Genomic DNA, 72,089 nt, shown 5'->3' with positions numbered 1-72,089 from the left:
ACTTTTTTTTTTCCGAAATAAACTTACTTTTTTATAACAACCTATTTTCCTCATCCCACCCAATTAGTTATTGTTAATTTGGTCGGTTCTTGGATACGAAATAAACGCTTGAAGTGTGCTTGTAAACACGAGTGCCAAAAACGGAAGTAGTAGTAACCACGTTTATAATTACCAAATGCAGTAGTATTACGTCTTACTATCAATCACGAATAATCCACGCCCATTCCCCTTCTAAACCTCTTCTATTGGATAATATACATTCAGATGGAAGTTTCGATTCATTGCTTATTACAATGAAGTTGTAGAATAACTAGTTTGCTCATATCAACAATTGCGTAACTGAGAGTAGGAATTCTACGCACCATTAAATCTGTGGACAGAGTAATATTCGATGATTCAGTATTGTATTCATAATCACAAAATTCAGGCATTTTTCTACTCGTCTATATTTCTTCATTTATATCAAATATAGAAAACTCTTGATTATAAGTGGTGATTAGTCTTAGAATGTTATTTATACAAAAAACATCAAAAATAAAAGAAGTGTTTAACACGGAAAAAACTCACAAAAAGATTGGTTTATTTATATTGATTAAAAAAAACTTGGGAGATAGAAAATCAGGAGGGGTCAAAACAAAACCCCTATTTGGTTACTATATATCTATAGTTATCAAATAGAAAAAAAAACAGTGTTACGATTTATGTAATCAAAGATCCATTCTTCTCTTCCACCGCCTCTGTAACTGCAACTGGGCAATCGATGGTTACCGTCAAATATTTACTACAGTAAAGTTGTACAATAACTAATTTTTTGAATATCAATAGTTCCGAAAATGCGGCTGCAAGACAAATATTCGAAATTGTATTACCACATTATAGATTTTTCTAACTTTCGTAAAGCTGAAAAATATGTCATAGAGTTTTAGGCATTATCGACTAAACATACGAAAAGTCGCCAAATTTCAACTGAGCAATACAATTTAATTACCACATTTGGCAAGTTATTGCTTTAAAAATTCCTGTTTGGCTTTTGTATCGTACTCTTTAATCGGGCCTCACTATTATTGACAAATTGAATAATCAATGATCTAGTTCCGAAATTATAGTCACAAATTAATACTTTCTTTTGTTCGACTTCATCTTATTTATTCATTTAAATACAGTAAACTATAATCCGCAATTATATTTACCAAATCTTTAAAATCTCCTAATGTAAAAGAAGAACCGTTCAAAGGCATTTTTATGCTGACGTGATTTGTTCGATCATTTTATTGATTTTCTACGGCAGCATCTAATAATTTGATTAAATAAGTTTTCAACCTACGTACACAACAGAGAAGCATTATGGTCAGTAAAGGAGCCTCTTGCTATTACAAAAAAGCTTGTATATGGAATGGAATTCCATGGCAATTTTCGAAAGTCAGTAAAATTGGCTAATGCCTACTATAATTCAATTCTTCATTACGTTAATTGTCTCAAACTTATTGATAGCCATTTAAATTAAAAGAATCAATTTATGACCACATATTGTATCACAAAATACAGTATTAATCCATATCAAAAAGGATTTTCAGGAATTAACTGGTCTACTTGATTTTTTATTTAATTAATTATTACAGAAATAATACACATGAACAATTAATAAATAATATATGAAATTTGCCACACCAAGAGTGTTGCTAAGATATGGTTTTAAACGGGATTAAATTTGCTATTACATTTATGTATTATAAATTACGATTTCGTTAGTTGGCAGTAGTTTGTAAAACTAATAGAACATTAAATAAAACAAAACGTAAGCCGATTTACAATACATCTTATTTACAATGATACATCGATTTACAATGATCTAACCATTTAGATTATAATCATAAATACATCGGGTAGACATCTTCACTCAAAAATGGATCGTGATTATATTTTGATAAATAAATTTCATTAGATATCTTAAAAATAATATAATTGAAAAATGTATATTAAGCAGTGAATTTTATGATTAAAAAAGATAATTCAGAATGCTCTTACTTGATACAAGAATATCGAAGTATTTTCGTCACAATCTGGATACTATCAAATGTTCAAACATCAACGAATCGTCCATGGTTGCTATGGCTAGCCGGATCAACGTGCGAATGTGTACAATCTGAGAAGGCAGGGCAATTTTGCGTCGCCCTTCGCGGAGCGAGATGAAATTCCATTGGATTCCGAAGCACAGAATCCTTAACATAAACTCAGCCTTAGCCAATCAGAAATGACCTCAAGGCTTTATGCTGAGTATTCACCCCAGGCGTTAGAGGAAAAAAAAAAAAAGTTTTGGTTTCTAAAACTCTACTATTTACCTATTTATTGATGGTTGATGGATTACAAAATTAGCGAACGAATAAAACATGGCTATACGTAAACATTGTGTGCAATTGTTACGCAATTTATAAGAAAAATGCCTACTTGAAAGTATTTTCTTGTTAATAAAATTGAAAAGATTATCGTATCATAACTTTAACGGTAGGAGAAAGCAAGAGAAAATTTGACGAATGAATTTCATCAAAACAATAAAGCATTGTATTAATTCACAAAAATTCTATTAAAATTAATTTAAAAAATTGAACAGAAGTAAAATGGATATTACGGATATGCTAATCATTTAAAGTGCTATCGAAATAGCGTTTGTACAAGTTATTTTAAAATTATTGAGAAAAAAAACATATAAATTTTTATATTTATAAAAAAATAATATTTTTATAAATTATTTATTATTTATAAAAAAATCTAATTAAAGTTTGAAAATCCTTTTCTCAACAAACATCTGCTACCCAGAAAATGACCTGCCTACGTGCCACCTTTGGTAGTTCTAAGACTTCTGGTCTGTCCTATAGAATGTTACATGTGTGATCTCTTTTATGTTTTTATTTATATATTAAGACTCTTTCATTTTGTTAAGTACTTGAATTGTTATACCCAATGGCATAACTGATCTGAGGTTAGCAGGAAAGTGAAAGTAGGAATCAGTTGCTCATAGAAGAAATAAAGATTTCTTATAAACATTTATATCGCAGATTCATAAAAATTAACGTACTTCCGAACGCGAACAGATTATCTTTTTACTACTAGTAAACCAAATGAATTTTGGTTTTCCATAGCAAATACCATTATATTAAAAACTACGTTGAATTGAACAAAATCAAATTTATTAAAAGGAAAACTCGTTTTTCAAAGACTTCTCTCTCATTAGACAAGAGAAGAAAGGATATACATGACAATCCTTTTAGAAAAGGGCAGACAATACTTCGATTAACTTTAGAAGTTGCTTCAACTTTTTTTTAAATTACAGATGGTGACAAAATGCAACAATTTCCATATCCAACAAATCATACTGTTAGAATATCCGTTTTTTCTGAAGTTCTTTCAGAAATGTAACATTATTTTTATTGTGATGAGTGTATGCAGATCAATTTTTAAAAAAGCAGACGATGAAAATTTCTTGTCGCTAGGCAAAGAAAACTTAATTTAATGAATTACCCACTGACGGATTTCTGCCCAAGCATAAGGTCTCATGGATTTTGGGAAGGAGGGTGGGACACAAACAAATCTATTTAAAGGATTGTTATTAGCTTATTTCCCAATCAAATTTGAAAAAAAAAATACAAACTTATTAATTATAAAACTTATAAGGACAATACTAGTACTTTGTGAAATAGTTAAGTATAATTTGTCAGATTCATATTTATTTAAATACGGTTACTTAGTTATTTCAATACTTATAAACACCGAACAACTAGTTAAATAATATTGGTTATAAACGTGATTGTCTCACAGTCATGAATTATAATCAAAAAAATATATACACATTTTTACAAGGATGCTGAAACAAACAAACAAAAAAAATCTTAACTAAATGATAAGCATGTTGAATAAAAATGTGAAAAAGTGTGAAACTAAATTGACCCACAAAAGTAGCCTCATAATGTGCAGTGCCAAGGGCCCCAAAACTCCCAAATCCATCACTGCTTATGAAGAATTCTACTTTTTACTTGCCGTTTGGAGAATTGTGTTTTTGAATAATTTTTTATAAAGTTATATGGAAGTGCGATAAATTCTCTTCTTACAACCACATACTTCAGTCTAATGGTCTGGATGGGATTTGAGCTAACAAATTTCTGATTGGAGTCGTATCGAAAAGTTCATCCCATATTTTCAATGTGTTCCTAAATTTCAAAAAGCAGTGTAAAGAAAGAGGAGAAATAATTTTACTTGTTTTGTATCGTATTTTGGGCCATTTAGAGATAAAGCTGTTTTTCAAGAATTGTATTTTAACTGTATTATATATTGGGTTTTTTTTTTTTTTTTGCAACGTTGTTTGTTTTTGAATAGAGCAGTGTGAAATTTTCAACTAGGCAGAATACGTAACTTTTAAGGCATTAAGCAAACTAAACTAGAAGCAAATATATCGATTTAAAAAAAATTATTTTCTATTTACCGAATAAATAAATCTGCAAATTTAATTAATATCAAGAATTGATCAAGTATAATAGGTTAAGTTTCTATAAGTTTCAATACGTTCACTTAGTTATTAGAATATTTCTAAATCCGATTGTCTTCATCAATAATATTGTTATAAACCGGGATGTTGGGAAATCTGGAGATGGAGATTGTGGAAAAAACAAAACAAAAAGAAATTCATATTTCCAAAGTTAATAAAAGAAAATATTAATCTAAAGTAAATCATTAATTAATTCAAATTCTCATAGAAAAGTAACACGAAGGTATTTACGAGTTAACTTCGGGATTTCGATCTGTGTTCTTATAATAAGGGCAACATTGAAGGTGAAAGTCTACTTTCACAAATTCTGCTTTTCATCGGCGATCTATGATCAGATGGCAAGAAGACATGGTTTCCTAAGAGCTGAAATGTGAAACTGGTGCTATCTTTATGGGACCTTCTTATTAAAAGAAAGGCCTCATAATGACCACCGCCTAGGAATACAAAATGCCCTCATTATCCAATATAACTGAGAAGCTGCCACTGGAACAATATTTGATAAAAATAGATCGCCAAACCTCATTATTTAAAATGAGAGGGGTAAAAAAAAGTCTCAAACGTGACATCGAACTTGATATATCTCAAAAAGTTATATTTTTATTCATTGGAAACTCAATCAAATATCATTCTCTTATACAAGTAGTATTTTGGGAAATTGGGCGTTTAATATTATCAGTAAGTAAGCTGAATAAGAAGAGCAAGGAATAAATATCTTTTTCTAAAAAAACTATCATAGGAAGGAAGTACGTACGGCCAATGAAAATTGGGCTGTAACGTGACGGCTGTAATGGAAGACGATACGGATAAAATAATGAATAATTATTCCGATATTTTTTTATCGATTCTTGGGGTTGGAATCTAATTATTTCTTTGTAATAGAGTAATGGGGGGGGAAAGCTTGTTAGTTTATTCAGCTGCTTTTTATAAAAATATAAACACTGCGTTTGTATATGAATTCGTTTGGAACTGCTTCGTTTAAAAAGAATTTACTATCAACAAAAATAAACTTCATTTAATACTAGTTAACTTTGACTATTAGTTGATTCGACGGGGATGTAGGTTATATTTAATTACTGTTAAAACATTTGGATGCATTTTCATTACCGTGATCCCATCATTTGAGGATATTAAAGCCGTGTTATTTTAATTGTTTTATACCTGTTCCCTTCATTGTGTACATGAACCTTTCTCACGGAGATCAGCCCCGAGACATCAAAGCGCTATTGAAAACATGAAAGTGGGATTGGCCTTCTAAATTTGGTTGTATTGTAACCTCATAACTACAATGGAAGATAATGACGCTAATATTTGATGAAACAATTAAAAAGGTTTGAATTTCAAGACAGCAATGCAATCTACTGAAAATTGTTAGAAATTAACCAAAAAAATAATTTTTCTTTTAATTAAAAAAAATGCCCATGATTATTAAATTGGTAATATTAAAAAAAACCTTTGAATTCATTTTTATGCAATAATAGTTTTGGAAGTTATAGAGAAAAACAGCAAAGTTCAGATTAATTAATTAAAATTCTAATCAAAATTTCAAAAAAGTTTTTCTGAGGTGAGCATTTTATCCTCAGATAATCGTTAAGTTATATGAGGCAAATTTGGAAGCTGTAGGTTAAGCAGTCTGACCTGCAGTGGGGGGGGGGTCAATACACACCCATTCATCCTTATTATTAAAAGAGAGACAATTCAATTGTTGACTGAATTTAATTATAAGTAATTGCAACTGATAATATCGATGAATGTGTGTGAGTACGTTGTCGCTCTACAGGAAAGATAATTTGACCTAAAAATACCAAATTTGGCACATATATACCTAAGAAAAAGAAAATATGCACCTCGGAACGATTTTTTAAAATTTTAATTAATTAAAAAATTAACCTGTATTTGGTATTTTATCATTTTATTGTACAAAATGATTATTAAATCACTTCAAAATCTTTAAAAAATTTGTTTTTTTAATGACATTAATTCAATAGTTGTGATAATTTTTTTCCTGAATATTGGGAATTTTTAAAATATATAATTTTTAAATCTTTGCATAGATTTTGCAATTACTGAATTATTTTTAGAGATTTATTTTAATGAAATAAAAGGTATGTATTGAGTCTCAAAAAATATTTTCTTTAATAACGAAGAATTTCACTGTTTGTGAAAATTTTCTCAGATAATGTCTTTAAAACAGTTTTAAAGTTAAAAGAATTAAGAATCAATAAATATAAATCTTGTATTACCACTCTCTGATATTAATTTGATACAAAAATATTCTGTTTCGGTAGTTCTTTTTTTTTTTTCATTCTTCAATTTCATATAGCTCCATTTTTAAATTTAAAATTAAAGCGTAACCCTTTGTGTTTAGAGTCTCTTTAGATATCTTTTTATGTAAAATTTCTACATTTTTTTTTTTTTTTGCCTGCCTTTTAATTATAAGCATATTCCATTTTTATTTAAGAATTGTGTATAGAATGCTAATTTTTTGATACAGATGAATAAATTAGATGGCTTTTTTTTTTGTTATTATGAACTTTATTTAGCGTAAGGCAAGTATAATTGTAATCCACCCGTAGGCACGATTAGCTTAAATAATCGTAACTCTGCGACAGCATAGGAAAGGCCTATCGTTGAGTCTTAATTCTTATGACTGGCCACAGTACAACCCTTCACGAAGGAAGCGCATCCCGTCATCATCAGGAGGTGACTAGAACCTCCTCCCTTTCCATACTCACCAGGATGACGAAAACGAACCACCACATCGGATGCTTCTCATTTCCATTTTTGATGTCCCGCTGATGGGATTTTCAGAAAAAAAAAAAAAAAGATTCTGCAGAAAATAATTTGTTATGCAATGATATGCTATAGTTTGTTTAGATATTTAATTTTCAAAAAGTTAAGAAATATGTAATTATTATAATTTTAAAAAGATTCATGTCTGATCAAAATGATAACTAATTATTAATTTTAGTTACATTTCATTTTTATAAACAGTCATTGGGTTAATGATTCTTAATAATTAAATACATGGATCTAATTCATAAACTTCATTAGCAACAAAAATTCAGTGCTTTTTCTTTTTGTTTCTGAATCAAAATTTAACTCAAATAGTAAGATATCTTTTTATACGCTGCTTTTTTCCCCTTATTTTCTAATTTATTTCTTTGTTGCTTGTAACAATTAATTAAACATCCCCATAATTAGATAATTTCTGTTACTAAATTAAGATTAGTTGACACTATGATGTTAATATAATTAATTTTACCGGCGAGCCAGCCTTTCGACGAAAACAGCAAGATCAAATTAACCCAAAATGTTTTATAAATTATTATTTAGCTTTAGTTGCAATTTCAATCTTATTGCCTCCTAACAAAAAGTTTCAGAATGGATAAAGGAAATATGCAGATTGCAGTTTAAAACTAGTTTGGGTGGTCTCGACAGAACATTCTCACATATTTTCTAATAAAAACGAATTCGTGTTTTAGAAGTGTTTTGTCCCAACCGATTGAAACAAATTTGACACAGAAATACAACCGCAGTCATAAAATTACATACCAAATTTGATACATTTAAATCATTGCTTTTTTGATCTATCGCATGCTTCTGCAAATTCAAATTCTTCTTACATGCTTCTGCAAATACCGACCGTTGTTCACCGCCTTGTTGGATTTGGCTCAAAATTTGATACGTGTCTATACTACAGATGTTAAATCAGTGCACCGAATTTTATCCATCTAATTCTCTTCGTTTCGTAGCAATCGTGTTAATTTATACTCAAACAGCCGGGTATATAGACTCCCTTGCAGAGCGTCTTAAATTCTTAAAAACTAAAATAATACTCCAAACATTTTAGAATTCCATTGGCTTGTTTATTTTTTCAACTTAAAAGCATATATTACAAACATTGCCAGATTCCAAAAGGTTTACAATTGATCATCAGCTATTATACAAAAAATAAACGAAATAATATTAATAAAATATGTTTATCAAAGAAAAAATCGTTTGCTTTTACTTTTTAATAATATTTTAATTGAAATAAAAATAGTAGCAGTTATAAAATGTCTGAAAAGGAATCGTCTGCTAAATGCATATTAACAGATTTAGATTATGATATTTACCGAATACTCAGAATAGAAATCTGATAGAAATCTACATATTTAGGGCAAAGATTGTATGTCAAATTTCAGCCGTCAAACTTAAACTGTTTTTGAGTTATCTTTGTCACACACAGACAGTTTCCAAAAATGTTTAAATAAATAAAGTCTAAAATATGGAAATTCGTTTAATCTCTAGTTCTACTTCCTATACGGAGATGAAAATAAAGGAAGGATAATATTTGTCCTAGGAGACATTTTATGCTAGTATAACTCTGAATAAAAATTTCAAATTTGTTGAACTACCTTTGTTGCTAGAATTATAAATTCTGCTTAAATCACTGTTATGCATGGACAGCTGTGAGAAAAGAGCTCTGCCTGCCGATGAAATCTTACTTTTCATGTACATGAATTTTAACACTCAAGATTTGTTAGTTTTAAAATTTTGCGAATTTATAAGTAATGAAACTACTTATCTTCATTTAGTTAACTGTGATATCTTACATAGCAAACAAGCAGAACAATTCACTTTACTTTCATGTATCAAACTTTCAGCATTCTTGCTGATAATCCAAGTGTAGCATTGGCTTGCAAGTGTGTATTCAAATTATGAAGGTATTCGATTAGGCAGTTGCCTAGTATCACTTGGCTAAAAGGGTCACAGGTAGGTCGATTAAATGTTGTTACTAATTGCTAAACTAAAATATTTGCAAATAATATCCACGAATTATAGAATATTAGGAGTATAATATGTGTTTACGTTTAATTATTAAAATCGTTACTAAACAAACTGCAAAAAATTATTAAATATCTATAAAAAGAAAAGAAAAATTGTTCACTTATTTTTTAGCAATTTTATTTCATTTTATTCATTAAGTCCTGTGAAATAATGGTTTTCAGTGCTTTTCAGTTTGAAGTTCTTCACTTCTTTATCAGTTTAAATATTTCCATTAATAAGTAAGAAAATCATTAATTAATAATTATGACTAATTTGTTTACTTTTTATTATTTAAATGACTTTTCTATGATTTATATTTAAAAAATAAATGAATAAAAAATTACTTATTTTATGTTTGTTGAAAAGGGATATCTGTTGATGAATGAAATTAAATTGGTCAGTTATCAAAAGAGAGACCTCATAATGTACCGTACCTGAAACCATAAAATTTTTTAATAGGCTTCTGATATTCAGCAGAAATTTTTTTAGAAACCAGTGCATTTTAATAGACTTTTTGTTTGTAAATATAAAGTCTTAAAGATTTAATCCCCTTTATCAAATACTTCACTACAATTTGCTCTATATTACGAATATCATAAAATAACTTTGCAGTGTATTTTAATCTGCAAACTGTTTAACATTTTTAATTTCTTTAAATTCTAAAATACGAGCTAAAAAAAAGTGTTTTGATTAATAAACAGCTTATTAAAAGCTATATCCTACCCATAACAATGATGAGTCATCAAAAATGTGCAAGTACGAGAACCAGTTTTGTATGTCATATAAAGAATTCCCTTTTCTACTCCACGTAGTATGCATCTTTTTTTATTACTACGAATCCTAGGTTATTTTCACCAACAGTTTTTAGTTTTGCATCTTACAATTATAAATCACGGCATAAATTTGTTACTTTTATTGTAAAAAAAAATGTATCAGATTCAAGAAGAGTATGTGGTATGAAGAAATCTAAAAACAAAGCAATGGAATAAAAAAAAAATCAATTACTCATACTACATAACTGTGAAATGTTATGATTCTTTTTCCAAACATCTACATTGTGACCTTGACATGACTGCCAATTATTCCTCCCATAGTTTAAAAGGCCATATTGCCGAACACGTGCACGTATCTCTGAGTGCGAATGAATCATATTCGAATTGCTGTTTCCATGGCGTCTCAAGTAAAAAAAAAAAAAAAAAAAAAAAAATTGGAAACTTTTTAATATCCCTTAACTCATCATATAAATAACCCTCTTCATACTTCTCTTTCAAGTCTATTTATTGACCATACATCATTGCTAAGAGTTTATTCATTTGGTATATGAACGTGTAGATGTTGCCATTCGTATATATACAAATCTAGCTTATTTGATCCCAAAATTTATGCTTTATGAAACTGAAAAGTATTCTTCACATTTGTTTATTTTTCCTAGTGATGAAACAAAATAAATAATGCGAATTGCGTCCCTTATGAATGCAGGTATATACCATGTAAATCATATTGAAAATAATATTTTTCATGTTTATGATTATTTTGATGGGAATATATAATAGAAAATAAGTTACTTTGAATATATTTTCTCCGAGTTTTCTGAAAGAATGCGAGAGTGCATTTTTGTGTATTAATAGCTAAAGTTTTTAGTTTAAAGGGAATAATCTAATTTTATATTCTACTTTGGGAAGTCTGAAAGTTAGTTTGTGTACTACTTAGAATGAATAAATAAATTTTTACTGAAAACAGCAAAAAGCAAACGATTTCAATTTTTTTTAAAAAGTTTTTATCCTTTACAGGACAGTAATGATTCTATACATAGATATTTCATATTAAAGCTAAAAATTCATAATAAATTCTTCTGTGAAATCTTTGAATTGCGCAGTTTCTTTCATACATTATTTGCCAGAAAAACGGAACATAAAAAAATTATTTAGTTATTGAAATTTCTTGAATTCCTATATAGTACCCCCAGAAATCTGATAATTTCTCTTTTTTGCTCTTTAAAAATCCGTGCATAAATTCATGATCGGAAATATGAAATTTGGGCTTTATTGAAATTGAAGTGATTCATTAAATAATTTTCTTCGTTTTTTTGCTTCGTTTTTTTTCTTCGTTTGTCTTACATTGAGTTGTTACGAGCATGCAAAGAGACTGAAAATCTGTAAACTAAATACACATGTAAAGTTCTTTCCTGCTTTTCAGATATTAAAAACCTGAAAAGATAGAAGTTATCTTTTTCTTGTAGGATATAGTATCTACTAAATTATTTTGGAAGCACCTGCATTAGTTTGTTTCAAACACACTTCAGGATTTTAGTGTTTTCTTTTTGCATTTCAGCTTCTTATTTTTTTGAAGAAACCAACGGGATTTGGATTCCCCGAAATATATTCTCATATATTATCAAATAAATATACATACATACTTGTGTATTATTAACCGTAAGCATCTAACAAAGAATAATTACGAAATATCGATATTTGGCTTAAAACAGAAGTGCGTTCTTCTGACTTTATTCTTTACTTAATCAACTGGCATGCTGTTAATACACAAGCACATGAATATTAAATGTATATTTTGGATGCCTTTTTTTCCGACACATCGACTTTCAAATATTTAAGATATTGTGTTTTGGGGTTATCGCGTTTATAAAATTATGAAAGCCCAGACGGACAGACAGTCAATCTTTTGACGGATTTGGTTATAAATTTGATAAGTTAATACACTTTAAATGTCAGATCTGCGTATCCAGTTTTATCTATCTCGCTCTTTTTATTTATCTGTATGGTTTTAACTTATATTTGAACAAGAGAACAAATAGAATTCCTTTGAGAATATGTCGTACAAAATTAAATAGCAACCTAAAGTATAAATACCATATACCAAATTTCATTACCCTAGCTCAAAGAGTTTTTTCAATTATCAAGTTCACAGACAGAAAAACGTAATTCCAAAAAGGTATTTTATCTAACTCGGGAGGAAACGTGGAGATTCGTAAAAATCTCGCCGAATTTTCGATGATTATAATATATTTCTCTTTGTATATTTCAAACAAGAATATAATTTCATTCAAAAATATATTTTTAAGAATGTATTTTTCATTCCTATACAATAATGTAAAAAGAATACTATTTTAGATCATTAAAGAGTAAAAATAGAACATATTTATAAATAAGTAATCTATTTCGTTCATAAACGAATCTGAGAATTAAAAGTTTGAAAAAATTAAGTGGGCCAAATGTCTCAGATATACGGAGATAATCTCGCTTTTCTTGGCATGCAAAAATGGTTTGACTCTCATCTCAGTCTCTATCTCTCTCTCTCTCTCATTATTAGAATGTAATTCATACTTATATTCATATTATATTCAATTAGTTTAATTAGTTAATTTAAGAGAATTTTGTAAGATTATTTTTTCTACTTTTAACATGCACAGAATAGAATTATCCATTTTAGTGAAATATGGCTATTTAGTATCGTCACTTTTTAATGATATTAACTTTATTAAAATAAGCATCTTGATATGAGTGATAAAGAAAAAAAAACAAAACATTTGTTATTGACTAGGACGGTTAGAATAATCCTTGATTTTTGCTCATTGTTTGAGCTTGTCCAGGATTCTGAGCATGTTCCGGATATGCCTTAAATATCAAATAAATACCTCCAATTATTTTGTATTTTAGTAGTAAACAAGTAATTTATATTCAAAACTTCCTAAACGCCTTCGACGATATCAATATTTTGTTGAACTTAATCTTTTCATCCCAAATGAGAGATCTAATTTAAATTATATTTTCACAATGAAGATAGAATAAGTCAATTACTGGTTAGCTATGCACAGAAAATGCAGAAGTTAATTGGTGGAAGGGGTCCATTTGTTGAGGCTGGAGATTTTATTTTTCGATATCTTTCGAAATTAGAAGCTAGTGAGAGCAAGCAACCTTGATGGCATATTTAGAGTTCATAAACTTGAAATAAGAATTGACGAAAGCGAATCAGTGATTAGGGCTAGAAGATCGTTTTCACCTTATTATTGTAAGGATTTATAGATGTTCAGTATTAGCTTGGATTTAATTTTTAAAAAGATATTTCTGATACTGTCATCTGAAAAAAATTTTCTTCCTCTTTTATTACACGTTGAGTATTATTATCTTATTGTGATGGAAGAAATTATTAACATATTAGATAAAATGCAGAGCGGAGATAGAAGGAAATTAAGGAGATGAAAAATTACCATAAAACATAAGGTTAAAGTTAACGTTTTTCAGTGAAAATCGGAACGGAGTTTGCACCCTATATATATATATATATATGTATGTATGTATGTATGTATATATTCACTTTAAGTAAATCATTAATATGTCCAAAAATGTGCCTAAAAGTATAAATTGATTATTTTTTAATTGAAAGTGATGCTTCAAAATGCGCACTATCTAAGACCACATAATGTTTAAATCTACTTCTGAATTTCTCTGTGTATACAAAAAATTTTGTAATATATGTTGTCAACCATTGTTCTGAAATTATTATGTAAGTCTGCAATCGTTCGTCTGCTTTATTCCTCGAAACTTTCTTGATCTGCATACCGTCTTCATATCCATCTTCTTTCTCCTCAGCATTATCTTTCTTCTTTTCTCTAGCCCATAGGTTCCCAAAGTGGTCCAGGTGTCCATAGGAGACCACAGGGGTCCATAGGAGACCACACGGGGGTCCACGTAGACGTGAAAAGAAAACAGGGGTTCACAAGTTGTAAGTGGGGGTCCACGAAAAATTTTCTAGTTTTCATAATAAAGAACAAAAATTTTGTCTTGGATTTACCTATCAACGTAGGCAGGTAGCATCATTCACTAGGTAGGTACTCAAAAATATTCGAGACTCAGTTCATACACAGAATTGAATAGAACAATAGATAATAGTGCAAGTGTACACCACATGTCGAGACTTGCAAAGTGCCGCCCGTGCGCCCGCTCGTCCGGGATGCTTGTTGAGAGTCTTGTTTTTTGTCACTTGTTGATTGCTTGTAATAATAAATGTTTATAATTTTGTATAACCACAATTATATTTTAATAAATAGGACACAAGAAAATGTGCTACTTTTTTTTCTTCTTCTTCTTAACACCCCCAATTTAGGGTGATATTTTTTAGGAGTTTTGGGAATACAGTAGAAATGTAGCAGCAGGGGGTCTACCAAAAATAGTAAAACTTTGAAAGTGGTCCACGAGAAAAAAACGTTTGGGAACCTCTGCTCTAGCCCATTATGCAAGGCGTGTGCCGAAGGCACACATTTCAGTTTTTAATTTTTGCCTTTAAAAGTATCATTAATGTGAGACTGATGATTTGTTAGATTACGGTTCCGAGTGAAAATTCTCATTGAAAAATTTTTAACTTGATTTTTTTAAATATAATTTTCATATTTCAAAAATAAATAAATATTATAAAACCACAAAAAAATATTAGAAGGATTCTCATTTACTCATTTTTATTTCCTTGCAAAATAAATAAAATTATAAACCAATGAATAGTGAAAAGCAAATGGTACGTTCATGCAAGTGTGTAGAATTCAGCGCTTGCGAAAGGATGTTTTTCAGAATATAACAAGAAGGCCAGTATTTCATGGATATACATTTATAATCAATAATATTGTATGATATTTGAAACAAATTTAGTGCTAATCATAGAGTGATGACATGTTCTATAATTTTCTGTAACCCTGTTTATTCCGCCTTTTGTCATCTGTAATTTAGGAATTGTAGCGAAACCTTGAGTGAAACCGGCTTCCAGTGCAAAAACCCCTGGGAATTATCACTCATTCACAATTGCCTCCAATAAATCTGTTAGCAGAATCCTTTTAATTAAGTTCTTTGCTCTTTGCATGCAATATTCAGGGGAGATAAATATAAAAACACAGGTCATTTCATTTCAAATTCCATTTTCTCAGGGAAAAATTAAAATACACTTGGAAATAAGAAAAATATATCTTCCGTTATTCTCGGCTGGTGGTCTCTTCCCCCTCTGGTCGGCCCTAACTGCTGAATGTTTATTTTTTTCTTTTGGAAATCGCCACCCCAAATAAGATGTTTAACATTAGATGCAGAATGCTTTTTTCTTTCACACATCTCGAATTCCAATGAGAAACAGGTGGTCGAACATAAGCAGAAAAATTACAAATCCTTAAAGAGGGTGGCAAGGCATAGCAGGTCGGGCAAGTGTCCATCAGCACATCACAATATCATAAACTAGAAGGCCACTGACAGCCCTGAGGCTTGCGGCAGTCTTTGTTCCCTTCCCTCCTCCTTTGGCACTAGAACGGCTCTATGAATTGTGGGTAATCTAGTCAAGGGGGTGGTCCCAGGGTCCTCCCTTTCTTTCGTAGGTGTCATTGAGATCTCTTGAAATCAGTGGAATACTATGATGGTTCCCCCTACGAGGGTGTTGCCGCTTTGACCCTGGTCCAGGATGAAAACGGACACCAAAAGGGTGAGAGCTTGAAGTGGCCTAATAAGGGAGGCGACAACACCTGCAACTTCATAAATATACATAGTGCACACGTGGGGAACTTTGTAATTCTGATAGGAAGTTACCGAAAACTTCACCCATCCTATTTTGTTTTACTATTCCATGCAAAAAAGTCTAAAAGAATGCGTGATTCGCAAAAGAATGATTTGTTGATGCAAAAAATCCGTGTTTAATGTTATTTTTTTACTTTCTGGTATACGAAGTGTATAAAGAGAAAGTATTGTAAAAAAATTCAAACTTGAGCTTTAGACGAATCTTTACGTTTTAGAACTCCCGGAGTCAGAAAAACACATATTTGACGTTATATCTGTATGCCCATGAACATGTTAATCCAAAAGCTAGGAGGGATGAAATTCGGTATATAAATTTTAGACCAAATTTGTAATTCTTTTTGAATGAAATCCTTTAAGAGGAAGTTTGCCTGTAAGGCTCTTTTAGAAGAAGTGAAATCGAAAGCTACAAAACCTAAGGAGCTATACTGATAAAGTATGGTACACAGGTTAAATATTAACAATGTACTTAAATGCTAAAACTGTGACAAACCATTTACCAGAGATGTAGCACATTTGGATCTCCGCGTTTATATGCGTGCAAAAGTGCAGATAGACGGCCAACCTCTTGATGGGTTTTGTTCCAAACTTGACATAGATCTACACTTTAGATGATAAATTTGTGAGCCAAACTTTATCCAGCTATTTTTTAAAAAAAATCTTATTGTATTTATCATATTCAATTCACAGTCATCGTATTTTTTTCGTATTATTCGCTTGTTCACTTCACTACTATGACAGCCGGATAGACTTACTTTCAACAGACTTCGTTTAAAATTTGATAAAAATCTATACATTTGAAGGTAAGTCCAAAAGCCCAAATTATCAAACTTTATTGCTCTAGCGCAAAGCATTTTTGAGTTATTCTGTTCACAGGAAGACCAGTTTTTTTGGGTTCAGGGAGATCTAAAACGCGGAGATTCGGCAAAATCTCAAGTTGAAGTTATTTGATGAGTACAATACTATATATATACATTATATGTAAATGATTGCCTGAATGAAAACGGTGATATTGAAATTAAAGAACACTATTTTTGGATATGAAAGCAGAATTTTAATGACTTAAAAAAAAAGGAAAGGAAAGGGGCAAATTTTCCCTATTTCTCTCGAAAATAGAACGAAAGGGGAGGGGGAGAGGAGGAAGTGTTCTCTCTCTCTTTTTCTCAAAAAGTAATAATGTTTTTAAGTTGATATTCTTTCGGTAAATTGCAAGATGTAACAAGCTGGAGTGGTCTCTCCAAAGCTTTCTCGCATATTTTCTAGTAAAGGTGAGTTTATATTTTTGCCTAATTTTTTCCCAGCCTTTTGGAACAAAAAAAAAAAAAAAAAAAAAAAAAATCGCAAAGAACTAAGCTTGCAATCACAAAGCCATATACCAAATTTGATGTATTTAAGTCTTTGCATTTTTTAGTTATAGCATTCATATGCCGTAGGAAGTTGCAGACTGACAGACGCTCAATCCCTTGTTGTATTTGGCCTAAAATTTCATCGATTTGTGTTTACAATATAGATGTTAAATCCAAGTACCTAATTTTATCCATTTAGCTCTCTTCATTTTGTAGTTATCGAGTCATTTTAAGTTCAAAGCGTCTAGCTTTATATCCTCTGTCACAAAAAGGCAGACATAATGCCAAAAAATATGTCTTCCGAATTCAGGAAGATATAAAATATGAAGATTCTTCAAAATATCGCAAGATCGTATTTTTTTTTTTTTTTTTTTTTTGACGATTACAATGCTTTCCCTCTATTTCTTATACGAGAAAGTGAAAATTGTTATGCACATATTTAAGTGCTGGTGAAATCCAAGTCTAAATCTTTTTTTCTGTACATGACTATTCGTATTATATTTTCATATATATTTTTAAGCACTTCCATTTTCAATTATACTGCTATGGTATTTACTCAAATAAATGGCAATATTCGAATTTAAGAACCTTTGATTTCAAGAACTCCGTAAGCTCCCTCGCACATCGAAAATATTATTACAATCTGTTATACTACAATGTTTCGGGTCAAAAATTCGAAATTTAGAGGTGTTTTTTCCCTTGCATTTTACTCATTTATATCGTTATCAATGTCTTGTCAATATTTCCATCATCTGTTATTGTTTCATCTATTGCCAAACAAAATGAAATGCTAAGACTTCAAATAAAACCCAAAATATTCTTTAAAAAATTCCTGAATGGAAAAAACAAACAAACAAAAAAAAAAAAAAAACCCTGCAGTTTTTACAAGTTAGACGCTTTTTTTAAAAACAGATTATTAGTTCAAAATTCGATTTGAATTGCTCGATGTAGTTAGTACTTTATTCTAATTGCTCATGTAGAACTGTTTTTTTTTTTTTTTTTTTTTTTCCCTAAAAATGAGCTCTAAGTTACGATGTCAAGATATGCTATCGTGTTGATTTAGCATTTATATATCATGCTTCCATATCCAACTCGTCACAAGCTATTGAGTGTTACCACATCGGACAGCGTAGAAGTGTGCCATTTCCAAATTCCTCACGTTCATGGTAGACATTCTGGGTTGTAAGCACGTCGCTTCCCCTTCACACAATGAATTTATGGCCCACTTCAGAAGGAACCGAACCAGTACCAAGACGGTGTTTCTACCCTGGAGGAAAATGGATGGATAAACACTTCAGCAGGGGGATTTGACATTATGATGGCAGTGAAAAAAGATCTTCGCCAGAGTGTTTCGAAATGTGGATGAAGTTGTCTGCACCCTATGCTTTATAAATGTTTTCGTGAATATTATTCGACACTGCACATGCCGGCATCCTTCGAGTTATTGAAGCATTCTTTTTTTTCCCCTTCCATACGTTAACCTTTTCATTTTAACCTTGTCATCAGGATTAGCCACCTGTTTAAAGGCGTACAAAAAATTATTGAGGCTTTTAAAATATTTGCATAAAGGAGAAAATAAAAGTATTCAAAATAAGCATTAAAATATTTGTCGAATATTTCACGATGGACAATCAAAAGCATCAACGTTTTTTTAAAATTATTATTAATTATTTCTAAAGCTGTGGGTCATAATTAAAGTGAGCCTGCCTTCAAATATACTTCCTTTTTTTTTTTTTTTTCCTATTGTTCCACAGTACGGCACTTAAAAGTTTATGTTACACCCTCTAATGGAATACGAATTCTACATGGTCGCTTCCCAAATTGTGTGAAAAAAATATCAGAGAATATTGCCATTTATTTCTAAAAGGACGCACTAGAATCAGCAAGATTGACCATTTGTAACGATCGGCGATGGAACTTAAAGGAGGTGGCAAGGGCTCCTGGTGCCTTAAACCTCCCAGATATCTGATTTTATGTCTTTATCTCCTCCCCCTATCATTCATTTGTGCAAAGAAAGTTTTTATAAGGAATGAAAAGGCTTTAAGTTAGCTAGATTCAAACAATTCGATTTAATTTTATAGCATTTTCGATTACATATTTTATTTCATGCCACCGGGGGAGGAGGGCACCTCACAAATGAGTATGAGAAGCTTCCGGCATGGCGGTTGGTTTCCTCCACACTGGTGGGCACAGAAATGATAGGGGTCGACTACCTCCCATTGATGACTGAGTGTGATTCCTAAGGGAAGGGTTGTGCCTTGGTCGATGATAGGACTCAATCATAACTCCCGCCAGTGTTTCTGTTGCGGCGGTCCGGTCGATCAGATTTTTCTGCGTACCTTCGGGTGGGGCGGAGTAGCCAGTTAACCCCTGTTCCAACGACCCGTGATTCTTCAGATGAGGCACGCGTTCCCCCTTTAACCCTCTCTTGCGGTTTCCTGGGGTCGGTAAACTGGACAAGCATCAAAGCACCCCAGAAAACTGCAAGAGGGGGACGCGTGCCTCTTCTACAGGCGGATGGGTCGTGGAAACGTCGCTTTAAGGTTACATATTTTGCTTCATTTTTTTACTTTCTCCTACATAAAGCATTAAAAAAAGAAAGCATTTTAATCGTCGAATTAATTAAAAAATTCGAACGGTTGATTATAAAGAATCTTCTTTTTAAGATCTCCTTGTGTCTAAAAATACACCCTTGGAATTCTGTCTGTGAGGCATTCTGAACTAGACTATTGAAGTTTCATTTGATGTTTTTACATGTACTGATTTCTAACCAATTTTAAACCGCATCTACCAAAGGGTTGGCTTTCTATCTGTCTAAACATACATCGCTTACACGTAAAAACCGATTGCTAGAAGACGCATTGACTTGGGTGAATGAAAGTTTACTCATATTTGTAGCATTAAAATCATAGAATTTTATGAAATTTTAAACCAAATTCACAAAGGAATCGATCATCTATCATTCCGTACATTTTCATGCATCTAAATACGATTACTCAAACGCGCAGTAAGATAAAATGATATTTGATATCTGATCTCGTAACTAAAATCTGTAATTCAGCGTCGAATTTTTCGACTTAATCGGTCGAAAAAAAAGTATCTAAACGCTATACTCGGTTTTCTCTACAATACTACTCAAGCACAAAACGCTAATGCGTAGTAATAAAATTCTGAGCACTCGTGGTGTTTGCGGCTTTGTGAGAGTATCACAAATTTTTATGCAGGGATAGGGGAATAACATGTTATGCAAAATAAATAAATAATCGAGAAACTACTTTTGCTGATTCAAAATATTATTCGCTCAGTACCAAGACAAATGAAAATGTTATTGTAAGAATTTCGCATCAAATTATTATGAATGGTAAAATTTACTCATATTAATCAATTTTTCAAGTGAAAAAAATGTAAGTGATCTTCGAATTTGTTACAGAGAATTGACTTTTGCATAGTTAAAATGAAATGGTGACAAATATGATCCCCTTTCTTGATGCATCTACAAATAAATCAAGAAAGTTGTTTCCAAGCGCAAGCTCCTGAAAAATATTAACTATTTCTTTGCTTCATACGAATATTCATTCGGATTTGGAAAAGCCTTTCACTTTTTAGGCGAATTTGAGGAAACAAAAATTTTATTTTTTTCTATATCCAATCTCAAATTTTGTGTTTTCCGTATTTCATTCGCGTATTCCCCTTGATCTGCATGTTGTTACTTATAACGCTTTACAAGCCCACCGACAGATCTGTCAGCGATTTAAGCCGAGTGAGCGTCTCTTATATTTTCAGTAGCGCTTGTACTTGTAACCAGCTTGTAACCAGGGCCTAGAATACGACTTAGCTACTTCATGCGTCTCATTCTCTTGCACAACCCCTTTTTACAGGGGGGCATATTTACACACCTCACAGATAGAACACAGAAGAACAAACATGCCCGAACCGGGACTCGAACCCGGGACGCCCAAATTACAAGGAAGACAATTGATCTTCATGTTCCTGATAAACATATACCACAAACGGAACTTCTGGTTAAAGATTCGATATGACTGAACAGGATCTTGGTTTTCGAGGGATGGCCCGCATAGAAAAGGTATATTTTTAAATGAAAAAACAAACAAACATGGAGTGATTCCTCCAAAATACATATTCTCGCATACTCTGCAATACAGTTCTTATCTCCCACTTTCCCGGATAAAATTGTAGACCTTGGGTTAAGACCGCGAAACCTTGCATAACCCTGACAAATAGTAGTTACGAAATATCGATCTTTGGCGTCAATCCTAGATTAGATCCTAGCATTTTTATTGAGTTTATCGGGCGATGTATGTATTTTTATCTTTTTCTTGCCGATTGAAAACAAAATGTGATAGGAGCCTATAGTTGTAGTCATAAAATAATATAACGAATTTCATTGATTTAAGTTACTGAGTTATTGCGGCTATATACATGAGCATGTATAGACCAACAGTCATCTCCCCGTTGACAGATTTGGTTCAAAATTCATTCGAATTGTCATATTAGATACCAAAACTGTGAGACCAAATTTTATTTATTTAGTTCTTTGCAATTTATTGGTTTTTGTTCCTTTGCATTTGTCTTGCTACCTTGTAATAGAACAACCAGACAGACAGACTTCTGAATGGATTTCATTCCAGATTTGAATTCCATTCATTCCATTGATAGAAATCTAAAAATTTAGTATTAAGTGCACATACCAAATTTCATCCGTCTAGTTCACAACGCTTTTTTTTTTTTTTTTTTTTTTTACATTATCGTGTCCAGTAGAGACAAACATAATTTTAGAAATATGTTTTTTTGGACTCGGATATTTCAAAAGTTAAAATTCTGAGTTTTTGATAGTTTCTGAGTCTGAAATTTTTGATAGTTTCTGTATTTTTTCTTTTTATCCGAAGCATAAAAAGAAAATTATTAAATAAGTGAGAAGAAACTGATGAGTATATACCATCTTTTCAATAACTTTAAATATTACATAACTTTAGGCATTATTTATATTTATGTTAAATATTTTTTTCTTCTAAACAGGAATTTCTCTTTTTTTTTTCTTTCTCATTATAATCAGAAGAAATTTTATACGTGGGTTTTAAATTGACGTTGGAAAAAAAAAAATAATAAATTGTAGTATAAAGATACAAAGCTTTTATTCATTTATTTTGCTAAACAGATACTTTTAAATAGTGAATTAGTATGATCATCCATTGGAACATCCGGTGTTATTAACGATATCTTAGCTCACTATTTCTTGACCAAAGATTTCAGGCGCCATCTTTTCAATCAACACTTCTATTTGTGATTTATATTATTTATATTTGTGATTTATTTTATGTATGAATTCTTTTCTGAGTACAACCAATGGAATCTTCTAAATCCATATTTGAAAGAGGAAAATATAGAGAAAGAATCGTGGAAGGAAATAAAAATGAATTAAAAATGAGCAGGATATGCTTTTATTCAATCTAAATATTCTATCATGGGACATAAATTCAAAATTATAATGTTAACCACAAAGAATCAAAAATATAGAATTTAAAGAAAATCAACTAAAATTAAGATAACACTTTATAAGAATAAATTAAAGATATTTTTAATTGTATGATAGCTGACATTTTGAGTTATTTTCTGCCTAAAATGAGATACCGATGAAGAAAAAGCAGAGGAAAAAAAGTATTGTCTTGCAAGGTCATGTTAATAAATAATAGAATATCAGTTTTTAACGAGGTATTGATGTGTTAGCCACAAAAGATTAAAAACCATTTTGGCATTAATTAGATTAAACGATTGCCCTCATAATCTAATCCAAGGATACTCAAACTTTTAAATAATGTTACCCAATTTTTAAAAAACAAATTCATAGCGATCCACTTCAGAGTCAGCGCATTGAATTTTTCCTGGAAACGAATAGCATGTTTTCTCGGAGAAATATTTTACTGTCCGAAAATGAACTTTCGTGAAGAAAAAAAACATTTATTTTTTTTATAATTTTCCAAAAAATTCAATTTTTTTGCAAATTTTGGAAAGTTACTAAACAATCACAATCTTGTAATGATCCACTGAAAGTTGATTCGCTGCACTTTGACAGTTAGGGAAACACTAATCTAACCATTTTCAAAAATGGCGGTTTATCTCAAAAATATTCCTCGTTTTGCTTAAAAATAGGACCGGAGAAAACACATATATCAGTTTATCGTCAGCATATAATATATGTTGCACAATCTCGCACTGCTTTTGATTTTATTTTCACAAACATTCAAAAATGACATTTTATAAGAACCAGATTATATTAATTCATTTTTCTTTCAACTTGACCACTTATAGTTGCAGGCGGATGATATATCTGAGATTTCAGAATAATTGCTGTTTATTAATAGAAGTTTGTTATAATTTTGTTGCCGGAAGAAATTCTTGAGCAAAATAATAATAAATAAATGAAAATAAAAAAAGTCTTGTTCTGAATAAATATGCATTGATTGAATAATTCTAAAAATGCTGAGAAGAGATAAAATGTCGAGATAAAATTTTTCCAAGAGGAAAAGATTTGAGATAAATTGGATCATATATATATATATATATATATATATATATATATATATATATATAGGTGAAGATTTCTCATATATTTTCCCATTTTGGTAGGTTTAACTTAAGTAGTAATGGATTAAGTAGGTTTAACTAAGTAGCTAAGTCGCACTCTTGGCCCGGTTGGCGCTACTGAAAAAACAAGAGACGTTCACTCGACTTAATTCGCTGATAAATATGACAGCGGGCTTGTAAAGTGCCATATGCGAGTTCGTGTTCATTCAGTGAGTATGTGCTTGGGCCATGTATCATTTTTATCTTTTTCTCTTAAATGGATTTGATCGAAAATGTAACATCTAATTTACAATTTCAGCTTAAAGATTATACGCATACAGCATGTTATGTTTTTGAACTACTACTTTTGCAAATAAGAAAGCTCGAATAGATATACATATTACCACTCAAATATTTGATAGATTTGGTCAAAAACTTGAAAGATATCTATATCCTCTTCTAATGGCTAAACCAGATGCTAAATTTTATCAAACTCGCAGCGTTTTTTACCGGATTTTGTTCTGCATTCGATAAAAATCTACAATTTTGGTACGAAGGCCGCACAACAAATGTTATTTGACCAACACATTAGGTTGCGTTCACAAACAAGCATACATAATTCCAAAAATATGTTTTTTGCATTCAGGAAAGTAAGTACAAAATATGGAGATTAATTAAAGAACAAATACAATATTTTCTCGCCATATTCTTCGCATACACGCTGCAAAATTGCCTCAGGCATGAGAAACCCAGATCAGATAGACTGAGGTAAGAAAAGCAGATACTAGACACCCTTATCCTTAGGGTCATTGGCTAGATACATCCCTGTCGAGCAAACCGCAAACCAAAAACAAGCCGACAGTCCCTATCAGACGAATGATGCATCCCCCGTCAGCATGGAGGCTAACATCAGCACTCTTTACCTGACGTCAAGGTCTGTCAAGGTGTGAGAAATCACCTGAGAAACGTCCACGTCACCTGAGTGCGTCCACGTCATTAAATCATCAAGAAGGGTGATTAACACCCTGGGTGATTAATTATAGGGGAAACGAGACAGAAGAGATAACGCTTATATAACGGGACCGTTGGGTACTTTCGTCAATAATTGCGATTGTATAATTTACCTTCCATGAAGATGTTTCTTCTAGCAGTCTTAGGCATGCTTTTGTTGAGTAGGGGTGGTTTAAGCGATGATCTTTCGAACGATCTACTCTACAACTGGAGATTGGATCGGATTCTGAAGCTGGATTTGCCGAAGGAGTCATTCCATGAAAAATACTTTGACTCGCAAGTGAGAAACAATTATCTGTCAATCTTTTTTCAATTCTTGTTCATTATATACTATTTGATAGAAAAATATTTATTAAGTGGTATAATATTTCATATGTAATCGAATTTCCTGGAGATTCTGGCTGACTCGCTTTTTAAAATCTTAAGAATTCCACAAATTCTTGATACCGAATTTTGAAACTAGAAATTCATTTTTGCAATGGTTTCTTTTGCTTCCGAATCATGCTTTGAGCTAATACATTTATAAAAATTATAAAATATAAACTGCAAACTTTTGTAAGGAACGATTTTATCAAATTCTTGCTTTAGTCTGACATCATTTTACCTTTGATTGACTTTGCATGTATCGTTCGATTTAGTAAATATATGCTACATTATATGTACGTGCGACGATTTCATTTTAGGAAATTCATTATTTCCCTCTTTTTTTTTTCCATAAATATTCTTTGAGAGAAATATGGGAAATTTTAATGTAAAACTGGAAAAAATTCTGAAAATTTTAGGGAAAAATAGGGGAAATTTTAGATAAAAATAGAAATGCTGAGGAAAATGGGGAGAAATGTTCAGAAACATAGAGGAAATTTTATGTCATACCAATAGAGGAACATAGAGGAAAATTGTCATACCAATCTTGTCTTTATTTTTTAGTCTCAAAAACCGTTTTTTCATTTGGGATTAAGTTCTTTCAATAGCCACGTATAATATGCAAAGTGAATAATCGAGAATTTACTGAATTTCTAGAGAAATTCAACAGTTTAGTAACTAGGTGGAATTTTTTAAGCTCAACAAGCTATTACTGGAAACACAATGAAAGGTATGCTTAAAAAAACTGTCAAAAAGTTTCCATATAATTTAAATTTATTTTATAAACCCATGTCATAAAAAACGGTACATTATTTCAATTGATACGAAACCAAAATATTAAAAATTGCTGATAATTTGCTTTTGTGGATTTTTTAAAAACAAGTAAAGGTAAAGTACCAAGTGCACGACAGTAGATGAATTCGGGATTTTATACAATGCGATTAAGGTTTTATTAAAAAGAGGAGATTTTTAGATCCTGGATTAAAAACGCTTGAAACCGAGCGCTCAAGATCTCGGATGCATAATTCAAGACACGCGCTATTATTAAACGCAACAAAATTGAACAAAATTCGAAAAATATGTAAATCTCAACTAATAATAAAGATTGGCGTTTGGTTGGCGCTTTACTGCGCAGACGGCCTACAATTGATCATTTGACTTCAAGATTGGGAATTTTAATTCATTAAAAATTGAACTGAATTTTGGCATGTTACCTACATAACGTTCGGAAATATTTTTGCACAAAAATTCATTTTAGGGCGTTTCTAAAATTAAAACATATTTTTTTTTAATGATACCAATTTTATAGCCTTGCAAGTATTTTCTGAATTTTCGCAATTTTTTTTTAAAAAGATATTTTTTGTACAATTTCAACATTGCAGCATTGAAATTGAAACCATTTACATTATTTTAGCAAATATTTGATTTCGTGGTTTTTCTTCCATTGTTGAAAGCTAAAAAGGAAGGATTCTTTTAAAATCTGCGTTCTTTATAAGACGAATTAAAAATAAATAAATAAATAAAGCCTCAATATCGTGAAATTTAGAAGACGGTGAATCGCACATTTACATTTTTTATCACCGCCTTGATGTCATAAGATCGATCTCCATTATAAAGATTCACTTAAACTGTGAGCAAAATTTCTGTAAGGTAATTACAATAACATGATTTAACGTCTGAGAGTTTGGGTCTGAAGTTATATCTAAATGATTTAATTGAAATTTAACATAACTAATATTCCCGGTGTTAATTCTAACCAGCTTGTCACCAGAGGCGATTTGTAAAGTCAACGGGATAAATATTTCAGTCAAATGAAATAAATATTTATAATGTCAAATATGTCAGTCAGTCAAATGAAATAAATAGTTATATGCAATAAGATTAGGAAACCAGGAAAGGATAAGAGGGCATAAATAACATGCTTTGCTAATTCTGATGCTATTTTCCCTTCAGGCTGAATCATTTACATTGATCACATTGGACTGACCATATTCTGCATAGGTTAGACACATACTTCATGTGAAAGTTGGGAAAGAGAATGATTTCGAAGCTCACATGCTTAAAAATTACTTCTAATCGATCTTTTTTTAAAACAACTTTTTTATTTATCAACTAAATTCGGTAAAATCTAGAACATTTAATGAAAATGTAAGACAAACCAGGTCATATTTAACCTAAGATAAAGAGTTAAAAATCGGGATTGTTCAAGTTAATACGGAGTATCAATATTTCTTAGTTTTTACTCCTTCGCTTTTTAAAAGTATGTCACGATGTATAACAATAGCAGTGGCACTGTAAGGCGGAGAGGGAATAGGGATATAAACTATTCTAAGCCATCGACTGCGTTTAAAGAAGGTGGCGAGTCTACCTTATTGTGAAATTTAGTTTAATTTTAATATTAAATTAATTAGATAATTAGATTTTTTTGTCCAAAAATAAAAGTAATTTTAATTGCAACTTCTTAAATTAACAGTGGCCTAGATAGCCTGATTGATAAGGCGTTATATTCGTGTCTCTGGGTTGCGAGTTCGAACCTTGCCGGCCGAAGACTCTTCGTGTGTGTGTGTGTGTGTGGTGGCTGGCGCCCGTATAAATTTGTCGTGGTCACAAAGTTCTCCCTGTCGAGAGTAATGCCACTGGGGGTACTGGATCAGGGGTGATCGTTTTCTGATTCAGGTCCAAATTTTGATCTGTGAATGAATGAATGAAGTCCGTGCCGAAAAAAGGATTGTGGCCTGTATGTAGCTAAATCGTACTCTTGGTCCTAGATGGCTCTACTGAAAAAGAAGGGATGCATCCTTGGCTTAAAATCACTAACTTCTAAAGTCAGTGGGCTTGTCTATGACAATTGCCATTAGAAACAACAGTAACGTAAATTACCAATACTAATTTTATAACTTTATCTCTGCCAGCCGTAGTCCAATTATTACATTTAAAAAAATAATATTGATGTCTTCAATGAACTTGTATGAATCATTAAATCCGAAATATAAAAATTATGTAAAATATATGCAAAATAAAATAATTATAAAATAATAAAAAATATGTCGAAATCAGGAATATATATATATGAAAAATATTTTGTTTTAAATAACTGCCAACTTTTAATTCATTTCAGAACAAAGCGGATGGCGGTAGTTCTGACGTTGAGCACCAAGAGGAATTCGGTGAGTGTGTAAATGTTGTATTCATTTTTATTGATTATTAGATTTTTCTGAGCTTTTCATAAAAACATAATGCTTGACAATCATAACCCCTTTTAAACCTCATATGCTCCCAAAGAACTTGCATATCAGTAAGAAAATGTAAGTGAAAATTGCAAATCAAGAACGGGTACATAGCCTTTTATACTCTGCAGTAACTTACCAGCAATCTATATTTGCTCGTATACAAAATATACGAAAAAAAAGTAATCATTAAAAAATATGACCTCAAAAGTTTGACACTTTTCCACATTTTAGATCTCCCTTAGTCCAAAAAGCGCATTTTAGGTACTACGTCTGTCTATCCTAGAACTTGATAAAGATGCACTGAGGTAGACAGATGAAGTTAGGCATGCAGCTTTTACACCAAACTATGTGGAATTGCACCAAATTTTGAAAAAAAATCCACTCGCAAGAAACTTTTCTGTCTCTGTCTGATTGCAAGAGCACACGGTAGCTGTAAAATATAAGGAGCTACATAGATACCATTTGGTACACAGTTGTAGCATTTGAAATATAGATGTGTATCAAATTTTTCAAAATTGGGAAAGGGTAAATCATCTGGTCTGTATATTCGCATGCATTTAAGCGCGATAATTCAAATAAGCAACGACTTAGATAAACGAAATTCGGTCCGTGATCTTGTAATCAAAAATTGTAGTTATCTGTCCAATTCTAATTTTAATTAGTCGGAAAAAGGAAGTTCGAAGAAGTATATTTAGTTTTCCTTTTTATAATGAGAAGCACGAAACGCTCAAGTGCCACACTTATAAAATAAATAAATAAATGGCTGCTCGTAGTGTTGACGGTTTTGTTTTTGGCCAATTTCCACAATTTTTAAATGGGCAGCAAGAGGAGAATAACACATTTATTACAAAGTAGACGAGAAAGATTTGAGGTGACCTCTCACTCTGATTTAATTTGACTTCTTTCATCATCAGATAAATTGTTATAGAAAACCTCAGGAAAGAAATGATTTAATATCTGACTTCAACTGTCACTGTCTGTTTGCTAATGGAACTGCACTCTTTATTTTGTTTGTTGCCTATTTCTACTCTTCGTCTTCTTATAGATATTGTCAAGAAAGTCTATTGTAATACGAAACTATAAACGCTTGATTAAAGCGATATTTTCAAGTGTAAAGAAGTAAATACAGCATCTTTATGAACCAAGCTTTTCTGGCACAGAAGAGTCGCTAACAATTATTTAAAAGATTATTGGGAAGATATTGGTAAATGTTATGTATTCAAAGAAAATTTAATTAAATTCAAATGTTAACGTGGGCCGAATATGCTAGAGCTAAATTTATATGAGCAGAACGGGAAGAAGCATCTTTAATTTATGTAGAACAGATTTATTTCGTAAATACGATGCAACAAATAATGTAAAAAAAAATAAATTTTAAAATCAATTCCTTCTTTAGCAAGAATTGAACTCGCATTCTTCACCTTCACGTGAAAAATACTGAAATCCTTTCATTTTACCGCTTGAGCTACTGTCTGTTGATTTCAGTTTTCATTATAAACAGCTAAAACTCTATTTAAAGTATTAAAAATTAATTAAATTTAATAATTAATGGATTGATATTTGAAAAAAACTGTATTAACATGAAGTGTCATCCACTACAAGTTTTAAAAAATGTATTTGGATTTGAATGGATGAATAAAAAGTATTTTATTAACGATTGAAAATTGTAACAAGATATATAAATATATATAGGGAGTGTGTGAACTAATAGTAGGAATTGGAAAAAATAATGACAATAATAAATTCATTTTGGACACTCGCGTCTATAATCATTTTTCCTATTTCAAAGGATGACCTATCTACAGCAATTCATTTCAAATGTGGTCCAAAGAGAATGTTGGTAATATTGTATCTATTTATATTTCTTACATAAACGAAAATGATTGTTCCCACCGATAAGTGTTTTCGAAGATAGAAACAATTTTATGTTTTAATTTTCTGAGTGTTTTCAAACCTGACTAGCAAATATTTGCAATATTCAAGAATCACAAATTTGTGAATTTTACCTCAGTGTTTTCAATGAATCTTGGCATAGTATTTAAGGTAAACAAATATTTGCTCTCCAATTCACTTAAACCTCTGATTTGCGTGAAATGAAGACAAGAACTGCTGTTTAATTTACGGAATCTTTATCAAACATTTTGTCACATACTCTTACATCCTCTGGCCGTAAAGATGTCCATTTTGGGTCTCAACTTTGACAATCTTGTCTCAAAGAAACATTATAAATAATCATGTTTCTTATGTCTTCGTTAAAATAAATATAAAAAAGTCCCATAAAAAATTGCCTTTATTCTTTTTACTCTGTGTCTTGAATATTCATGATTTTCTGGAAAATCGTACGCCTGGTTTATAGCCAATCATTTTCAAATCATATTATGATTTCAAGTTTGAATATATGATTTGCACTCATAATTTACGTTTAATGGAAACAAATGTCAGAAAATGAATGTTCACAAGAATTTACAGATCAAAGTTATTCAAAGTTCAAACTCATCATAGGAGTTGTATTACAAAATTCTTTCTCATCTGGATTGTTAAACACTTGTATTTATTTAACTTGAGTTCTTTCATGTTTATAATGTTAGCATTTTGTAACTGATTATTTATTTACTTTTTGATATGCTAGTTGTCACATTTTGTACTCTTGTGTATTTTCGATGGCAATTAGGAATTTAACTATTTTCAGGAATAATTATCAATTACTGATTCAAATTTTACTTCATAAGAGTGGAACCAATTAAAAGCAAATTATTTTTTAAACATTAATTTGTTAATATATATATTAATAGATTATTAATTACAAAATGAGAAGGCAATTAAAAGAAAATAATTCTTCCTTTTAATGCGTTAATAAAACTGTGCTTTTAAAACTCTTTTAATTAAATTAATTTATTTTTGTCTCAAAGAATGTTTGACATTTTTTTCCTTTGACCTTTTGATATCTTTTTTTTTTATGGTAATTTTTCTGCATTTATTTCCAGGATTGCCCTTAACACCGGATGAATTCGAAGCTGCGCAAACTCTTCCAGGTAATTAAAAGGTTATATATATATATAAATCATGAAGTATAGATTACTTCGTATTTGAATTTCTGTACTATCTTTTAAGACAATCTTAATTATTTAGAAATTAAATTAGATAAATTTAGTTTTAAATCTCGTAACCTAGATATTTCACTTTTTATTAGGTATTTAAAACGATGACAAACTTAGATTTTCATTTATTTATTTTTAACACTAGTTTCTCATTTCCTATTTTCTTACGAACCCAGCCCAATATAGTGCAAGTGGCTTCTACAATCTCCACCCTCCGCTATTTCTATTATCGCTGTGACATTGGAACAGTCCTTAAATGCCTCCCATTTTTAAATATTCCCTCCTTAAATATTTCCCATTAGGTTCCGTTAAGAAAATTTCATATTGTACTTGTCGTCTTTGGTGACCAGCTTGTTTCCCGGATTATTGATTATACAGTACACTCCAGAGTACCCACTCTAATGTGGCAGAAGAGCAGATTGGATAAAAAAAAAAAAAAAAAAAAAAAAGAACGGATAGACCGGAGTTCTATGAATACCAAAACTCATTGTTATATTTTCTATCTTCTTATTGAGTACTAAGCTCTCCATTTATCTCAAGCCATGCAGAATGTGAACCCTACCGCGGCCCGGTGAATCATAGGCGAAAATGCCGGTAAAGTGTCGAGTTAAAATAGAAGATTCTATACTGGAAGTTTATACTATATGTTTATATACTGCACTGCACGTTCCAAGAATTTATTAGAGAAAAAATTATTTAAAGGATATTAACTGTTCACATTTTAACACAAATTCTGTAATCCCTAATTTAAATGCAGGAAACATAAACAAAACGATAAAGTAAGTCGTAGGCCTGATTAATAAGTAAATTAACTCAAACTGATTTTATTTTTTACTGATAAATGATTGCACATATATGAAAAGTTAACGCTAAGGTAAGAATCAAAACTTATTGTTTTTAATTTTAGAAAAAGCCACAATAGATAACTGCTTCTGCAACGCCTTGCCACCTTCATTTAATTACGATAAAAGAAAACTAGGCCGGATAGTCTGAACCCGGATATTTGGGAGTCTACTGTATTTCATTTCAATTAAATTGCTTGGACGCATCTCTTGGGAACACTGCAAAGACATATTAATAGGGTTTTAAATCAATTATGTGAAACAAATAAAATGCGTGGGACGAAAAAAAATATATATATTGTTTGAGGCATCATTTGCATTACAACTGTAGTATCTTTAATTTTAGTTTTTGGTATGTTTCCGTGATTCCTTGAAAATAGAAGTCAGGCCTCTAGCAAACGAAAAAATATTCATGTGGTCAGTGCTGCATCCCATTTTGTAAAATATCCTTATATCCCATTGACCTTGAACTATATTTATTACTTTTGAAGTGTCCGGTATCTTTCAGGGGCATCCGCTCTTTTATTGCCCAACACAATCTGAACATGGAGAGGGAGAGGAGAAATTTTCTGGGGAGAGAAGGGGATGTTTTCTGCTTCCCCTTTTGCCACCTCAAGACTGCTTGGGAAAAGGATTAAATTTATGATTTTCATCCCCCTCCCCCTAATGGCTTTATTGACGGACGTCCCCTTTCGCTAATAAAGTTGTCAGAGGGATTACGACTGTGGAAAATAAACGGACTTGGGGGTGGAAAAGAAAAAAAAAATGCTTGCTGTTTTTTTGTTTGTTTTGTTTTGTTTTAAACACGTGTTTTCAAGCTTTTAACAGATAGGACACCTGCTAGATTGGTTTCTTTTGCTGAATAATGAATAGATGCACTAAAAACTCAATAGTTAAAGAATTTCTTTAATTAGAAATAACTAAAAAAAAAAATTGTGTGTGCTTTGCTCTAACGATAGCAGCAGATGCAACCACAAGAAAATTCTTTTATTAAAATTATATGAAGTATCGAATATTTTTCAGTTGCATATGTGTATCTTTTCGTTAACATGATAATATTTATAGTCGAGAATATTATTTGTAAATTGCATCGTATAATATGAGCAATTAAAAATGGTGCAAAACTACTTAGAGTGTAGTACGTTGTACTTAAAGCTGGCTGACAAATTCATTGTTAATTACTTTTTAGATAATAGATCTGTTTAGAAAGGTCTTCCAAAATGTTCATTAGATTTTTGTAATTAAAAATTAGTTTATATTTTTGAAGATTTTTTCCAGAGTAATTTCAGAGTATATTATCGCATTAAGTAACTTGCTCTAAAATTCATCTGCTTAGCTTTTCAGTTATATCAGTTTTATTTCTGTGCCATTTTTCGTCTCTAATTTTAATAAATTTTTAAAAATACTATAAAGCATATTTTACAGTATCTTTTATGGTTTTAATTGCTGGGTTTATCCTCAAATGCGTTATATTGATAGTAAATATATCTTTTGTGCGTGGTACTTTTGTCATTATTTTAAAAACAATTAAAAAGGTAAATAAATCAATTATAAAATGATGTCATGTTGCGAGTTTTCGTATTCCTTTAATTCCAGCCTCTTTTAATTTTAACGTGATAGTTTTTATAGACTGTCATGTAATCTATAAAATCAACATGCATTATTAAAAGTCTTACAAAATACTCTACCGTGCAGATTATTGGAGCTAAAACTGTCGAATTTGATAAGTAATTACTTCTTGATAATGACGAGAATAATGATGATTTAAATGCATTTTTTTAATGCAAGTAACAAGTATGTAATCAAGGGCCATTATTAAAAATAAAATAAAGATAGAAGAATCAAGTTTAAAATAATATCATGGTACAGTGTTTCAGACCAAAGTTTTGAATCAATTTTAAGTTATTGGAAAAATTTTAAGAAACTCGTTTTAAATTAATGAACTTTCTTTAATTTTTAATCCGAACTAAAAGGAAGTTTTATACGAATTTGTTTGAGTAATTTAATTGATGTGATAAACAAGGATTATAAAAATAACTTCCACCTCGCATCAAATTATTAGTTCTCAAAAACCTTTACATAAAATCTGATTCTTCGGGAATTCAAAGAATCGATCAAATCAATCTATTTGAAATTAATATATGCTTTTTTTTTTACTGTCTTGTATATGAAATATACAAAAGAAAAATATTGTAATTGATAACTCAAAAACACTTTCGAAGGCAGACGAAAGGCAAGTATAAGTATCGCCAAATTTGCATATTTCCATCAAATTTTAAACGAAATCCATTTAGAGGAAGTTTATTCATCCTAGTTTCTGAACAAACAAAAAAAAAAAAGGTATCCAAAATAATATTACATTTTTTGGTAATTGCGTGTTAACTGTTTGTTAGTGATAAATCAACGCCCCCCCCCTTCCATAAAAAAAAAAAAGACAGAAGGGGGGGAGGGGAGAGCGAGAAAGAAAAAAAGTCGCCCAAATTCGCTCTCAAATAGTCTCTTTCATAAATATGGTCCCTCAATGGTATGCGATTAAAAATCTAAAAATGGAACAATAACATTTTGAATGTGGCCTTTGCACCATAACTATAAATCTATGCAAAATTATTAACAAATAGAAGATGGATTGTCCACTACATGTACATTTGAAAAAAATCATAACTCAGATTCGAATTTAAAAAAATGAGAAGGATGAACATTTGTTCTCCGGTTCGAATCCCTGTTCCTCTAAAGGATTCGAGATCCCTTTACTCTAGAACGTTCGAGAGCCATTTTCTTTAGTACGCTCGGCACTGAGTTCTAGACAGTTCGAAATCCAGTTCTAGAAATTTGCTACATATGTGAGGCTGGCTGTATGGCAATCCAACAAGTTTTGAGTGATTTTATTTTTCGAATTAACTATAAGCGAGATTTTACCAAAAACAGATTTTCGTAAGATGTCAGCTTCAGAGTCGAAGGGTTACAGGTATGAAACCCGATTCCACCAAAGGGCTTTTTGTGTTAAATTTGATTCTGGTGTACATTTATTCTGATATCGAGGGTCAAAGAGGAATGCGGAGAGGGGTGCCTACTTATGTGTCGTTCGATATTTGAGAACAACTCACTTTTACGAAGTCTGTCCTGAAATAGTCTTCGAATTGCTTCAAAATTGGACATATGTATAACAAAACCAAATTTTTCAGCTTCACAGCTTGTTCCAAAATTATTTGAAGTTTATTAATTCTTGATCACTTAAAAAAGTCAATTCATGCTATCGGGTGTTACATAATTAAATAATGCTATGCATAAACTTTGAAATTAATTTTGTTTTTGTGTGAGGGAATAACGTGGCATCAAGCATATGTTTGACAGATTTGACACTTGTGGTTACGTAACGTCACAAGAAAGTGGTTAATTTCATCACGTGATTGTGATGTCATGCCATTGGATTTCAGTTGTTAGGATGTCGGGGCACGAAGGCTTGATTCATTTTTGTACAAACATTTTTACGTAAATCAGTAAGAGTTTCTAAGGCACATAATGTGTTATTAAAAGTATATTTCTATGTATATCGTTTCGAAAAAAATCCCCTTTTCGATTTCATTCTCGAATACTTAGTTGAAGTCAACGGTTTTTGTGCTCTCAAAGTAAAAGGTATCTTACACAACAGGTGTGGAGAAAGATATTTCCAGCTCTATAACGGGAATTTTTCTCAATTCTTCTGAATCTTTCCAAAATTCAGGACAATTGTCCTTTTAAATTGATGTCGTAGATGCTCGTAATTCGATATAAAATAATCGGATTATTTATCCATTTGACTCAGCAACAGTTCTGTATAAATTAAAACTCATATACTGAAAAAGAATGTATTCTGCATTTCTCATTAATACCAATTAGATTTATTACATGGGTGTTTTTTTTTTTTTTTTTTTTTTTTTGCTACTTACTGTGTCTTGAAGATCAAAAGACTTATGACATCAAGGCTCTACGATTAGCAAGCGTTGCGGAAAACTCCAAACCTATTAGACAGCTGTCGTGGCAAATGCTATCAATTTATTCTTTGGGCATGTTTCTGTGCTTTGTTTAATCTTTCATTAATGTTTTTATACGATTCTAAATACCGTCATTTCGTTAACTTTCGTATTTGCTTCTAATGAATCAGTAAGTTTTATTAATCAATAAAAAAGAATAAAAATAGAATCAAAAGTAAAAAATAAAAAAGGAGTCTGGCCTGAAGACTTTCACAAGGGTCACCCTCAGGCAGAAATTCAAAAAAGGGATATTTTCTTTGAGGGATCTGACTTTTTGTCCAACAGTATTGACTCCTCGTTACCCGAAAATCCCCTGAAATTAAGGCCTAAGAGATACATAATTTTTTTACAGAAATAAAACAATCTTCTTAATATATATAAATTACGTGTCACGTTGTTTGTCCACGATGGACTCCTAAACTACTTAACCGATTTTAATCAAATTTGCACACCATGTGCAGTTTGATCTAACTTAAAAGATAGGATAGCCCTTTTTTTGAATTTTTAATTAGAATTTTAATTATTAATTAAAAACTAACTTTCCCGCCAAAAAAATCTTCAAATCGCCAAATGAGTACGGCTTCAATTTTTTTCCCCAACAGTCATTTGGTTAGGCTTAAGATTTTTCGGCTGATTATTTGAAACGATTCTATTTGTTTTCTTAATGTTTGATGCATTTAAAATTAAACATTGTTAATGAATCGATCTTTCAGATTCATTCTGAAGTACTTTTGAATTAAAATAAAACAAAATAAAGGAAATTAAAAATTTCTAATCTGCATAGCGTTACCCAAACTGGAGTAGAAAATTCGCGCATTTGCTTTAGCATAATTGGCGTTGAAAATTCACGCATGCGCATTGTTTTCTTATTGTTGACAAATATTTTCAACGGATGCGGATTTGGTTTTGATGGTTTAATATGTTTCCGACAGATTATTTCAAACGATTCTGTTTATTTTTTTAGTGTTTGATGCATTTGAAACTAAACATTGTTAATTAAACGATCTGTTTATGATGAATCTGAGAAAATTTTGTTGAAAACTTCTTGAGATATTATATAAATTAAGAAAAATATTCTTTAGTGGCCATAAGGTTTAAATACTCAGTGACTCTGTTTTCAGTACTCATATTTAAAAAAAAATGCTTTGTTTCAGTAAAAAAAAATATTATTATATTTATTGCAGTTTAATCATTTCCACTTTAATTTAAAGCATGAATTCTACGGGAGCTAACAGAAAATTAGAGAGATACATATTACGTTATGGCTGAAGGCCTTTATAATAATATGAGTGAATTATATGACTATTAAAATTTGAAGTTTTAAAATATTTTAATGAAGAAGCAATTAAAATGGGAGTTCCATAAAATATTTAATTATTAAAATTTTAACGTGCATTAATATTGGCGAACCAGCTGGTCGCCAAAGGCGGCTAGTACATTATATAAAATACAACCTTATGTAATTTATTGTTTTATTTCTGTAAAAAATGAACAAAAAGTCAGATCCCTCACAGAAAATATCCCTTTATTTGAATCTCTGCCTGAGAGTGACCCTTGAGAAAGTCTTCAGGTCGGATTCTTTTTTTTTATTTTTTATTTTTTACTTTTGATTCTATTTTTATTCCTTTTTATTAGTTATGTTCATGTGTGTTTTAGTAGTAGCAGCATTAGCGCTCTCTAAATAGAATTGTATCCTTTTTAGTTTGATTCAGAAATAATTTTAGTTTTTTTCTAGATTGCTTCAGAAATAGTTTTTAATTGGAATTTTAATAATGCTTATATTTTTGTTTATTTCTAAGTTTTGTTAATGCTATTCTATACTACTGTTTTATAATGTAGATTAAAATGAAAGGATTATGGAAGAATTTGAAGGTTAGATGAATGAGTTCAAAGACATGTGGTGGTAACATCATAAGCCAGATAACAACTTCCGGAGAAGAGAGTATTCTTTTGTCTAGTGGTTATATTACTCGGATATGAACTTCAACCTTCACATTGGTGACCCTGGTTCTGAATAACCGCATCCTTCATTCAGCTGTCGTGGCTCCATCTACCGGCAGCAACCACTCACACACGCTCGCCGTCGCCCACCATAACACTTGGCGCGATAACAACGTTCGTCGCTCGCCATAACGCCTGGCGCGATAATCACGTTCGTCGCTCTCCATAACTGGCGCGATAAACTCTACCGACTCACTGGTGGGGGACTATTGTGGTGGTAACATCATAAGCCAGATAACAACTTCCGGAGAAGAGAGTACTCTTTTGTCTAGTGGTTATGTTACTCGGCTATGAACTTCAACCTGCACAGACATTCAAAGGAATTAAAGGCCAACCTAAATCTAAACAACAAATCTCTCCCTAAACACCAAATTATTCACTTAGACGAATTGCTTTGAGATCCGTATTAAATTTAATACTATTTGTTCAAAGTTCTGATGGAACAAATTATTTTGGTAATTTATTAGACAATTCGTAATAAACTGGTATCCGTGATGCCACATACGTGATAAAAAAATCTTTCACAACTCTCCACAAAGTTGATTGCTGAATCTAGGACTTCTGAATTTAGCATGTAATTACTTCCTAATTTGTTGGTGCTCACTTGAAATGGTTCGTCACGAATTTAAAACAGATTTTTGATTAAACATTTATCGAAATTTTAACGATTTTTTTCTCCTTAAAGAAGTCATTTTTATATCTCTTAAAAAATAATAATTAATTTTTCACGGATACCAATCATCAATTTTCCTTTAATTTTAATAAATTTTACAAAATTAGTTATAAACATAATTTTGTAGCAACACTTATTCTTTATATAATCCTATACTTCGAAATAGCTAGACAATAATATGAATGTTTTAATAGATAAACAAAAATAGATATTACTCTTTCCAGTATAATGTTAATTGACACATTAACATATTTCAAAATGTAGATAATTTTTTAAACAAGATAATCTACTCAGGTTAACATTTTTCTTGTAAAGTTTGTGATGTAAAAAGCATAAGACATTGAGTGAAACGGCTGTTACAATCAAGTCAAGCGAAGTCTTGACAGACGAATAAAGCTGATGTTTCAGACTATAAGATCGAATTCTTTATATATTTTTCATATATAATTTTGCCGCTTAATATCAGTATTGTAGCTTATAAAATTTTTTTGCTGTTAGTGATCTAGGTATAAAAGCGAGCTAAAAGCCATTAGTGAATCCTAATTATTTTCAAGAGATGGCACCACTATCGTGAAATTTTGAAAAGGAATAGCTTAACTCGCTGTTATTTAATGACAGTGTGTGTTTGTGTTTGTTATTTTCATAAAAGAAGTTGGACATTCTATTTTTAAATCGCATATGTTTACTGTTTTTATTCTAGCGAAGTTAATTTTTTAAAAATTTCTCTAATCTCTAAGAAAATTTAAATATTTTTTTTTTTTTCAGAAAAATTCTTTGCTCCGGAGAAAGGAACTGATCCACTTCACAAGTCAGGGTACTTCGAGGGTGACATCAAAGATCCGAAATTGGTTCAAGTACTGTGATCAGTTTTGTTTCCTTTTTGCTTCATTCATTTCGAAACTGTCCAGTATCAAACAGCTTCAGCATCTTTTGCATAAAAAAATTGTCAATGAAAATAAAACAATGGGAAATAAAATATGTGCCTTAGTTAATTCCAATTCTTCCTTAGTTTTAACTGAGGAAATAAAAAAAGAAAGAAACAGTTCTCTGATGTTTTGAATATATTTATTTCTTTAGTAGTGGTAGTGGCAAGGCAAAAAATGAATGACTTGTGATTTCAGCATAAATAACTAGAAAATTATTTTTTAATATACAAAAAAAGTAACCAAATGAAAAACCTGTAATAAACAAGCTATGGAATTAAATTTTGCAACTATATGTGTAATTAATTGAAACTCCTTATCATTATGGTATTGCAAATGCGACAACCGTAGTTAAGCCGCAAAATGGCAAAAAAAAAAAAAAAAAAAAAAAAAAAAAGACCCAATCAACACAAAAATGCATAATTTTTAAAAAAATTTATAGCACATATACAATTTCGTCCTGATAAACAATAGATTTCTCTGCTTACAAGGTGTTCTTTACTTTTTTAGTAAAAAAAGGGGGAACGAAACGGGTACCAATATTTGATTCGTATTGTGATTCTTTTTACTGATCGGTAAAAAAAAAAAAAAAAATCATAATTATTTTTTGGTACGTTTGTTTGCTTACTTTTTCTGTCCTCTTTTTGCGAGTTCAAGTTATTTCATTTTATTTTACAATAATTCGGGATTAACAAACACAATTAATCAACCCTCGGATAATCGAGAGAGTTTATGTAGATTATCAAAATAATTTTTTACATTTCCATTTTTTGAAATTTTAATGTAAATAAATAATATTATGTAACAAAGTAGAAAAAAATTAAAAGATAAATAATTTTTTTTGTAAATTTTTTCCTATGAATAATAAAGAAAGGAAACTTAAAACAAATTTCCTATGATTAAATCTATGTAACTTGAACCATCCTTCTCCCAATGTTTTCCATTAGGATTGAAGGAATTGAGATTAGGTTCTATTCTGGCTGTAAACATGTTAGGTTTGTGGTGGTAACTTCATAAGCCAGATAACAACCTCCGGAGATGAGTGTACACTTTTATCTAGTGGCTTTGTTACTCGGCTTTGAATCCTAACGTTGCGAGTTCGAACCTCAAACTTGCACATCGGTGACCCTGGTTCTGAACAACGGCATCCTTTGTTCAGCTGTCGAGGCTCCATCTACTGGCAGCAACCACTCACACACCCTCGCCGTCGCCCGCCATAACGCCTGGCTCGATAATCGCGTGCGTCGCTCGCCATAACTGGCTCGATAAACCCCACCGACTCACTGGTGGAGGAGTATTGTGGTGGTAACTTCATAAGCCAGATAACAACCTCCGGAAATTACTGTACGCTTTTGTCTAGTGGCTTTGTTACTCGACTATGAACCCTAACGTTGCGAGTGCGAACCTCAAACTTGCACAGGTTTGTCATCAAATAATGGATTATTTGATTATTTTATATAGAACTTGAAAAAGTAAGGGGTAAAAAAAAACTTTTTGTAATCGAGGAAGATGAACTGAGAATGAAATAATACTTTTTCATGAGGATTACCATGAACACTGGGTTATGAAAGAAGGATATACCTGGGAATTAAATTGTCAGATATGAAAACAAAATAAGAAAAAAAGTGGAAGATCCCTTATATTATGAAAATAAGATTAAAAGTGGTCGGTAACAACAAAATAGATAAAAAAGGAAAAAGAAAAAAGAAAACAGAAATATTCATTACAAAAACTATGTAAAGACCGATATCCTGATCCAACATTTCTGAGATGTATGCTGTACTCGAGATTTCATCGACTGTTCTTTAGTGTGATAAAGAAGAACACGAAATTACAATGACCAGCTGATCACAAGTTAAGTCCTTCCATGTCCTTACCCACTCAACTAATCATTCATACCTATGCTGTTCTGTGCCGGTCAGAACACTTAGTTTAACAAAACTGATCACCATCTAATATTGAAGTTCATCTGTGCCTATTTCTTTTTGTTTAACATTCATTAAATACTATTATTTATATTTATTCAAAGTTTTATTGCAATTGTCGGATAACAAGATTAATTGCGTTTGGTATACATGATATACATGTTTCTTCCCATAGGAGAGAAATGCCATACGAGATAGCCACATGAAATGGCCGAGAGGTGTCATTCCATATGTCATAGCCAACACATTTAGTAAGGCACTATTTTTTTTATTTTTGCCATTTGATTATCAGACTACTTGTAGCTCATGCTGAAACTGAACGCATCTTTGTTTGCAGATCACCAGGAACGAAGTATTATTGCTCGAGCAATAGAGGAGTACCACAAAAGCACTTGTATTCGATTTGTGCCAAGGAGTAACGAAGTGGATTTTGTTTTCGTCACTCGCAGAGAAGGGTAAAATTTTTCTTGTTTCTCTCATATTTTTGAAACGTGCATAAGACCTTTAAAGTATAAGATATGGGACTCTGATGTCCATGTGAATTTGTCAGTTTTGGAGGTTCATAAATTGAATGTTTGGATCACTTGCGCCAAGATCGGTGCAAATTATTTACCTTTCATGCACAAAAGAAAATCCATGCACTTCTTACCATTGTGAACTTACAAATTCATAAACCTACCTGAATTAACAAATTCGATGCAAAAAATATTTATTGATTGATTTTAAAGTAACAAAATATAATTTAAATTATTAAAAAAAGGAACAATTTTTAGTTATATAATGGAACTACATTTAACGAGTATAATTCTTCCCCGAATCTTATTCGTTAAGCAAAACAATTTTTTCCAGAAGAATCCATGAAAATAAGACAATGCGTTCCATTCAAAAAAAAAAAAAAAAAAAAAATTTAAACAAATTTATAATAATGTAATTTATCATTTATGATGCATGCTTCTTTTTAGAAGAAAATTTTTTAATGATTTTCTATGATTACAATAAAAAATTTGATGAAAATGAGACACAGCAATATCGTTAAATGAATTTGTAACTCTCATAGCTACTGTTTTATCAGGATGATGCTTCTTAACGTAAGACACAATAATTCCCCATGTTTTCAGTATCTTCCTTATTTTATTGAAAGATTGCTGCATTATTGTGTCTGTTATCTCCTCCGACCAAATCTCCTCCGCAGCCTTTTGCTGCGACACAGAATGCAGTTCCGTAAGTTCTTCTAGTAGTTATGGCTATATTTTTTGCAACAACTTCACCAGCTATCAGCCTTTAGCCCCATAATCTTGATCAAAGATACAGTTTTGTTGATTAAAGCTTTACAGACATTGCTTTAAACCTTTGGAATCGCTTTATACAACGATATAAATCTGAAACTTCTTCCAAGTTCAATAGCATGTGACGTTAAGATGTTCAATAGCATGTGACGTTAAGATGTTCACTCGCCACTCGTTCTGCGAAACATCGCTCGTTAAGCAGGTCACTTTATTATATTTTGTTTTGGTCGTTATGAGAATCGCTTGTAAAGCGAGGTTTAATTATATTGATTAATTTGCTTTTTAAGCAAGAACAATTCATTCGCATAATTAATAATTCCTTATAGCTGTTAAACACGTATTGCAATTCAAAGCCTTCGGCAAAGAATTTAGATCTGATGAACAATTGACTGTTCCGTTTCATAAACAATCTCTCTATTATAGCGATATTCTTAAGCGATCGCTTAGGATCGCGTAATAGTAAAAACGGGTCCGAGCTGCACATAGGTATGCAAGATTTCATATTTCTATCTTATTCTTTAACAGGTGCTTCTCCATGATTGGCAGAGACGGTGGTCAACAACTGCTATCCCTCGGCGATGGTTGTATGTTCGTGGGCATCATTATCCACGAATTCATGCATGCAGTAGGTTTCTGGCACGAGCAAAGCAGGGCAGACAGGGATAATTACGTCACCATTTTATGGGAAAATGTTCAGGAAGGTGATAGTCGAAATCTTTCCAATGCATGCATTTTCAATTGACCTTAATTTAAAATGTAAAACTGATATAAAGGGACTGTTAAATTACGCTGTAGTCCGGACAGCATTTGTTGCTGTTATCGGAACCTTATTTTCAAGCATTTTTATTTCCTCTCAACTGAACTATTTATGACAATTAAATATAAACGGTGAATGAAATCTATTTTCACTATATAAAAATGCCCTTCGATTGGGTTTTTTAAAATTCTATTCGAAGCTAGAAAAACCTAAATATTTATCATTCATTTCAGCCTGAATAGAAATATATTACTTTTGAGGCATATTTCATAATTCGTTTGCGAAAGTGGCGATAAGTGAGCTGATAAAACTAAAATGAATTAAAAGAATTATAATTTAAGGTTTTATTGCGAAGATCTTTGAATCAATTAGTAATATTAACTATCCCATTTTAAAGCTACTTATTTAGTTTAGCTTAGTTACCGAAATTAGCATTTTTTAACACTAATTTGGAATTGGCTTCGCAATTCTGACCGAGTTTGTTAACAAGTCCCTTTCCAAATTTGTCTCAAAATAGTGAGGAAAAGTTTGATTTTTTAAATCTCAGATTTAGCATATACCATACCGAAATACGCGGCGAATCTGTTTTTAAATCAGATTTTAAACTTTAAAACCTCCGTGCCATAAAGCCGAGTCTTTATAATTTGTCACCGGGATTAGGAAACCATTCTGTCTGTATAATCTCAAGTTTTTTGCTTAATTTTTTAAAATTGAAATCTCAATCTTGATCCGAAGTATCTCTATCTATTTCATATAAGCAACATGAAAGACCAAATTTCAGCATCTTGACCTACGAAATATTTGGATAAGAGGATCAAGAAATTCATTTATCTAACAGGCTTCTAAAGTTTGAAGAGCTATTAACTGTATTCGTTTTCCAGGTCAGACGCACAACTTTGCTAAGTACACGGACGGTCGCCTCCACCATCTTAATGAGCCTTACGACTACAGCTCCATCATGCATTACGGACCTTACGATTTCACCAAGTACCGCAACAGACCCACCATCCTACCCAAACAGAGAAATGTGATGATTGGACAGAGATCAGGATTTAGTCCAACCGACCTCAGGAAGATCAATAAATTGTACCAGTGCGGATCTTTACACAAAGGTGGGCATCTTGTAACATGATTAGTTTTAAGAAAGATGGAAATCCATTTTTATGTTATTACATGTATTACGATAACTAAAATTCTAGTTCCAGTATCTTTTACGAGATTATAGAAACTCAATATGGAAAACGCATCTCCACTTTCGATTGCTATATGTAATTAATGACTAACACTGTTTTTTCGAATATTTATTTGTGTAGAGGGACAAGACTCGTTATAACTCCATTATAAGGTAGATGAAAATAATAGACGAGTTTCAGGAACAGCTATTTAATTATTTTCTAGACGAGTTTCAGGAACAGCTATTTAATTATTTTCTAGACGAGTTTCAGGAACAGCTATTTAATTATTTTCTAGACGAGTTTCAGGAACAGCTATTTAATTATTTTCTAGACGAGTTTCAGGAACAGCTATTTAATTATTTTCTAAGTTCCACATTTCACAAGGCAAAACAAATACGAACACGAAAATACACGACACTCACTAGAATATAATCTAATAACGAACCTCCAAGGAGGATCATGGGAAATATATCTTGATGTTAATAAAGTAACGCCATCTGTTGTGTCAAAAGAGAAGGTAATTGAGTTATGTAACCGCTACATTTGTTAAATTATGATGCAGATACTGAATGCTTGATATAAACTTGAGTTTAGAAATTCCCAATAGCCACTGCATTTTTGAGTTGATCAATTCTTTTTTCTGCTAATTATCTAATTCGATTTTTTTTTTATAATTATAGACGTATGTGAGGACAAAGATAGTCAGTGCAGAGGATGGGCTGAACTTGGGGAATGCAAAAAGAATCCTAAATGGATGCTTACCAACTGCAGGAAGTCTTGCAATCAATGCCGTAAGTTTAAAACGATCCAAATGTTGTAATAATAATGATAATTCCTTTGTTGTACTTCAAAGTTAATACAATGATCTGCATTTGTTTTCGTTTTTCATAACATTTCAAGGTTTCAATAATATAATGCAAATACAGTCAGAAATATAACCAAATTTTTAATGAAATAAATCAAGAGTACCACAAAATCTCAACGTAAGTGGAAGAAAACCAAAAATGTTTTGTTTCGACCAAACTGTAGACCCAGGTGATGCCAAATTCCCTCTTGCCTAGCTGTGCTGATGCAGTCGTTATTGGGGTAAATCGAAAATGGTACAACGCAAACTTGTAGTCTCTCGTATCTGTTTTATGCCCTTCGCTGCTACCATTAACTTCTTACGAGAAAGGAGAGCTTTGTTTCTCATATACGAACTATACAAAAAGAAAGTATCGTGATAATCTATACTTACATATAAGAAAGCTCAATGTGTGTGTGTGTGAATGTGTGTGTGTGTGTGTGTGTGTGTGTGTGTGTGTGTGTGTGTGTGTGTGTGTGTGTGTGTGTGTGTGTGTGTGTGTGTGTGTGTGTGTGTGTGTGTGTGTGTGTTGGCGCTCTACAGGCCAGACCGTTCGACCTACAGCTACGAAATGTGGCACGTGTATACCTTGGAGGCTTGGGTTATTTTTTCGAATTTTTAATTAGAATTTTATTTATTTAAAAAATAAGCGAAATTTTAGCGTGTTTCTGCTATAACTTCGGAAAATATTACCGCACAAAAAAGATTTTTACATCAAGGTTAAAGATCAAAAATTTATCTTTTAAATGATACCAATGTTTTAACCTTAAAATTAAATTTCTATTTTTAATTAATTTTTAAATAAATAATTTAACTATATTTTTCAACATTTTTTTTCGTACAAAATAAAAATAAAATTTAAGCTGCACGAGCACGTTTCGCATTCATGGGGAAAAAATTAGCTTTTTTCAAAGTGTTGCCATCACATCGATTAAAGCTCCATTTAAAAATAAATTAAATCTTTTTGGAAATAAAATCTGCAAAAATATGATTTTAAAAAATATGACTGTAGGAAATGAAACAAATATGAAATATTATTTTTTTCTAAAAAAAAAATTCAAGAAAAATTATTTTATGATCTTTTACACTATCGGTATTATTAATCCAATAAATCAGTTTTATTTTAAGGCAAGTTTTGTTTGATATGAACAGGATATCCATTCAAATCAGGGCCACACTTCTAATTTGTAAACCTTTAGTAATAGACACAGATCTGCTAAAATGGTCAAAATGGAAAATAATTATATTTTATGTAACTTGATCCAATAAATACTCTAATATATAACGAATTTTTGATTTTACATAAAGCTTCTGCTGTGGAAATCACGTTTAACAAAATGTTCTTGAAACACTAATATTTTAAATAAAGAATTAATATCCAATCAACAAAATCAATCACTTAAACTGACTGATTTATAAAAATTTGAATATCACTATTCAAAAAAAAAAAAAAAAAAAAATTAATAATTATTTTTTAATTTTAGATTTTCCATCGATCGTTTTAAAGAAAATACGCCAATCAGCTCGAAGGTTTCTCAAGATTAATTGGCCTAAGATTATGAAAATGTTGAGTTTTTCTAAATTTTTAACATTCAAAACTTCATAAATCAGTCGTAGTTAATCGTGGAAAATAGAAACATTCATTCATTTATTTAAAATTTGGTGTGTCCAGAATATTTCTCAGAATATGATACCTTACTGCATAAAATTTAGACTTCATAATTTTTGAAATATATTTATAGGCCGGAACAAAATATTATTATTGATTTCATTTCAATCCTTTTGAAAGCAAAACTAAAAACTGAATTTTATGCTGAATCTGAGAAATTTTTGTTGAATTATTCTTTGAGATATTACGCAAATTATGAAAAATATTTTGTAGTTCACATAAGACTTAAATACCGAACGATTCTGTTTGCAGTACTCATATTCAATAATAATAATAATAAATAAATAACAACCAAAATGATAAATAAAATAAAACGCTTGGTTTCATTAACAAATATCTTTACATTAATTGCAATTTCAGCATTTCCACTTTAAATTAAAGTTGAAGTTTTACCGGAAATGACACATTAGCAAAATATATATAGTAAATTGAACGAAACGATCTAAACAACAGTATAAGTTTGGTATGACTATCAAAATTTGAAGATTAAAAATGTTTTGTTTGAGAAGCTATTAAGAGACAAGTTACTTAAAACATTTAATTGAAAATTGTAGCGAGCGGTAATACTGGTGAACCGGCTGGTCGCCAAAGGCAGCTAGTAATTAATTAAAAAAAAAATCCTGTCGAAATCCAAATCTTGTGGAATATCCACTTCTTAAACCTCTGTGACTCATTTTTGGAATTCTGCCTGTCTGTGAATTCATTTTTTCAAGTAAGGAGTAAGTAAGTAAGATTGGAGTAATATTAATGGAATTTGGCATGTATTCTTTAAATCAATTTGCAGTTTCCTATTAGATTTTGAAAAGGAAATCGTTTCGTGGGAAGTATTTCTGTGTGTCTGTGAATTACAAAGTATTTACATCTATATAGATAAAAATTGATAAACAGTTTTAACATCTAAAATGTAAATCCTTATTATTCTGATTCCTTATTTTGAACCAAACCCATTAAGGGAGTTTGTCACTTGTTCATCTGTTCATTTGTTTGAATTTAAGTACGGTTAACTCAAAAATGTAATGATAAATAAAATATAGTATGTGATTTTAATGTCAAAATTTAAATTCTGTGTAATATTTTCATTTCAATTAGTCTACAAAAAAAGTGCATACTCACTTTTTTTCATTATATTACAAAGCACAAAGTGCTTATGCGCGAAACTTTCAAAATAAAAATCTGAGCATTGGTGGTGTTTACAGCTTTGCTCAAAGTTCATAATTTTAAAATTGGGTGGGAGAGAGAGTCAGCATATTTATTAGAAAGTACTTCAGGACATTTCGGAAAGAACATTCCCGCTCTTTATTTTGTGTGCTACCTCTTACCTTTAATTTCAATAAGTAATAAATAAATAAATAATAAAAAAACATTTCCATTTCAGTACAAGTTATCTTACTTTTAAATCTATACATTAATTATTCAGCTTAAGTTAGCATTTTTTACAGAAAAAAAATATTTATGTGGATAAATACTTATATACCTTATTTTATTTGGTTTGTATCAAAAGAAATTAGATGTTTCAATACTGCTGTAAATATATTTTTATATTTATTGTATTTATATTTTTGCATGTAAAACTGAACTTTTGAACTGAGCAATTTATTAAAATTGAAATCAAGTAAACTCCGTTTAATTTTAATAAAATGCTCAAAAATTTGTACGAGCATCGAAGTTTAGAAATTTAGCTAATGAAAAGAAGAGTAATGCTTCTTTCCACCCACTTTCCTTTGAAACAGATAAATATCTTTTGCAACATCTCTCGCTTTTGAGCTAATTGAACCTACTAACGAATATAAGTTTTTTTCAGTCAAATACCAGAAGTATTTAATATTTAAAGAATATTTAATGTTCTATTGATAACATCCAATAGAATATATATATATATATATATATTGTCTCGGTTATATTTATAAAATTTATCCTTTTTCAAAATGATGAGATTTAACAATTTAAAATATTATTATAAAAATATGAGACTCTATTTTGTGTTATATTTCATGAATAGCTTTGTAATTCTCTTTTTTGATTTGTTTCGTTCCATTTCAGGAATGCTGCTGGGGTCTATAGAAGGAACAAACACGACTCTTCTGACTTGAGTTATGACGGACTATTTTCATCATCAGCAGTGTTTCTTTCAAAATTTTGATACCAAAATCTCATTGACATTCATAATTTTTATATTTCAATAAAGCATATAAATTTAAAAGTCTGACTGTGTTTGTTTTTTATTTACTCACAAATAAACAATCATTATTATTTTTATTTTCTCGTATACTGCATATACATGACAAAGAACAAAATCATTTTCAGAATGATGTCTGTCGGTCTATCCGTGAAAAAGAGGGTTCAAACATGGAATGCACTAGATGAATGAAATTTGAGAAGTTGTTGTTGTTGTTTCTAATCCCAGGTGTTATAGCTGAGCTATAAAACATCCATGAAACCAACGATCTCTAAAAAGTACAAAAACAATAGAGAATCCTTTCAAATCTCAAAAATCGTAAAATTTAAACATTTAAGAATGTGATTGGGGGAGGCTTGATCTGCCTTGCACCAAAGATATTCAGCAAAGATCCTCCGTCCGTGTTGGAAGGTGAGGGATTTGGTGTGTCCACTTAAAAAGCGAGAGAGAGAGAGAGTCGTTTGCTATTTTCTATAGATATTCAGGCGGTGATACCAACTAGGACTCCAAGGAAGTACCAACGGTGAGCAGGTGGGACTCTCCAAAGTGCACTTGACTCCATCTTTTTGATAGAGGAGATTTCAGAATAAGTTAGTGTTGCATCACCATGAAATATGTCAGCTGAGGCAGTGTTTGCTAAGTTATCTGCTATTTCATTACCATTTAAACCAACATGTGAGGGGACCCATTAAAAGTGTATAGAGTGAACAGCGGAGAGCCTGGCAATAAGGTATAAGACATTTATGTTAATCTTGTCTCTCACTTTCGTCCAATGAGAAAGGTGCTGTATAGAGGCACGACTTTCCGTTACAATCCAAATGTCTTCGAACACAATTTCAGAGGACGTGTCGATGTATTGAAGTCCAGTATAGATTGCAATAAGTTCGGACCTCAATACAGAACAGTTGACAGGATTACTAAACAAAATATCGGTAGTTCCTTCAGGAGTCTCAATGTGCACGCCACTACCAGAAACGCCATCATCTCCTTTACTGTCATCAGTGTACATTTTAAAGAGAATGCTATGAACTGTTTCCAGAGAATTTGTCTAGTAAATTCACCCTGTGACTCGCTTGCGGGCTTTCTTATAGGATTCAGCATACCTTACATCCAGTCCATAAATAAAGTAAGAACAAGAAATTAATTACTGCTCTTCAGTTTGGTATATTTATATAGAAAAAGGAAATAAAAGATTGACTTTAAAAAACTTTATTATGAATAATTATGGTTAATTATGCAGTTATAATTATGGATAAGTTTGATTATTGTTAATTATTAATTGTGTATAGTTAAACGATATACAGTAAACAACATACAAAAAAAAAGGAAACCATAAATCAATTTTTTAATCTGATCACAAATTTTACGTTGTGGTGGTATGTAGATTATTATTATCTGTGCAGGAAGCAACAGGACGAATGTTGTTGGAAACATTTTTTTTAATAATCACATTCACACACTTAAAACAAGCACAAACACAAAACATTCACGCGCGCGACTTCACAGTTCAGCGTCACATCTCATTCTAATTACAATCGCAATGCACTATGGGATGACATATGGGATGGCCTAATCAGGCATCGCCATCTAGTATCCAAAAGGGAAGGTAAGAGTAATGCAACTGTTACAACGTTCATTTAAACTCATACACACGGTAAATTTAGATCCGGCTAACGGTTTCAAGCTTAAGAAAAACTTTCCTTAAATCTAAGTTGCTCCAGAATATTAGGTGCGAAATTATTGTATCGCCACCTCTCCCCCCCCCATATATATCGTATATTGATGCATATACTCGATTCTCAATGATGTCAAAATGCAAATGCATTTGCTTCATGGTAATATATATAAATATACAGTAGAAAAAAAATCGTATGGTGTTAGAAGTGGGAGGGGAGGGATTGGACATTGTCACTTCAAGTAACTTTAGCTTGTTAAATCATAGGGAAAGAAATTTATATTGTTCTTCAAGGCTTATGACGATTTTTGGAATATTCAGAATTAAATGGCATATATAAAATTTTTCGGAGGAAAAAAACAGTATAGACTATATTTGCACATACATATTTTTTGTTTTAATTTGTTTACGATGGGCCAATGTTTATAGAATATTTTATTGTGTTGTGAATGCAATCTGAAAATAATATTCCTTCATTATTTATTAGCTGCCTTTGGCGACCAGTTGGTTCGCTGGATTAATTGCTCATTAAAATTTTCAATTAAATATTTTAAGTAGCTTGATCTTTGAAAAGCTTTTTCAGCAAAATATTTTTAAGGAAATTTAAATAGTCAAATAACTCATATTCTTATAAAAGCCAAAGCCGTTTTATTCCTTTATCATGTATTTATGAAGCGGAAGTGATTAAACTTTATTTATTTCAAAAATGTATTTGCTGAATCCAAACATATATTTTAAAAACATGAGTATAGAAAACAGGACCTTTCAGCATTGAAATCTTTGAAGTCTTTTAAATAAAATATTTCTAAAAAATTTGAAATGAAAAAAAGTTTCAGTGTATTACACTTTCTTCAATGTTTATGCTTTATATTGTCTGTAAATAGCGTCTACAGAATAAACGCTTATAGAATGAATACAAATATAATGCCAAACATTTAGATTTCTTCTTCAAAACTCTACCACTCTTTTTCAGTTGTTTCGTTTGAATTATAACGTATATGTGCCTGGATCTTGTAAATAGCGCCGCAAATCAAAAATTCCATGAAAATCCTTTGTTATAAAATATCTAATAGCTTATTATTTCTCGTCCTAAGTTTATTCTATTTTTAGATAAGAATGCCAAATAGCGAGCACTGTGTAAGCATATCTATCTGTGTGCGAAATGTATTGAAACACGCTAATGAGCCAGCAGGAGTCGTTTCTCCGAAACTTCCCTTATCACCCATCCTGAGACATGAAAATTAGATCTTATTCATTAACCACTGTGCCAATTTGGAATCTTTATTTGAAGCGAGTATTGATGAAAGCAGGAAACTTCGATTTCCTGCCAATCATTCAAGCAATATTTGCAATTTTCATCAAGTAAACAAATGGAGAACGTGTGTATTGAAATGAATGAATCCGATTCTGAAAATGTACCGACTGTAGAAGAAATAGAGTGGATGAAATTAAAAAAAGCACGTTTTAAAGAAGGATATGTTGATGGCAAATATGTTGGCAGTGAAACAGCGAAAGAAAGTGGAGAAGAGCACGGATATGTTAAAGGTTTCGAAGACTCGTTTAATTACACGCTATCCATGGCGATGGGCTTACTTGGTGTGAATCAATGCATATTAAAAAACATTGAATCACCGCTTCTTCACCGTGCGAAAGAAATAAAAGTGTCTCTTGACAGCTTCAGAAAGAAATACAATGCCATGAGAATGAAGGAAGTGGAATGCAGTAATGAAAAATGTCAGGAGGAAAGCATGGATGATCCTACAGTTGAATTGTTACATGACGAAAATTCGAACCTGACATCTGAAATCTTCTCTACCGAAAGTGGAGGAGATCCTGAATCTTGTCATTGTAAACGCAATAGTAATAGGGTGTATGTAACACGGGAAGATTTGTGCCAGCTGAAATTGGAAATATTGGATTTCTTAAATGCATGCCATCAACCTTTGATTCTGGGACAAATGACTCGTAGTAAGTAATCATCAAATATTGATTAAAAAGTTTTATGTTTGAATTAACTTTCTATATTATTTAAAATAATGATTGGCCTTTGGTTATCCCCCCTTCCTCTTTTGTGGCAATTATTTAGAATTATCTGTAGCATCAAAGTTTAAGAGATATCTATTTCATTTATATGTTTGCTGATTGCAATGTAATATTGAAGTACTTTTTACCCTCTAAATAACAATTAAGAAAAAGTAGAAAAGAATATGATTTGTCTATTATTAATAATTATTTACTTCTTAATATTAAAAAAAAAAAAAAAAAAAACTTTTGAGTTTTTAATTTCCTTGTCCATGACTTTTTTATAATTACTCTGAATTCTCAATTCATGCAATAATGGATATTCAAATAAAATTATAAGCTATTTTGAATAGTCACCTGGCAGCTAATTTTCTGAAAATGTAATTTTAATAGGTAATACTTATTTTTATAATCTTGCCTTTACTAAAAAATAATGATATTTTTAGTGGTTTAATGACAATCATCTGAGACTTGGCATGCCATTTTAAAATTAAAGCTTTTACTATTAATGATGATTTAAGCATTAAAAGAATTTGTAGAAATGAGAGTACATGTTAAAACTTTTCATTACTTAATTGAAAATTTTTTAATTTTCACAGTTCTCTAAAGATTTCTTTAACTTTCCATTAAAAATATTTATGATATTATTGAATTCGTAATTTATATTTGAATTCAGAATAACAAGAGATGTTTAATTGAGATAAAATATAATGCTTTTAATATATCTATATGTGCATGTTTCTTAAAAATTCCTAAAATCTCTGATATCATTCTAACATTATAAAATCATATTTTTATTGGAGAAAACATTTTTTTCAGATAACGATGCCAAATTTTATCTGACTTGGATTGAAATTATACCAAAATTAGCTTCAGAAAAATCCTTTTCTCAGTTTTTGCTATATGTAGATATGTGTGATATGTTTTTTATTGATATAGTAAAAATGCTTAATATTTACTTATAGTTTATTTTGATTTTAATATACCTATTATGTTGGTAATAAAAAATGGAAGATATCTCAGATTTGCTTGGATAGCCACAATTTTTCATACCTTTTCCTCAGTTTGTTCCCAAATCCCTTCTCCTATCTTTAAAGTGTCCTGGGTTAAAAATGTGGCCCTTTTATTTTTTCACAGAAAAATGGGGATAAAAATTTAACAAAAATTTTTTTTTTTTATCCTACTGATTTTAAAGAATTAGCAATTTCAGTTAGAAAGTTTTTATGACTAATATTATGATTTATATAGATAAAACCTTGGTTATATGAGGGACGTTGATTTTTTTTTATTTAAGTATTGTGATGAAAGAAGTGAAGTAAATATTATCAAAGTAAATATTATATGTTTAAAATTCTATAAACTGGTCAACTATTATTCATTTTGACCCGCAGATTCTTTATTATTATTCTATAGTTTCATTAGTCTGTTCTTTCCAATTTTTTGTCATTTATGATATTGGCCATTCATGGTGCAAAAATGTTTATTTCAGTTTAAATATCAAAAATTTTTTATATTGACTTTCCTTTAAACACACTTTAATACTGCACATAAAAATATATATAAGTTATTTTGCACTTGTTTGAATTTGAAAAATGTGTATAGTATGAATATATGATTTTGTGAGAAAAAATAATTTTAAGACAATGTTTATTAAAATGAATTTCCAGATTTCATTTGGATTTCTTATGATCTTTTTCTGCTTTACATAGTTAAAAAAAAAAAAGTCAATTAAAAGATAATTTCTTGTTATTAATATGTTGCCTTTGGTTTCTAGTTTTTGAAGACTTGGATAAACTGCTGATAGAATCCAACGCTTCTAATCAGAATCCCTCTGATCCTCCCATTTCAAAGACATTAAGCGAATCAACCTAAAAAGAAAGATGGAGTGTTAAGGTATTCTGCAGCTTCCTGTTCGATGGTAAGATTTTCTTGTTTCATCAAATTGCTAGATGGGTGAAAAAAATCATGATTTAAAAATAAATAATTTTAATATTAATATATATTTAAATACATTTTCAATTAAATACAGAAGGAAATATATATTTTGTGCTAAATTTATGTACAAAACATCCTTTTTTATTTGAGTAGCTGCTAAAAATATCTAAGTTTTAAGAACTTATTTTAATTTATTTGCAACATCATAATAGGTTCAGTGTGCTCAAAATATTACAAGAAAAATAAATTATAATTTTAAACAATTCAGCCACATGTTTTTTATGTTATTAGCATAGCATACCAATCCTTTATCTGAAAATGTTTAAAAAGATACAAATGCCAATACAAATTAAAATTAAATACTAATTCTGGCATTCTATTTGAAAAAATTTACATGATTTTAATTAATTATAATTAATAATTTTTATTTATAATATTCACTATTTTATGTATATATTTATAATATTCACTATTTTATGTATATATTTATAATATTCAAGACATTGAATATTTTATCTTTAACTTATTTCAAGATACATTTTGGCCAACTTTGACAACCAACTGGGCTGAATGGCCGTACTGATAACCATCATTTAATAGATTCATTTAATTAAAGTTATTTATTTTTTTACTTCTAATTGAAAAAGCAAGAAAAAAAATTGAAATTTTTGTATCAATCAAACCATTATCTATAGGGGGATTAGAGAACAAAAGGTTCAGTGGCATGCATCTTTAAATTAACTAAAATGTAAACATTAAGAAAACTTTAAAAGGAAAAGTACTTAAAATAAACTAACTGCAGTAAAGTTCAGGAAAGATAAATTTAAAGACCTTTTAGCAAATATAAATGAGATTTTGAAGTATTTCAGTTAACTTTTCAAAATTATATTGAATCAAAGGTGACTAAATAACACCTCATTCACTGTGTTAAAATACCAGGATGTTTCTTGTTGCCTTTCTTTGAGATAGGGAAAGTCTTAACTGGCCTTATCTTTCCATTCATCAGATATGGTGACTATAATGTTATATTTGATGTATCTGATGAAGGAACACAAAGCAATATATGGCAAGGATTTTTTTTTTTTCATCTCTTAGAAGGTTGCAATATTTTATCGTAATGTATCATTTCATAGGTGATAGATATATTCATTTCCAATGTAAGAAGACAAGAATTGGAAGATTTACAAGTTTTTAGAAGGAAAGACAAATTTTAATTTTGAATGACTCAAAATAGAGATTTGATTTACTATATATTTTTTAAAGGAATTTTCACTAAAAGTATAACATATTGTGTATAAAAAAATATTTTGTCGTCATAACTGAACATCACTAATTGATGATATTTTTTGACAAGGTACTTTGATTACTTTGAAACTATTTTTAGCATCTATTTTGTATGATATGTAAAAATGGTGTTTTATGTTATATTATATATTTGTAGATCATATATTTCAGACACTCTGAAAAGTTTTATTGTATAAGGTGATAAATAATACCTGTGAAGTTATCTCTTAAAATTAAGTCACTGATATAAACAACATAATTTAAAAATATTATTGTAATTTCTGATACAACTTTCTTTTAAGAGTAGATAATAGAGGTGACACATGTATCATGTAGATTAACATAAATATTTGAATACTTATTTAATATAAATTTTGCTTTAACAGTTTTTTGTCGCAATGAGTGTCACTTTAGAAAATTTGTTGACATTTTAATTCACTTGTGTTTTCTGTTATTTTTTAAAATTCATAACAATGTAATCTTGTATATTTTTTATTCCATCATTAAACTGCTTTAGAATCTGTTATAAATATTTTTCTTGCATTCCTGGATTTTATGGAATGTATTTTAGTGCTGCTTTCTTCTTTACTATAATTTTCATTCCATTTGTGAAGAAAAAAATTAAAATATTTTTTGACATAATATTGAAAATTATACTGGGCTGATGAAAAAAGAATAAGTGTATAGTGGCTCCAGGTAAATTATTGGTGTAAAAAGCTTTATTTAAATTAATTTTACAACTAGACTTTTTTTTTTTTTTTTTTAAATTTCATAGATAGAGCAGAAATTGGGAAACAAGAAGAGTCAAGACAGTTTGGAATGGAAGGTTTCATACCGAATAAAACATCTGCCTATGACATTTATCTTAGCATCCTGAGCCCACCGCTGCCATAATCAATTAATTGTATAAGAATGCGTCAGAGGAGTTGATTTTGGTGGATAAGTGCATGCAAGCATGACTCTCCTCTAGAAGAAACTAAGTACATATCTTAAAATAGTATCAAGTTGATCACAATACTCAATTGAAGAATTTCATAGTTAATTTTGTAGATAAATCTATGAATATTAGTTAATATTTGACTTTTCTATATAATTTTTTTTTATTTTTCAATCATATCGAAGAAATTATTATTATTATTTTAGAGATAGTTCTTTGATAAGTTAATAATTTCTAGAAATTTATTGTTTTATCTTTATATTTACATCCTTACAACTTTATGTCACTCTTTTTTAAATATTAAAATGTTATTTAATATATAGAGAGAACTAGAAAACATATAATTTGTTGAATTAAGATTAATAATGCATAGAATTTCTGAAGAATTTTTGTAGCATTCAAAGTTCTAGTTTTTTCTGATACTGATCAATTAATCGAGTTCCTTTTATTCTTTTAGGTGTAGCATTCTTTATTGTGTTTAATATAGTATTAAAGTACTTTAAACCTTTCTAATGAGTGTCAATATTATTTATCAATGAAACTACTAGTTACTTTGCATCCTAGGCAGTGTTAAATACATTCATGTATAATTCCTGAGTTGTAAAATCTTCCAAAATCTTACATCTGACTTGATTTGAAGAGAAATAATATTTGCAAATAATTTTTTTTATTTATCTGTTCCTAAATTATTACAAAGTTATTGTGATATAATGTATTTTCAATGCAACAATGATGAAATTTGTCAAAAATATTGTCTAAGCTATCTTGAAGAAGACTTCTTAAACTGGATTGAGAAGCCTAACTGGGGAGTATTAAACTATTGCAAAACTTTTACTGTGTCTTTTTCTTTTAGATTATGGAAATTTTGTAAGCAACAATAGTTTTTTTTTCTCTTAAGAAAAATGTCATATTGACACGTATATACACACACACATTATTTCTGATTATCATCTATGATATAATAAAGAAAATAGTTTTTTTTTGTTCCTACTGTCATATTGAGCTTTAAAAAATGACTAATATGTGTCAAAATTTTGTTTTCCTGATACTTAGTTTATATCGACTCTTTATTTCCCATGCTCATGCTACTGGAGTTTTGGGAGAATTTTAACAATCAGAAGATGACCATGGTTCATGTATATTTAAGAAATCTTAGGCTGGCAAATAACATTGATCATATTTAATCATATTTTTACTGTAATATTCCATTTTTTGTTTTTATCAGAAAGGAATTTTTAAATTGATTCGTATTTCTTTTTCTTTCCTTCTGCATTTCCTGTCCGATTTTTGTTTTACTCTTGCATTATGCAGCAAATAATGTAAGATATAAATTAAATTAACAATATCTTATTTCTTATTATAGTTATCTTATCTAGATAAATGCACTTTGTTTGATTTCATTATTTATCTCTGATTTATTTGAAAAAATTTCCATTATTTTTAATTTTTGAATAAATATATCTTGATGATAAATTAATTGAAATTATAATGTTTTATGAGATTTTTTTTTTTTTTATTTTTCATTTTCAATTTGAAACTTGAATTGTAAATTGCTGGATATTCTTTTTCTTTGTCCCCCCCCCCCCAATATGCTTAGGGATCTTGTAATTCAGAAGAATAAATCCATAATAATATGATTGTCTTGTTTTTTTTAAAAAAGCAAATGAAATTGTAAATTGAATTAGTAATTAACCAAATACTAACAGTTTAAATTATAATTATACTATTAATGCATTTCCCCCAAATTACATGTGAGTTTAATGCCATTCTATGGTAAAAGTCATTGTATATCTGCTTTACTTAGTTTTTTAGCCCACCAGGAGAAAAAAAAATGCCTTTATTTTTTTTAAAAGGATTTTAAAGTTTTATATTTGTTTATAGTTTGTTAATGTATAGTATATTTTCATTTTAAAACATTTTTTTTGTCATGGCACATTGAATTTTTTGCTATTTTACTATGTATAAATTGCAGTAATTCATGTATTGTTTGTAACTGTCTGACACTGAAATTTTTTTTACAAGTTTGTAAGATTATTTTGGTATTATTATTTTTAAGATTATTTGGTAAGATTATGTTATCCAAATACTTTTTTTTCTTCTTCTAAATAATAATATATTCAGATTCAGCTATTTTTTGCATTATATGCTACCTCCTATTGCTTAATTATTTTGTTTTATATAATCTGAATTGTATAATTAAAACACGTTTGAAAAACAAATCAATTGAAATTTTGTTTGAATTGACAAATTTTATTCAAAAAAATTTCAGTATTAATTGTTGAATTTTTGAAATTTAAATTATTGATATCCTTAGTTTAATATTAAAAGGTTTATGAGACAAAATAAATAACCAGCTTCTATAAAAAAAAGAAAAGAAAAAGGAATGCTGTGATATGAATTTAAACTTAAAAAGTGGTGAGCTTTTTATGTTGAAATGAAAAATATGAAGGTTTATTTTACAAAAAGTATAATTAATGGATTTAAACATATTGCAACCCAATATATTTGTTTATTTTGAATTTCTCATGTTTATTAATATTCCTTTATCAGAGAATTTAAAACAAGAATGAATTCTATACATTTTGTCCTTTGCGATATATATTAATTGCATAAAAAATGTTTCTAGCAAACAAAAAAAGTATTTTTTAATTATTTTGAACAAATTCTTTATTACATTTTTTCTATTGACAAGATTAAAATATTGTTTATTATTCTATTGCATTATTTTGGTTATAGTGTTAATTATTATGAGAATGTAAATAAAAAAAAATTGAAAGGATGAATATATAAATAAAAAGTGACTATAATTGATAAACATTTGATGAGATTATCTTTCATTCTTTCAATTTTTTTATTTGAATAAAAAGTGTGTCTATTCAGTAAGAAATATTCAAAACTTTGTGCATAGTTTGTGAATTAAAAATTTTTTTTGTTGAAAGCATTTCCATATCATATTTCACATTGGTTTAGTACCATCATTGAAAGCATATCTTTTTAAAAAAAAATGTTTAAATAATATTTGATATGAAAATAAAACTGTTTATATTGAATATGCAAAAATAATTTGACATTAGGAATTTATAAGAGTATTTAATATTTGGAATAAATTTGTATTCAAAATTATTCATTTGTAGTGACTAAGAGGTTGTATAATAGTGTTTTTCTATTTACTCCATTATAAATGCAGTTGTTGAATTTAATAAATGTAATTGGCTTGGTTGTTTATGCATTCATTTCATTCATTTTCATTTCTAATTAATTTAGTATTGAGATGAGTTAGAAACAATATTGGATATTCAAATTTTATTTTGGACTTCTTTTTTGCTGGATTTATTTCTATTCAATAATGAATGCTAACATTTGATTATAAAAACTGTTTCTTATTACCGATATTTAAAGGATATTAAATAAATTATAAACCTTAAATGCATATGTACAGGTCAGTATTCTCGGGGGAAATTGAAATTTGGAAATTTTTTCAGCGTAACCATAAATTAAACAATTACTACTGAAGATCCATTTTAAAATATAGTACTTAATAAATAAAAAAATGCTGAGTGTTGGTATGAAATTTGATTATTTATGTATAAAACTGGTGAATTTGCAGGATTTTGGGAGTAAAAATTGATACGGAAATGCCATTCTAACAACTAATTGCTTACAGTGCTGTATAAAACAAAATATAAAATTTCATTTGTATAAAGACAGATAGTTTATTTAATTTCTGTAAGTTGTTCTTAATGATTTTAGATAATTTTATTGCACTCACCTAAAATAATTTCTCACTTAGTCAATACTAGATTTAGGCAGATGTAATAAATACATTGTAGAGAGCAATTTTAAATATAAATCTCAATGAAAACTCTCAAATTGATGGAATTAAATCCAGATGCCTTACAAAATGCTCTGTTTTTCAAAATAATAAATCCTTACTTAACAAGTAATAACAAATATCATAATTCCGATAAATGTTTTACAACAGGGAATTTTTTTTGCAACTTATAGCAAATTTTTAAAAATATTTTTTAATATTTCTTTTCTTTCACATCTGCTATGAATTAGAGACTATATTGTTGTGTATGGTGGTGGCTGAAAGCATTGCCATATATTTTATTGGTTGGTATATTTGTTATTGGTAGAAAATTTAATTTTTTTGCCTTCTTTTATAACTGAACAATTGACATTGGGGGTGTTTCTTGTAAAGTGACAAAATTTGAAATATTTAATGATGAAGGTTGTTATATAACAGATCTTAACTTTCTCGAACTCATTTTTATAATCTGAGTAAGAATGCTTACTTAGAAGATAGAATATTTATGAGCAATCATATTGAAGATGATTTATCAAAAAAGGAGATACTGACATCTCACTTACATAAATGTTTATTACTATCATAAATGAATGTCATTAATGGATCATTTGGATCTCAACCAAAACAGTAAATATGTACCAAACGTTGGTCAAATTACGTGAATGCAGAGATGCTTTTCCTAAATACAGACAGAAAACTTCCGATTATCCACAGAAATAGATGTAACTGTGTTTTCATTAACTGAGTAGCAAATTTGAAAATTCGTTTAACCGTGTTTGCTATACGTATAAGTGAATTTTCCGGATAATTTGCAGAATAGGCCATCTTCCAAATTCTTATTTTTTTAATAAGGGACCTACACGCACAATGATAACTTAATGTGCAATATATTTCTTTGCTTAAAGTTTGTTAATTTTTTTTAAAAAGGTTTGTCTTTGTTTTTATTTTTGGTGTTAAACATTTTTCTTTATTTATGACTGAAGTTTTTTTTTAAGAACATTTTTGGGATTAATATCTGTGGCTAAACTAAACTCAGTGACACGACAGTCCATCTGGGCCAAGGCCTACACTGCCCATATCTGCTTTCTTGACCGAGGATCCTTGCGTGCGAGGCATATGTCCCGGGTAGCTGGTCAGCCTAACGTGGAGTCCCAGTGTTTAGTTCCCAGGCATGCTTGGTTCTCAGTTTATCGACCCACTGAAGGGATGAAAGCCTGAGTCAACTTTGCCCAGCCCGAGGATCAAACCTAGGATTTGTGCGTTTGGAGTGCGAAGCGGCTACCACTACGCCACTGGGCTTCAATAACTGTGGCTAATAGAGAGTTTTAACATTTTTTTTTAATAAAGAGAGAAGAAAAGTGCATAATTTACAAAGATTATTTTATCCATGTCTTATCATTATTTGACAGCCGTGCTGTGTGCTTAAATCTAACCAATATATATATATATAATGATATTTTAAACTTTAATTTCAATTTAATTAATTTCTAAGATTTTATCTTAATTTAGCCCATAGTAAATTCATTCTAAAAATATTCTCTTATTTCTTGATCCAATTCCACTGTCTCTACTTAATTAATCCAAGAGAAGCTATGTAAAATTGCTGAATCGGCTGAAAGCCTAACTTTCCCCCACTCCGCGTGAAGAGACAAAATACCGCTGATGAGACAAATTCTTTTTTAAAATCTCCCTGTGTTTCCCCTACCTCTTCAACGCGTGTAACGAAAATCCCTATCGAAATCTTAATAATATATTAGCACTGAGAAGAAATATTTTCCCTATCAAAATCTCAGGTTATATAAGACCAGGAATAAAATGTCCAAGAGCTTTTTCCTCATTCCTTTTCTGTGCCGTTCTGTGTGCTCATCGCTTGTACATATGCGTGCTTCTTCAAAATGAAATAAAACGGCGTCATGAAATTAAAAGTATCTTCACTGTCTTCAAACTGCATTCTGCTTCACATAAAATAATGCTTGTATATATATATATAATAAAATAGCTATAGCGTTTATTTACTCGCGTATTAATAATTCACTTATGAAAATATCAAATCCATTTATTTATGTGCAAGTTATAATAGTTTAAATCAGAAATTATAAATCAAAGAAAAGAATAGCATAATCAAGTAAGAATTATTAAAAAGGCAAGTTTCCGAATTTTAAATAGGATAAGCATAATTTCCTCCCATCTATATAGTATTTCCAAAAAAAATTTAAAAAGAAAGCAAGAAAATTCTGTTTGGAATACCAATATTTTTATTATTTTAGCCGGATTTTTATCATTGCCAGTGCATCAAGTTGCGTAGCACGTTGTTAATAATTATTTTCTAGATTTGACCCCTTACCAACAATTTAGATTTTCAGAATGTTTTGGTGTTATACGGAGATCTGCGTACGTTAAATCTGCTCTGGAACAAATGGTTTCTAACACATGAAGTGTAGAAATTTAGAATGATTTGGTCTAGAAACTGTTCTCATCATTTCGCCACGAACTATGAACTCCAATCTAAAATAACTATAATGTAACTACTTGGAATTAAATTTCATAGTTTGAAGAACTATTACTTAGTTACTTTAGATTAGACTTCATAATTTTACTTAAGTACAATTTAATGAAGAGTTTTCAACAATTTTTCATTAATAGCCTTGTCTGAAAGTATGCAAGAAAATCTAATGGTATGTGTTCCCGTTTCGTGATTTGAATGAATCAGCATTTAGATATTTATCAGTGACTTACCACAAAAATATTTGTTCCATCTAAACCGAAAAATCAGTACATTGTTTGCAGATCTTAGGAACATATGAATTCATGAATGAGTTTTCAGCCGTAAAAGGATGTGAACCACTCATTAACAAGGTCACACAAGGGCGTTTTTCTTTCGAGAGATGAATCTACGTAGGATAGTGATGTTTGACGTCATTGATATCCGATTCATCGTTATCGCTAAATTTTTGATTTTGAGAGAGTGGAAAAGAAAACATATTTTACACATATATAGGGTAATTAATATATTTAAAGTTTCCAGGCAGTCTGGCTGGTGCCATAGAGAATCATATGAGTTATATCCTTTGATAAATTTGTATTATCAATCCTTATAAATTAAGTACTACTTTATATGAATTTTAAAAACAAATTATACGATAAATAATTATTGCAATACAATTCTGCCTATATAAATTAAAAATAGGAGGAAGAAGTCATTTTCAGCAAATGATTTTTCCATTTAATCTATTAACATATTTTTCTATTTTGCATGCAATTATAAAACGCAACTCTGAAATGTTTTAATTGTAAAGTGAATTAAAAATTTTTTTGTAAACTACACTTGCGCTTTTATTAAAGTTGAAATTATATATTCAATATTTTATTAGGCTTAGCGATATATATTTATTGCATATATGCATTATTAATTCAAAGGAAATCAGTAATTTTGCTTGTTTCTTGTGTCCCGTCCAACGTCTTCGATCAGCAATATGCAGCCATATTTTCATCAGAATATCACGGCGTTGACTAACTGCAAAGAACAATCTAAAATGGTAACACTTCCACTAAAATTTTTTGCTGTGCTTTAACCCTTTAAAGGGCCATTTTTTTCTAGTCATATTATGTTAAAATATTTTTAGGCTTGAAATTAGAATAAGAAAAGGGATTCATTTAGCTTATTAGATAAATTTCATTTGATTCATTAATTAATTTGGTTAATTAATAATTAAATAACAAATCAAGACACATCATTTTGTGTGAGATAAAGAGCTGAATCGTCTAAGTTTCTGCCTTTCTAAAAAATTGTCAGAACTGATGCAAACCTACATAATTTCATAGAAAGATTGATAAATTTGGTGGGAAGCATACTTCTCACGGCCCTAGAAAGGGTGAAAAGAAAAAATACTAATGCACATTATACAGCAAGTTACAGCTGATATATTTTTAAGTTTTACATTAAACCAGAAGGAGTAGTCTACCATAACTTTCTCGCATACTCTCCCCCTTTCTTATTATCCCCTTTCTATCCCAAATAAAATTGTGAACTTTGGGTAAGTTCGTAAATGCCATGAGTGCTCAGATTTTTATTTACTAGGTCCCGTTTATAAAAGCCTTGTGCTTCGTTGAATAATAAAAATAATAAGACCAGCGGGAATGGTCTCTCTAAAACTTACATTCTCTCTAATAAAAATAACTCTCACCCTCCGCAAAAAAATTGTGGACTCCGTGCAAGGCAGAGAATGCCTTGTATTGCATACTATTGGCGTATAATAGTTATCGTGAAATATTAATCTTTGGCTTGAATTTAGTATTTTTACTGAACATATTTTGGGACCCTTGGCGAGTTTTTTGGCGATTAATCCTTGGCATGCGGTTTATAATATCAGAAAATCGAATTGTATTTCAAGTGCATTTTTCTCCAATTGATTGAAATCAAAATTTGATGCTGAGCTTCAATTATTTTCACAAAATCCCATTCCAAATTTGATATATTTAAGTCATTGTAATTTGAGCTATCGCATTTACATGCTTCGGAAAGTACGGACCGAGAAACGATCAACCATTTGTTGGATGTTGCTTAAAATCTGACAGTATATGTTAAATCTGTGTGCAAATTTTTCCATTCAGCTCTCTTCATTTTGTAGTTGTCGTTTTAACTTTTATTCGAATAGCTGAACAGACAGATTTTCTCTGAATAGATTTTGCTCAACATTTGATAGAAATCTACAAATTAGGTGTAAAAATCATATACCAAATTTCATCCGTCTAGCTCAAAGATGTTTTGAGTTATCTTTATCACAAACGAACAGATATATCCCCAAAAAATGTGTTTTCAGAACTGAGGGAGATCTAAAACATGGGGATTCATCAAAATATCGAGTTTGAATTTTCTATATTTCGTACAGGAGAAAGTAAAAAAAGCAAGATATTTAAATATTGAAAAACATAATAAAACTTAGGCTTGTCTATAGGTCTCTATAGCCTTCATCAGCAGTCGCTCTCTCGTCTACTTCAGGCTTTTCAATTACGTCAGCATTTGACTGCAACACAATTTTTGCAATTTTTTGATACGTGATTTCTTCCTATTCATGCGTGACATTTCATGCACCTCGCATGCCTAAATGCCTTTGCATCCAGAAATTCTCGTACAGTACTACATGTTTACTTTGGATTTGAGATTCTTTTTGGGTAACTCGGGTTACGGTCTAGCGAGATTTTATTTATTACCGTTTAGAGAGCTCTAAATAATATCATATTATTAATATAACAAAATTGGCAAATTTAGAGAAATATATGATAATATTAGAGTAATCTTTACATTGAAAATATATTTTCTACTTTATAAAATAAATCCTCAAGAGCATGAATTTCTTAATTTTTAAAAACCTAAAATGCAAATTAGTAGCAAAGTAGTTTTCAATGTCGGTTTTTTCTTCTTCAGGTAAGCGAAGGCTTCGCATTTTGCTTTCTTGTTTATGAAATTTGCAAGGAGAAAATACTGCAATCGTCAAAAAATTGGCACTCAAGAATTTGACTAATCTCCGTGTTTCAAACTACCTTAGTTCGAAAAACATATTTTTAAAATTATATCTGTCTGTGAATACAATAAAACTTGATTTAACACTAAATTTATAGATTTTTTAAATCAAATTTTGAATGAAATTAATCAAATTTTGAATTTGAATCAAATCTATTAAGGGATTAGCCGTCTGTCAATGTATGCTTTCTCATGTATGTAAAAGCGATCATTCAAAAATGCAAAAATTTAAATGAACGAAAATTGGTATGCAATCTTAGGATTACAATTGTAGTTCTATGTCAAATATGGTTTCAATCGCTCGGTGAAAAGGCGTCAAAAATACAAATTTTATTTTCTGGTACATGTGTCAGGGACTAATTCCCTAGTTTGGTTTAGTTTAGTTATATTAACGTCCCGTTGTAAAGCAACACTAGAGCTATTTGGGACAGACCTCGTCATTTTGAACCGCGGTCAGATAACGAGGGTGACATCTGAGCTGGCATCCCCCTCTCCACACCACGCCAGCTGGAGGACGTTTGGCATGATGGATTTAACGTGCAACAGACCCCCTTACACGACGGTTCTTCGGTGGAATATGGTCTCGAACCTGAAACCCTACGGCTCATAAACCGAGACCGTACCACCAGACCACCGCGGCCTATTATTTCCCTAAGATAACACGTTAAGTTCAGTAAAAATGCTAGATTCATATCAAAGATCGATATTTTGTAAATATTATTCATCAACAGCACACATTTAATAAACAAGTGTCCTGTTCTTTAAAATACGAAGAAGCATACTCTCATAGGCGAAAATAAAAATCTACGCAATTGCAGCGATCATGATTTTGTCAAAGATCCATAATCTTTTAAGGATTAAACAATACTTTTATCAAAAAGTTATGAGAGAAAATGTCGGGAAGAAAGGCCATTAGCACTAGGGACATTTTCGTATGCGATGTATACATACAAAGCGAAACTATTGTAGTCGTCAAAAAATTCAAACTAGAGATTTTGACAAATCTCCATATTTCATAACCCCCTTGAATCCGAACAAAATATTTTTAGAATTGAATCAGTATACCTCTAATATTGATAAATAGTAATAATAATAATAATAAAAAAACGCTTTGAGTTAGATTGATGAAAATTGGTATGTGTCTTTATACCAACTTTGCACATTTCTATCAAATTGTGAACGAAATCCATCCAAAGGAAGTTTGGCTGTACGAATATAAGTTAACACGATAATTACAAAATGAAGTGAGCTAGATAAATAAAATTTGTATACAAGTTAAGATCTAAAATGTGGATATGGTTCAAATTTGAAACTAATCAGTGAAGGGGGGGGTGACCGTTTGTTTTTCTGTATTTTTTTATGCATATAAACGCAATAATTCAAAAATATTAACAATATAGTTAAATGAAATTTGGATCATAGTTTTAGCATATGAAGTATATATCTTTATAAAATTTAGAACTATTATCAAAATTTTGAACATTTGTTGGTCTGTTATTTCTTATACTCAAAAAAGGCAAAGACGTAAATAAATAAATATGATAAATTTGGTGCGTGATCTTGTGAACTGAATTCTCTTTCAAATTTTGTTTTGAATCAGTCTGAAAAAAAAAAGTATCCAAAATGCTCATTCGTTTTTCTGGTACTTGTGTATTGACCAAACATATCCCATCAATTAATTGCCAATGATTGCACCTTAATAGGTTGTTTCTTAACTATTTCTCTCCAGTGGCATGTGTTTAATAATGCACAGGTACATTTATTAGGGAATATGCTGGAAAGTTCTGGAGAGACTACACCCACTGATATCTACTGCAGCTTGGAACATATTCCTCTATTCTGTACAAATACCATCAAAACAGTCGATGTCTTCTCAAAAGTACCATCTGATCATTTTGGCTTCCCGCCCGAAATGGCATTCGAAAGTATGCGTAGAAGATGGATGAAGGGGCTTAAGCTTGGAATGTTCGTTTATTGCAAATGAGTTCTCATTGGGCATTGGGAAGGGATAGTGAAAGGGATTCCTACAGGTGTGTGTACACACTATGTCCTTCAGCTGCATATCACCGCGAGGCACCTGAAAGGGACAGAGCGGTCCTTTTCTGTGGGGCAGTTGATATTCGCTGTTTTTGCAAAGTAGCCGGTATTGCCAGGAATATAGCAATTGATTAACATACTTTAATATAAAAGAAAGAGAAAGTTTTAAAATTTATGAAAATAAATAATTTGTTGAAATCTCTATATAATGTACAATTTCTAACATAAATTAAGACCTTTCATCATGAATTTTTGATTTTTAAAAATTCTGTTTTACTTCTTGGGCAAAAGGAATATTTTAACTGAAAGTATACATTTTTATTTCATCAGGTTATTAGTTAAAAAGTATCGCCTTTTCGTTTGAAAACCTTTACAATGATATTAGTTTAGCTTGTTAGCTATTTGAGTTTTAAAGATTAAATTTTTGATGAAATGATGGACGTACAGAAAAATAAAGAAAAGGGAGAAAAATGATTTTTTCGAAATAAGGTTTAATTTTTTTTTTTTCATAAATGAACAGAATAATCATTTAAAAAAAAACTGTTTACTATAGCAGTAATATTCAATAATATCTGATAAACGGATATTATGGTACATTGATTAAATTTTTTTGGGGAAATTTATTACTTAGCATGTTTGTCGCCAATCAGAAATATTTGCATTTGAGAGCATTCACTGATGGATTTCCAACTAGGCAGGTACCTGTTAACACAGGGGTGCAGGGACAATTAATTTTGCGTTAATTAGGTAAAACAAATGACGTCATCTTTCTATATAATGCATTGGATTTTCTCATTCTCAGATATATGAGATAATTCAAATTCAGATCTCATATTCAGATACATTCTTTCTATATAATGTATTGGATTTTCTCATTCTCAGATATATGAGATAATTCAAATTCAGATCTCATATTCAGATATATTCTTTCTATATAATGTATTGGATTTTCTCATTCTCAGATATATGAGATAATTCAAATTCAGATCTCATATTCAGATATATTCTTTCTATATAATGTATTGGATTTTCTCATTCTCAGATATATGAGATAATTCAAATTCAGATCTCATATTCAGATATATTCTTTCTATATAATGTATTGGATTTTCTCATTCTCAGATATATGAGATAATTCAAATTCAGATCTCATATTCAGATACATTCTTTCTATATAATGTATTGGATTTTCTCATTCTCAGATATATGAGATAATTCAAATTCAGATCTCATATTCAGATATATTCTTTCTATATAATGTATTGGATTTTCTCATTCTCAGATATATGAGATAATTCAAATTCAGATCTCATATTCAGATATATTCTTTCTATATAATGTATTGGATTTTCTCATTCTCAGATATATGAGATAATTCAAATTCAGATCTCATATTCAGATATATTCTTTCTATATAATGTATTGGATTTTCTCATTCTCAGATATATGAGATAATTCAAATTCAGATCTCATATTCAGATATATTCTTTCTATATAATGTATTGGATTTTCTCATTCTCAGATATATGAGATAATTCAAATTCAGATCTCATATTCAGATATATTCTTTCTATATAATGTATTGGATTTTCTCATTCTCAGATATATGAGATAATTCAAATTCAGATCTCATATTCAGATATATTCTTTCTATATAATGTATTGGATTTTCTCATTCTCAGATATATGAGATAATTCAAATTCAGATCTCATATTCAGATATATCTGAGAATGAGAAAATCCAATACATTATATAGAAAGAGATAATTCTGGTTATGAGATAATTCAAATTCAGATCTCATATTCAGATATATTCTTTCTATATAATGTATCTGATTTTCTTTCTCTCTATATATTTTCGGTTGAGCCGGAGTTTAACACCCTTTTTCGCCAAGTTGCGATAACGCGCCAAAGCTGGCAACCTTCGTATTCTCTAGACTAGCAAACCTATTATCTTTCGCCTTTATTAAGCGCTATGATTGGACATCTGCTCCCTCGCTTTTGAAAATTTCGCAAAACACGGCGCAAGACCGTTGTTGGCGAGTTGGCGATTTTTGAAAATTTCGCCAAGCAGGGGGTTAAACTCCGGTCGTACCATATTTTCTCATATTCAATTTTCTTAGTACCGAGATTCGTTCTCCTTTGATTCTCATTTTTCGTTTTACATTTTTTTTAAAAATCTGTGAACATGCTAACTTAAAAACGGAAAAAACTAGATGGATGAAAGTTGAATTTATGGTAATCTAATACATTATATAGAAAGATGATGTCAATTGCTTAATTAACTCAAAATCAAGGATGCAAATGGAAAGGATAAAAAAATAAAACAAGCTACATAAATAAAATATGATCTATGGTTTTTGAAGTTTTGATGTTAGTTTTGTATCAGAGTTTGAATACAAAAGAAACAGGTGAAAGAATTGAGGGCGACATTTTATTCTAGATTCTCTCTTTCATGAGATGCTATGTAGAGGTATCAAACAAATAACTGGTTATTAAATATTTATATTTTAAAAAATACACGACAATTTTTTTCTTCAAATGTTTGATGTGTAAATCTTTCGTCACACGACAAACATTGAAATTGTAGTCAAATTTATTACACGCATTTTGAAGTTTTACATTGTCAATAGCGTTCATTAACTTCAGTGACTGTTTTCGGCAATGGGCGCTTATATACAATGTCTTAGCGTAGCTCCATAAAAATAAATCACTAGCAGTAGGACATTGATAGCTCTGTGACAAGGGTAAATCAGAGTTATTCGTCTTGTTTGAAGATGAAATTCGTTCTACAGTATTCGTATACGTAATTGTGAAAATAATCATATTTCCAACATATTCAATTAATTGCCATTTGCTTTAGCCATTGCCATTGCTTTCTTTCTTTATTTTTATGTATTACCGATTATATTAGCTTTGAAAATATAAATTTTTATCGTCTGGTAATTCATTTATGTTTATGCCGGATTTATACTCTGTCAGTTATAAAATGGCAAGTAAGCAGCGCATGCGTAGAAAGGGGCCGATTTATGTTTGCCACGATTTCATAAGAT

At 30.3% G+C, this 72,089-nt stretch overlaps 2 protein-coding genes across 2 annotated transcripts; both read left to right on the top strand.

Moving 5' to 3' along the window:
* Nucleotides 1-24,950: 24,950 nt before the first annotated feature.
* On the top strand, nucleotides 24,951-49,805 carry LOC129976810 (zinc metalloproteinase nas-4-like). The gene is made up of 10 exons (XM_056090507.1): nucleotides 24,951-25,122; nucleotides 28,324-28,372; nucleotides 31,420-31,467; nucleotides 39,825-39,913; nucleotides 42,083-42,158; nucleotides 42,245-42,362; nucleotides 43,719-43,894; nucleotides 44,832-45,062; nucleotides 45,806-45,916; nucleotides 49,679-49,805. The coding sequence occupies exons 1-10, from the start codon at nucleotides 24,961-24,963 to the stop codon at nucleotides 49,726-49,728; spliced, it is 1,110 nt and encodes a 369-aa protein (XP_055946482.1). The 5' UTR covers nucleotides 24,951-24,960; the 3' UTR covers nucleotides 49,729-49,805.
* Nucleotides 49,806-52,824: 3,019 nt separating this feature from the next.
* On the top strand, nucleotides 52,825-60,160 carry LOC129962062 (uncharacterized). Its single transcript, XM_056075807.1, has 3 exons — nucleotides 52,825-53,457; nucleotides 55,286-55,429; nucleotides 57,506-60,160. Exons 1-2 carry the CDS (start codon nucleotides 52,860-52,862, stop codon nucleotides 55,381-55,383), a joined length of 696 nt encoding a protein of 231 aa, XP_055931782.1. The 5' UTR covers nucleotides 52,825-52,859; the 3' UTR covers nucleotides 55,384-55,429; nucleotides 57,506-60,160.
* Nucleotides 60,161-72,089: the final 11,929 nt, after the last annotated feature.

Source organism: Argiope bruennichi, chromosome 1, assembly GCF_947563725.1.
Source record: "Argiope bruennichi chromosome 1, qqArgBrue1.1, whole genome shotgun sequence".
Classification (NCBI taxonomy): domain Eukaryota; kingdom Metazoa; phylum Arthropoda; class Arachnida; order Araneae; family Araneidae; genus Argiope; species Argiope bruennichi.
This window is presented reverse-complemented; position numbering and strand designations above follow the sequence as displayed.

Coding starts and splice junctions, on each gene's coding strand:
- LOC129976810 (XM_056090507.1), top strand. CDS start 24,961: ATGAAGATGTTTCTTCTAGCAGTCTTAGGCATGCTTTTGTTGAGTAGG. Junction 31,468..39,824: donor AGCTGCGCAAACTCTTCCAG/GTAATTAAAAGG, acceptor TTTTTTTTTCAG/AAAAATTCTTTGCTCCGGAG. Junction 42,363..43,718: donor TTCGTCACTCGCAGAGAAGG/GTAAAATTTTTC, acceptor ATTCTTTAACAG/GTGCTTCTCCATGATTGGCA.
- LOC129962062 (XM_056075807.1), top strand. CDS start 52,860: ATGGAGAACGTGTGTATTGAAATGAATGAATCCGATTCTGAAAATGTA. Junction 53,458..55,285: donor TCTGGGACAAATGACTCGTA/GTAAGTAATCAT, acceptor TTTGGTTTCTAG/TTTTTGAAGACTTGGATAAA.